This window comes from Coptis chinensis, chromosome 4, assembly GCF_015680905.1.
Source record: "Coptis chinensis isolate HL-2020 chromosome 4, ASM1568090v1, whole genome shotgun sequence".
Taxonomy (NCBI): domain Eukaryota; kingdom Viridiplantae; phylum Streptophyta; class Magnoliopsida; order Ranunculales; family Ranunculaceae; genus Coptis; species Coptis chinensis.
In genome coordinates, this window is record NC_141459.1 from 79352245 (window position 1) to 79424333 (window position 72089).

General features: G+C 36.1%; 2 long non-coding RNA genes across 3 annotated transcripts; one reads left to right on the forward strand and one right to left on the reverse strand.

The window, feature by feature from the left end:
• The first annotated feature begins 26506 nt into the window (after positions 1–26506).
• Positions 26507–26948, forward strand: LOC147504985 (uncharacterized). The gene is made up of 3 exons (XR_015220505.1): positions 26507–26538; positions 26624–26729; positions 26827–26948. It is a non-coding gene; the product is annotated as an uncharacterized LOC147504985 (long non-coding RNA).
• Positions 26949–30349: 3401 nt separating this feature from the next.
• On the reverse strand, positions 30350–39145 carry LOC147504986 (uncharacterized). Of its 2 annotated transcripts, XR_015193171.1 has the most exons (5): positions 39128–39145; positions 37105–37164; positions 36748–36998; positions 34788–34976; positions 30350–30664 (listed from the first exon to the last, which is right to left on the reverse strand). It is a non-coding gene; the product is annotated as an uncharacterized LOC147504986 (long non-coding RNA). The 2 variants fall into 2 exon arrangements; XR_015193170.1 differs by lacking the exon at positions 39128–39145 and having other exon boundaries at positions 37105–37242.
• Between the last annotated feature and the right edge of the window lie 32944 nt (positions 39146–72089).

Genomic DNA, 72089 nt, shown 5'->3' on the forward strand with positions numbered 1-72089 from the left:
TCACGGGCTTTGCATCAGCATTCATATGTAGGTAGTGAGATGCAAAACCTTTATCTAAACCTGTGACGTCTTCAATTACCCATGCAAATACATCTTTATTTTCTGACAAAAATTGTACCAGCTTACTCTTCCACTCATCCAGTAAGTTAGACCCTACTGATGTAAATTTCTCTTCCTCCCCCATCCCCCAAGTTCACTATTTCAATCTCATCGAGGGTCTTCAACCCCATCGAAGGCTCCTCCTCTTCCTCCATGGTGACACTCTATAATTGCTATACAGACCTATTCCCGATGTCAGAAGGCTCTCTTTATGTTCTGCGGACCATACCTTTCACCATCCCCTGATGGCTATTCTTAGTTGCCACTTGGTCACCGCAGACTTCATACATTCCCGTCGCTATTGGAAATCGAATCACTTGATAATATGTCGACGGTACTACTTTCATCTCATGTATCCAACGCCTCCCTAGAATTGCATTGTACTGTAAGTTTGAATCTACCACCATGAACCAGGTGAATATCGTCATCGGTCCCATTGTCAAGGGTAGCAAAAGCTCTCCCATAGGTTCAGTCATACTTCCGTTGAATCCATACAAGTTGGTCTGCGAAGGTCTTAGCTGTTTTGCATCGATCTTCATTTCCTCCATAGCCCATCTGAATAGCAAGTCCAATGCAATACCATAATCAATTAACACCCTCTTAACCATGTTATTGCCCATCGCTACTGTAATGACCAACACATCTTCGTAGGGGGAATCGATAGCTTTGAGGTTCGCGTTCGTGAATACTATGTGATCCATTCCCTCCGCAGACCATGAACTTAGGCATGAGGGACCTATTACCTCGTTGACCTGCTGAATACTAGTAGTTTACCTTATCTTCTCTCTATGGGCATTGTGACTTAAAACATTTCCGCTGAAGATCACATTGATCATTCCCAATATCCTACCCTGAACCAGTACCTGCTAATCTTTCTAAGCTCCCATTATAAACTCTCTCAACATCCCCTTCTTTATCATCCTCTGAATCAACCATTTCAATGTGTAGCAATCATTAGTCTCATAAATTTGTATCTGGTGATATGCACAATATGGTTTACTCGTCATTTCCATTAGTGTGCTTTGTGGTCCCTCATAGCCATGAAGACTTTTGATCAAAGGCAAGTTCTCACTCAGCGGTGTCTGTTCCAACTCGCGGTATGATTTTCTCTCCCTATTCTTGATAAAAGGTAAAAAGATAGTTTTACCTACGAATAAGTAACGAAGCTATACGCAAGTAAAACTAAAGCTAATTTCAGCTTAATATTATCAAAGTTTTCTACTCTCGATGCTATTACAATATAGTTGGAATAGAAAGTTCATTCCACTCCTAGTTCTTTAGAATTCACGTTAACTAAGATTATCAGTCTATTAAAGTCAATGAGAGTACGAATTATGTAATTATGTTACGATGGTAATTCAAAATATGGAAATACTAAATTGACTATATGATAATGAATTAGGGGAATTTGATTTCACCTTAATTCAACTTAATCAACTAGCGAGGAATTGTCGTAATCCTAATTGTAATGCTTCCACATAACAATTGGGTGTCTCTAATCCCTAATTGTTCATGGTACCCACTCCTAGTTCTTTAGAATTCACGTTAACTAAGATTATCAGTCTATCAAAGTCAATGAGAGTACGAATTATGTAATTATGTTACGATGGTAATTCAAAATATGGAAATACTAAATTGATTATATGATAATGAATTAGGGGAATTTGATTTCACCTTAATTCAACTTAATCAACTAGCGAGGAATTGTCGTAATCCTAATTGTAATGCTTCCACATAACAATTGGGTGTCTCTAATCCCTAATTGTTCATGGTAATCTCTACTAACTAACAACTAGCATGTGAAGCAATCAAACTCATTCTCATGGTGAACTAATTACTTTCTAGAGTGGAATAGAATATTACGAACTATTCTACGCTAACAACAATCAAGTTTTTATCAAGGCTTCTTTAAATCCCTCTAATGGAGGTTTTAGCCTTGAATCATTATACTATCATTTCTTAAACAAGAACAAATATAACAACTCATTATTGAATAAATGATTAAACTTTATAATCTAATTTAACAATAGTCTAAGATTCAAAATGGATTAAACTGAATTTAAAACTAATTTAGAACTAAGATTATGAATACTAATTATCAAATTAAAACAAACTAATTATGAATTTAAGACAACTAAATCTAAATAAGAATTGAATCAATAAACTAAATTGAAATGAAAAACTAATACTTTATTATAAAACTAAATCTGATTCTAAATAATAATCTACTTTGTTCTAAAACTAATTAATTGAATGTAAAACTAGATCTAAAATAAGTTATTGGATAATGGCTAAGTAAAAAAAACTAGATGCTTAAGAGCTAAGTCTTGTGTCTTCAAATGGAGGAGACCAGATCCACTTTTTCGTGCATGGGCTGAGGAGCCATATTTTGGGGTGGAAAATCGAGCCCAAAACCCAATTTCTTCATTCCACAAGGGCCTTTTCAGCTGGATTTGACTTCAATAGCCTTTTCGTCTACTTCTGCTCCTCTGATTGGGTCAAGACTTGGACCATTAGAAAGCTCGTTCCGAGCCAGTTGTTTTAACATAAAATAGGCCCAATTCTGAGGTCTGAGTCTAAAAATACGGCATCTGGAAATTTTGCTGACTTTTATGCGCTATTTCTGCCTGCGTTGACATTGATTTTTCAGCTTTGACTGGCCTTTAAAAATGCTTTTTCTCCTTAAATCTTGGATTTTAATCATAGAACTTCTTAGCAACCAACTTTTGCTCCATTATCTCGCAAAAGGGGCGCATTTCTGCACATATTCGACTCCAATGCCTGAAATACATAAGAACATAATAACAGTACTAATTCTTACTTATTCATATAATTGGTCTAAAAGTAATATTGTTAAGGGGTTAAAACTACAGTTTTGGGCACTTATCAAACCACCCCCAAACAGCATTTTGCTTGTCCTCAAGCAAATATGAGAAATTAAAATAAGTGACCAAAATTGGAGTTTTAACTAATCTCGTTTCGCTGAGTGTGATTGCATTGACCATATGCAACAAGGCATTAAACCACTAGGAATTCCCTAGTGGACGAGTTATAGCCTCGTGAGAGTTTTCCAGTGAAGGTACTCATAAACTTCATCTATACTACAACGACTAAGAAATAAACTATTGTTTCCTTATTTATGTCTCAATTATCTATACACCTCACTAGCAATGAATAAAGAATAATCAAGTCAAAACCTAAGCTAATATATGCATAATAATCAATCATCTATTAATAAACAAATATACAATGAGTAATACTATGAAATGGACTAACAGGTCCATTTCTGAAACTTTGGAATAGCGTCCTTAAGTAGGTCCTCACATAAATGTCAAGACAAAAACACTCTGATTTTTCCGCTCAAGTTTCGCTATTCTAGTGTGCAGTGGGCACACTTTACCTTACAATCTCAATGACACACAAGGAAGCTAAAGTCGATCAAACACATCTGCCACTTATTATCACACTATCATATTCCTAATTGAGCTAGAGGTCTTATTTAGGTGTTGCGGGGATTAGGAGATGGTTTAAGAAGGAAGGAAATGGATATTCAAAAAGGACAAGCCTGAGATAATAGAGTCTTCATATTATGTAACTAGAGAAAACCTTGTTCTTTACTTTTGCTTCTACACTTTGTTTCCATCCTTAGCCATTTTTTCTTTTTCTTTGGCTTTTAACTCCTTTAATTCTATTTTTGGAGTTCTATCTCTTTATTTATTTTTTTTTTATTTTTTTTATTTTTTTTATTTGGATGGAAACTTTCTTTTCTTATTTGAAGCGACTAACAAATTCTTGATTTCAAAGGTCTTTCTCTTTTCTATTTTTCATCTCTATTCTCAGATTCATTCAAAGAATGGGTAGTCTGATTTTTATTTTTATTTTGTTTTATAAAATGTTAAAGGATTTGCAGTTTATGAAAGGTTAAAGAAAGGCTCAGAGGGGCGACTAGCGAAAAATAATTCATAGGTTTGAATTTCTGGCTATATCAATCCAAAGAGGGCCTAAATTCTAGCTTAGGATATGGTATAATGATCAAGCAAGTGGACGTGTGATTTCTCTATCCAGATTTTACTTCTCCCTTGTGTCATTTCTTAAATATTGCACTCATATAAGGCTTTAGGCTATATTCTCACAGGATTTGTAGAATAAGTACTTTAGCCTAGATTTCAGAAACTTACTGCCAATACAACATAGATACTCATAAAATATGTTTATAGAAAGATGCAGATTATTATCTACATATTAACCTAAGTTTCTAAAAATTATTCTAATACAAAAGCTAACATGAGACTTCTAGATTATTAAGAGCATAGGGAAAGAAAACAATACCAATATTCCTAAGTGTATAACATAACCTTTTTATTTATATTTTTGAATTTTTTGAAATTTTTGCTAGAAAACAAGTGCATATTGTACATATATATATCCTAACAGATGCCTTAATTACACGTGTTTCTATGCCACCCCCAAACAAGAAGCATGCTTTGTCATCAAAGTATTGAAATAAAAAGGATAGAAAAATACCATTGAAATACGTGAAATTTTGGAACATCTTCAAAACAAAGTTAAAACAAACTAATATAGAAAAATAAAATAGACACAACTCTATATGAGTTCCACCCGTTACGGGGATAACAAGAATCAAATTGCTTGGGACATAAGAAGACACGAACTGAAACTAAAAACTTACCTTAACTCCATCGTTTAAGTGTCATCCTCATCTATAAAGAAATGTGGTTCCTTCGCATCCTGCCACGCCATGATGATTTGACAGGCTTCACGCTATTTATCATCTACAATCACTAACTTGTTTAGTGCTACTTGGTCGGATAGGGTGTAGGGGGCAACCCAATGAGGTTGTATCCTCCACCCCGGCCAAGTCATTGCGTGGAAAGAATGAATAATGCAGTTGGTGGGTCGTACTATGTCGACCCCTACTCAATCAGTGAAACGGGCACAAAAAATAGGAAAGAAACATAGTATGATTCGACAAACTAAGACAGGCATAAGAAGATACTTATGCCTCATACTCTGGGCTCGTGCTAAACTAGACATTAAAGTCTAGGGAAGGTCGTATAGCAGACGTCCCTCAGCTAGAGCAAGGAAAACATCTCAAGTGGCGTCATTCGTAGAAGAAAAATGTCACTCCCCTAATATGTTTAGCTTGATAAAGAACATCACCGTACCCATGTTAAGGGACAAGCTACCAAGGGCTATGTAATATGTCCATTGGTCCTATACACAGAAAATTCCGGCCCCATAAGTCTCATGCAAAAGCTCATAGTTGTAGGCAGAGAAATTATCAACTAAATAGCCCCATGAGTCTTGAATCTCAGCAGGCATAGGAAGTTCAACAAAAAAAGCCAACAATAACTTGGTTATTTCCATTGTTTCGTCATTAATGGTGCCGCCCATTCGATAAAAGAATTTACAATGGTCATAAAAATACAAAGTATGTGCAGGAGAGTAAAGTTCATCAGAACTTACTATTAAAGCTTACCATCCTGTTTGTATGATCACTTTGCGAAACCAAGATCCGTATGTGTCGCTCGAGAACAAATCTTTGAAAGATTGCTTAGGTATGAGTGTAGGAGATGTCATCACAATAACTACTCTCTAGAAGAGTTGCAAACAACCCTGGAACAACTCACAAAAATCAGAATTTTTCGTGGCTACGAAGGTCGTAGTCTGGTCGCGCCGTATTAAACCGAAGTTACAGTAACTTCGATGCTAGGCACGCACGCAGAAATTGGTCTTGCTAGGGCGTGGGTTACGCTCCATGTATGAAGAACAGTGTGTAATGAAAATCAAGAGGAAAAATTGGAGGTTTAAGGTGAGAGATGAAAGTGAGATGTGTGGGTTTTGAGTGTAGAATGAAGGAAGTATATATAGGGTTTTAGTTTCTAAAACAAATCGACAAGTTGCCAAAAAAATTTAAGGCAATTGCCGTAAACAAAATATTTCCAAAACCTAAAACGGAAACAACCCATATTCCTTATTCCAAAACAAGCCTAATATCTTTTAGATTGAATTTAGAATAGTAACTTCCTAACTTATTGAAATTTTATCCTACCACAATATCTAATCATAGCCACGCCAATATCAGTAACATTTCCAACAATCATCGAAATATTACTTTTAAAATGGTGGATCATATAAAAACAATGCTAAAAGAAATAATACTACCCACAAACAATTTGGGAAGGTGGGATTAACACAAAAATCATCGCATGCATTGAAAAGAACCAAATTAAATTCAAATTCAAATTCAAATAACAATTACTACCAAATTCAAATTTAACTACTAAATTCAACAACTTAACATCCAATCTACTAAAAACAATAAAAACAACATCAAAACAACAAATTTATAAAATAGAGTTTAGGATGGAAATACCAACACCCCACCCCCAAACAAATTTTATAGAACAGAGTTTAGAAAATTTGTTTTAAACGTGGGTCTTTTAAAGTCAGATTCCCGAAACTTCATCTCTAACATATGTATATAATGAACATGCAGTTTACCATATATCAACAACTGAAATATTTGTGGATCTTGTCATAAATAATTAACATGGAATGCACCCCCAAACAGAATCAATAACCAAGATTTTCTACGACATAACTTAGTGAAATGAAAGCGATGTCTGATAGACCTAGAACGTAACTGAGCATGCACCTTCTTCTTCATCTTTGAACGAAAGGGTATCCAAGTGAATGATCGTGAGAAAATGAATGTTTGTGGAAGATATGTTGGATATGTATAAGTTTTAGAAGGAAAGAATGGAAAAAATGGGAATGTGGGTTTAGCATAAAACTCATTCATGGTGTAGGTAGGAACTGTCTCAATTATGAAAATGAAGGTGTTAAGTGCCTTTTCCTTGGGAATTATTTCCGTATTAAGAGGATTTAGAAAATCATGAAGCACAGGAGAAACAAGAGGGCCAAGTACAAACTCAAGGTTCCTTTGAAAAGGTGGAAGGTGGGGAAAATTGGTGATGGAGGATGAATGAGTGACAGGATGATGTGAGGTGGATGAATGGGGCTCGGTTAGAGCTCTCAGGTCTAGATCATCAGAAGCCATATGCAAGACATTCCTCAATAGGTGGGTCAAACGAATCACAGAGATAAAGGGTGAAAAATTCATCTTTCGTCATAGCGTCAAGGGATGAATGGATGTTGACAGGGAGGGACTCGTGAGATGGCAAGGAAGAGTTGCAAAAGAGTTGAAAGAAATCTTCCTCGACTTCTAGGGAGTTCTCGTCGAAGTTGGAACTTCTAAAGGAAAGGAATCTGTGCATCTGATTATCAAGAAACGTGGTTTTGAAATAATCTTGAGCTAAGCTCTCAATCATGCTAACCTCTCCATCTGAAATTGTATCTGGCAATATTTCGTCATTTTAAAAACATTTACCTCAACAGAAAGATGGCCAAAAGACATGGACATCAAACCATCACGGCAGTTTATGAGCGCGTTGGCAGTAGCCAAGAAAGGACGCCCTAAAATGATCAGAACAGAGTCGTTAGCAACTTTTGTATCGAGGATAACAAAATCAGCAGGATAGTAGAAAACTTAAAACCTTAACAAGCACATTTTCAACCACACCCTTAGGATACTTAGTGGACCGATCCGCTAATTGCAACGTCATTTTAGTAGCTTGCATCTCTTGTAGACTTATTTGTTTGTATAGATAATAAGAGAGTAAGTTAACACTAGCCCCCAGGTCAGCTAATAGCACGGTCATCATGTGGGAATCTCCTAAGGTGCATTGTACAGTAGGATGACCAGGGTCCTTGTACTTAACAATTCTATTATGTTCGGTTAAAGTTGGAAACTATTTAGTTAAAAAGGCATCTTTAAGAATATTTGTCTTATACCTAGTAGTGCACAACTCTTTAAGAAACTTAGCATGGTGAGGTAACTTTTTAATTGCTTCAAGAAAGGGTAGGTTTATCGTTAACTTTTTGAAAACTTCCCTAATCTCATCGAAATTCGTATCCTTGTTTAACATTGCTAATATCTAGGGAAAAGGTGGTTTCTCTCTATATTTAGCGTATGCATCAACAGGATGTCTAACCTTGGCTTTTTATTTCTTAGGTTGTGGTTTAACTGGTACCTCAACAGGGGTAGGATCTTCAGTTTCTATTTTGGTATCTAGTTCAATATCTGGTGTAGGGACTACTGGTGGGGTAACTATAGGCATAGTTACGGCGTTATCAACCACTCTGCCAGAACGAAGAGTGGTGATGGCATTTAGCTCACCTACGTTTGCATTTTCCTTACTAGTATTACCGTTTACCTCAAAGGCTGTGTTTGTTATTTTAGGATTAGGTATCGCTTGACCTGGAAACACACCTTTTGGCTGTACTTTCTCTTGTGCTAACTGCTGTAAGGAAAGTTGGATGGACTGTAAAATCAATTGTTGGGTTTGCATAAAGGCGTCGGAACGATCCGGTTGTGGAGGAGTGTTTGTTACAGGTTGTGTGACAGGAACTATGTCACGTTGATTATGAGTACGTGGGTTGTGATAGTTATGATTAACTGGAATGATACCTCTATTAGCATTATAATTATTATTGTTATAATTATTATAATTATCCTGACCTTGTCCTTGTCTTTGTCGTGGTGGAGCTTGGTTGTAATTATTTGCTGGCCTAATATTTTGATTATTATACCCTGGAGGTGTAACTTGTTGATTATTTCTCCAACTGAAGTTGGGATGTTGTCTCCAAGGGGCGTTAGGAATAGGATAGCTATTAATTGAGCAAACATTATCTTGTTGTGATGTTTGTTGTTCATAAGCGAGAGGACAATAGGAGTCGGGATGCTCAGGACTCAAACAGAAATTACATGGATTAGAGTTGACATTCATGATGGGGATAGACTTTTGTTGAACAGAAATAGCTTTTACCTTTTTAGTTAGAGATTCGATTAAAGTTTTAAGCTCAGGATCGAGTTTAATCTCAAACATACCGGCGGCCTTAACTGTTGAAGAAGAACTATCAGAACGGGAGATATCGTCACTACCCCCAAGTTATTATTACACTTTGTTTGATCTTCTAGAAATTTATAAGCCTCTGAGGCTCCTTTATTGAGGAAACTACCCCCATTCATTATGTCAAGGACCTCTTTATGGTGGTGTAAAAGTCCCTTGAAAAAGGCACGAACTAACGTGTCTTTGGCGAGGTTATGATGTGTACACTCTATAAGAAGGTCAGTGAAACGATTCCATGCCTCTGAAAATGATTCATGAAGATTCTGTCGAAAAAAATAAATCTTGGAAAGCATTTCATCTGTCTTCAGTGGTGGGTAAAAATGTTCCATAAATAGTTGAACAAGTTTCGCCCATGAGTCCACAAAATTAGGCCCTTGGGTAGTTAACCAAGACGTTGCCTTGTCGGCCAGGGTGAAAGGAAACACCCTCAGTTTAATTTGTTCAGCACCAACCGTAGGATGATGGAATGTGGTAAGGACTTGTTTAATCCTACGCATGTGCTGATAAGGTTTTTCATGGTCTAACCCATGAAAAATGGGTAACAAATTAAATATATTTGGGGGGATTCAGAAATCCCCCATTGGGTCTGCAAGAACGATGCAAGATTTTGGACTATCGTTCAAGGCTTTGTAAAAGTCAGAGAGAGGAGACTCTCTTTCTTCAGCCATTATATCAGGTGTAGTGTGTGGTATACTAGCTAGATGTATAGTGAGTGGTATACTAGAAAGGTGTGTTTGTTGACATAGATATTTGATTACGTTAGGCGTTTTTCTTCTACCTGACCTTAATCTCATGCAAGGCTAAGACCAATCTTAACTAAACATGACAACTGTCAAAACAATCCTGATATGCTAGTATAAGCCTCTAACAGGAGATGCAAGGAGTGGAAGAAAGAAGTACCTGAATGCCTCCTTGCTTCGCTTATGAATATTGTCTTGTATAAGCAAACTCATTGTGTGTAATAAGTTAGAAACACTGAATAACTTGAAGTAATGGAAGTTTGTACTAACCGGTGAAAATTGGGAGTTCAAAAGAGGGCGCGGGTCGCACTCTGAAATAACCTAGATAGGGCGCGGGTCGCGCTCAAGTCTAACTCGAGTTCTAGGCGTTTCAGCGCAGGGGGCACTCGAAATTTACCTTGCTAGGGCACGGGTTACGCTCAGGTCCAACTCGAGTTCCAGGTGCTTCAGCAGCAGGGGGCGCTCGAAATTAGCCTTGTATGGGCGCAGGGCGCGCTCAAGCTTGTTCTTGGAAAAAATTTTAGTTTCTGAACCAGACAATCATTGTTAGAATCAAACAAGGGTGGGTAGGTTTAATGGGACTTTGGAAATACTAACAATACTAATGAAAACAATTCTAAATAGAACTAAGATGGGAGCGACGCCATTTGATAAAACGTAAAAAGATTAGTTTTACCTACGAATAAGTAACGCGACTCAAATGCAAGTAAAACTAAAATTGATTTCTGCTATGTTATCAAAGTTTTCTACTCTCGATGCTATTGCAATATAGTTGGAATAGAAATTTCATTCCACTTCTAGTTCTTTAGAATTCTAAGTTAACTGCGATTATCAGTCTATCAAAGTTAATGAGAGTAACGATTGGATTATACTACGATGGGAAACTACTAATCAGGATACGATAATTCAAACTACGGAATTGCTAATTTGACTATATGAGTAGGAATTAGGGGGATTTTATTCCACCTTAACTCGACTTAATTAACTAGCGAAGATTCGTCGTAATCCCAATTGCAATGCTTTCGCATAACAAATTGGTATTTCTAATCCCTAATTATTCATGACAATCTCTACCAAATAATAACTAACATGTGAAGAAATCAAACCCATTCTCATGGTAAACTAATTACTTTCTAGAATTGAATAGATTATCACAACAATGTCTAAGCTAACACAATCAAGTTTTCATCAAGACTTCCTCAAACCCCTCTAATAGAGGTTTTAGCCTTGAATCATTATACTATCATTTCTTAAACAAGAACAAATATAACAACTCATTATTGAATAAATGATTGAACTTTATAATCTAAATTAACAATAGTCTAAGATTCAAAATAGATTAAACCGAATTTAAAACTAATTTAGAACTAAGATTATGAATACTAATTATCAAATTAAAACAACTAATTATCAAATTAAAACAACTAAATCTAAATAAGAATTGAATCAATAAACTAAATTGAAATGAAAAACTAATACTTTATTATAAAACTAAATCTGATTCTAAATAATAATCTACTTTGTTCTAAAACTAATTAATTAAATGTAAAAACTTGATCTAAAAACTAAGTTATTAGCTAATGGCTAACTCCAAAACTATCTACTTAAGAGTTAAGTCTTCTGTGTTCAAATGGAGGAGACAAAATCCACTTTTTCGTGCATAGGCTGAGGAGCCATGTTTTGGGCCCGAAAATTGATCCCAAAACCCAATTTTTTTAGTCCACAGAGGCCTTTTCAGCTGGATTTGACTTCAATAGCCTTTTCGTCCACTTATACTCCTTTGATTTGGTCAATCTTGGACCATTGGAAAGCTCATTCCGAGTCGGTCATTTTGACATAAGGTAGGCCCAATTCCGAGGTTCGAGTCCAAAGATACGGCTTTCAGAAGTTCTACTGACTTTTCTGCGCTATTTCTGCCCGCGTTGACTTTGACTTTTCATCTTTTACCGGGCTTTAAAAAGGCTTTTTCTCCTTGAATCTTGGCCTTTAATCATAGAACTTCTTAACAACCAACTTTTGCTTCTTTATCTCGCAAAAGGGATGCATTTCTACACATATTCGACTCTAATGCCTGAAATACACAATAACATGATAACAGTACTAACTCTTACTTATTAATCATATAATTGGTCAAAAGCGATATTGTTAAAGGGGTTAAAACTACAATTTTGGGCTCTTATCAGCGCATCATGGAAGTTTTCATGGATGATTTTTCTATCTATGGAGACTCTTTCAGTGACTGCCTGTCTAACCTCTATAAGGTGTTGACACGGTGTGAGGAGAAAAATATGGTTTTGAATTGGGAAAAATGTCATTTTATGGTTAAAAAAGGAATAGTGCTAGGTCATATTGTATCTAGTGACGGCATAGAAGTAGATAAGGCTAAATTGAATAAGATAGTGTTGTGACATTAGAGCCTTTTTAGGCCATGCAGGGTTCTATAGGCGTTTTATCAAAGATTTTTATAGCTAGGACTTTAACTAATCTGCTTTTAAAAGATGCCATCTTTTATTTCAATTTTGACTGCAAGAAGGCTTTTGAAACTTTAAAAGCCATTTTAAGATATGCACTGATTATACAGCCTCCTGATTGGTCTAAACCTTTCGATCTTATGTGTGACGCTAGCGACTATGCTGTTAGTGTTGTGTTAGGCCAGAAACTAGATGATAAATCCACTGTTATTTATTATGTTAGTAAGACGTTAAATGATGCTCAACAAAATTACACTACTACTGAAAAGGAATTTTTAGCTGTGGTTTATGCTTTAGATAAGTTCCGCCCTTATTTGGTTAGTTCAAAGACCTTAGTCTACACCAACCATGCAGCTCTTAGGTACCTTCTCGCCAAGAAGGATGCTAAATAGAGATTGATCCGATGGATTCTTCTCCTGCAAGAGTTTACCCTATAAATTAAGGATAAACGAGGGGTCAAAAATGTAGTTTCCGATCACTTATCTAGACTTACCAATGACATTGATAATGATTATGAGTCTATACCTGATTCTTTTCCTGATGAGCATCTCTATTCTATTTTTTCTGCACCTTGGTATGCCGACATTGTGAATTATTTAGCTTCTGATATTATTCCTGGTGTTTGGTTAAGAAATGAACGAAAGAAGTTTTTAGCCAGAGTTAAGCTTTACTACTGGGATGAGCCTTACCTTTTTAAGTATTGTACGGATCGGATTATTCGTCGTTGTATCCCTCAGTGGGAATATAATTAAGTTTTATTCTTTTGCCATGACAAAGAGTGTGGTGGCCATTTTAGTGGTATGAAAATGGTAGCTAAAGTTCTGCAATGTGGTTTTTATTGTCCTACCATTTTTAAAGATGCCCAGGTTCACTACAAGACGTGTGTTCGCTGCCAATAACTTGGGCGTATCACTAAACGTAATATGATGCCCTTAAATCCCATTATGGTGGTAGAAATTCTTGATGTCTGGGGCATTGATTTCATGGGTCCTTTTCCTGTTTCCCATGGTTTTATTTATATTCTTGTTGTCGTGGACTACGTTTCCAAATGGATAAAGGCCATGGCCTACCATTGCAATGACCATAAGACAGTTATGTTTTTTGTCAATGAATACATATTCTGTCATTTTGGCATCCCTAAAGCCATCATCAATGATGGCGGCACTCATTTTTTTAATAGAGTCGTTGCTCCATTAGTGAAGAAGTACAGAGTTACCCATAAGGTGGCTACTCCTTATCATCCACAGACTAGTGGCCAAGTAGAAGTCTCTAATAGGGGAATAAAAAAAATATTAGAAACGACTGTAAATACTGATAGGAAAGATTGGTCTAAGCGTCTAACTGATGCCTTATGGGCATATCAGACAACTTTTAAGACTTTTATAGGGATGTCTCCCTTTAGACTTGTGTTTGGGAAACCTTGTCACTTGCCCGTTGAATTGGAGCATCGTGCTATGTGGGCTATAAAGAGCCTTAACTTCAATATGGATGAGGCAGGTGTCAAGCGCAAATTACAATTAAATGAGCTTGAAGAAATCCGTAGCGATTCTTATGATCTCGCAAAAGATTATAAAGCTAACATGAAATGTGTTCATGATAAACAAATTTTGTGTAAAGAGTTTGTGGTTGGTCAAAAGGTCTTGCTTTACAACTCCCGTTTGTATATTTTCCTAGGGAAATTAAAAACCTGTTGGTCTGGCCCTTTTCTGGTTACTGAACTCACCCCTTATGGGGCAATCACCTTGGTAAATCCCAAGGACAACAGTACCTTTCAAGTTAATGGCCAATGTATAAAACATTTTCACGAGTTAATGTCATCACAGGTGGAGGATGTCCTTTTACCCTGTATATGAGGACTGACCTTTGATATTCGGTGTACTTCCTTTCATTTCCATATATTGGTGAGTGCACCATTCAGGTAGCTGGGCCCTCCTTTTGGAATGTGTGGCTGTAAGTACTGGATCCTAAGTCCACGTTTAACATAATTCACGTTTTCCACTCTTGTATGTTTTTTCGATTTTTGAGTCATGTTTCTCTATAGTGTGAATTATGTCTTCATTGTTTTATTGTCTTTCTTTATATTAAACTTATTCATAATAAATAAAAAAGTATTAAAACCCTATACAGGTAATAATCTAGCAAGTCTCGGGAATCTGACTTTAAAAGACCCACGTGTTTAAACAAATTTTCTAAACCCTATTTTCAAAAAATTGTTTGGGGGTGGGGTGTTTGGTCTTTCCATTCTTGATTGCTCAACTTCCTATTTTTGTTGTTTATGTCGTTTAGTCGTATTTTGATTTGGGTTGACACTATCTATGAATTTAGATTTCTTTTGATCACATAACTTATGTCATTAACACACTTTGAGGCATTTTCCATTTTCTTATATGTCAGCCCTGGTTAGATTTGAGTTTTTTTTTATAGATCATTGGATTGTACTCTCTTTGATGATCGTTTTCATAGCTCATTCACAAAAATCGGACCGTTAACGAATCGGGTATTTCAGTTTTAAGATATACGAGGCATGGGACAGGATGGGTATTATCTATATTGTTTTCGGCTTGGGCCCAACAAGTTAAACCCTACGCTTTTAAACCCTAACGCATTTTCTTCTTTCTTCTCCACGCCTCTATAAAAAAAAAAAAAAAAAAAAAACAAAACAAACCAACTAAGAAAAAAAAAGCGTACACCCTCGTGTCGCGCCCTAACCTCCACACTGTAAGAACTGTTATGGTCGCAGTATACAAACCATGAAAACCATGCGCAGCGGAATAAAGGTTCTCACGATTTTGGATAGAAATTCATACCTTTTTTATCATCTTTGATTTCTCTGAGAATCCAAGCTCTACGAATCAGCAACCTCTTGATCTTCTGTTGTATTCATATCCTTATAATGGACGTTGCGTGGGCAACGATCTACCAGCCCCTTCTTTCTCTCTTTGCCTCTTTCACTCACAAGGTCAGAACCGATTTTGGAACTAACCTTTCTTGAGAAAACCTTCAATATTTCGGCCAGGAGAGAAGGGTTTCTATTTATAGGCTACAACAGGGACCATAAGGAGAATTAGGGTTAGGTCTCCTGACGGGCTTGGGCTTCCCATGTTCGCCTAGAACACACGGCCCAAGTCCATCAACAAATGGCTTATTCCACTAAAGGTTATTGTTGCACTACCGCCCTAATCCCAAATTAGGTGTTACGTTTATGGGCTCCATATTATATGCTTGTTGATCTCCCCATGTTTAAGATATCGAATGCCCATTGATTAAGTCAAGTTACTGACAACTACATTAATCAACATCTTTTGTTCTTGAGTAGTGCCACTCAACCTCATTATCATGTTAGAATAAATCCACCTGCAGGGTTTACATGACAATCCTTATGAGCTCCTCAAGGGGACATCATCAACCCGACTTCCTGCGGGTCACATACTCCTTCTATAATCAACAGCACACGTTACATACAATATCATTACCCAATCCATCGAGTTTGTTGATTCACAAATGAATCTCACTCATTGATGATTTAAAGCAATGTACAATGCACGTAAGTGCCCGTTATTATATCCGAATTAAAAGGGCAAGCATCAATAATAACAGAGGTGTTTGTTCTCTTATATAGTAAGTATAAAGAGAAACAACATCACTTGGTCCTGTTCAATACACACAAAGTGTACTAGTGTAATCCTGTAGTTAAGATAGACTAATACCAGATTATACTACAACCGTACCAATGGTTTGTCCAAATCCATCTAGGTTATGAACGTTTATTTATACTTTATAAGGTACTGATGATATGATCTTCTTTGTGTCACCACACACCATATCATCTACAACATAAAGTATTAGACGCATGCATATAACTAATAACATATATAATATGCATAACATTTGCTCGTATGATTCTCATTCAAAATATAAAGAATTAGAGTTAATACAAAAATAATGCTTTTAGTATATAACCCTATCAATCTCCCACTTATACTCAAAGCATTGCTTTTTAGTATACTGCTAACACACACAACCCATACTCAAATTTCGATCGAGTGATCATTTCCCTAAACCCCTCTTTGCATTAACCACAAATTTTCAAAATCCACACAATGGCTCCAACATAACCCAAGATTCTTCTCGAACAAGTTTTTGATTTTAATCGATTCTCACCCTTTTACTGTAATGAGATGATTAATAGGAAGTGGCAAAAGTTGTGCTATTCAACTAATAATTTTTATCACACCGATTTGGTGTATAATTTTTATAAGAAGAAGGAGACTGAGGGTCGACGGGTTTTTGTGAAGGTGGGTGGTAGTATGAGGGAGTTAAATACAGCTGTGTTGTATGAGATTCCTGGCATTGGGCAAAGGCCACTCGTCCACACACTGTAGGAATCTTAGTTTGGTGGGATTGGTACTTTGATGACTGAGACCATATTGGAAGGACAGTACAATGCTGGCTCGCATTGTGTTCGACGGTCGTCTCTGAGAAAGAACCACTTGGATATCGCTCAGTGGGTTGGTAGGAATATTACTGGCTCCATGAAAGTGAGTGACGTTAATACGAATTGCATGCATGTTCTCTTGATACTTCAGAAGAAGAGGTATGTTTTTTGTATCCTCGATTTTATGCTAAGTGAGATTAGATCAGTTAGTGTATCTACCGCCCCTTTACCTACATTGATTACCAAGATTATGATGTTATGGGGCTGTGTTCTGAAAACTGATAGGATTAATTTGAAAGAGCATGCAAATCCACGGATTTATAAGGAATGTATTCAGAAGATGTGGAATATGCCTGAGGTTTTAGCTGCTGAGAGGGAATCGGATGAGGACAACACGTCATGTTTTGATGCCAGAGTTTGGGAAAGGGCTACTATGGATGTAGCCCGTGTCTCCTTACTTCATCGTGGCATGTAGACTTTCCATACTCAGTATGAGGAGAATCAAACGAGGTAGTGTAACATTATCCATAACCAAGCTGAGCTTCAAACCAATTTTCAGACGCTAGCTGATGGTTATAAAGATCTCCACGCTAACATGGATATTCTCGTCCAGCGTGATAATGAGCACGGGGAAACTATGAATGCATTTATGGAGCAATAGCAAAGATTTCAAGTAGAAGTTCTACGACGCTTGCCACCTCACGAGGGTTCTTCTTCTGATGAATCTGGGAGGCATGAGCGTCGTCGGCATAGGCCGGATGACTCTGGCCCATCTTCGTCTCATGGCTAGTTTTTATTGTATTATTATTGTGTTAAGAGTATTTTTCCTATTTTTAGTAGATTTTGATTCCGAATTGTTTAGTTAAGTAGTTAATATTGAATTATGTATTTGTTATTTTAAATTTGAAGTCGTTTTAAATTCTGGTGTATGCTATGTTTTGTATCGTGAATCCCACCCTTTCAACTTGTTTGGGGGTGGACTTATTTATTTTAGCAATGCCTCTAATCATATCCACGTGTTTTTTGTCGAAATATTATTGCCTGCTTGATAATGATCGGTTTATGTGAGTATGTTGCTAAATTGGTGTAGCTAGAATTAGCTAGTGTTGTTTGGTGCAACCTCAAGGAGTAGTAATTAGATGATTGTTATTTTAATTCCAACCAAAAAGCTATTGGTTTGGTTTTGGAATATACATCTTGTTTGTTTCTATTTTGGATTTAGAAATTTTCTTTTTCCATCTTGTTGCCTTAACTATTTGGGCAACTTGTGGAACTTAGAAACTAACCCTCTATAAATATAGGATTCACTCTAACCTTAACATCAAAACCTCTCACTTTGCCCCTCTCACCCCGTCTGATTGTAATGATCATAACTGGACACAAGGCTGGAAATACTGTATTTATTCCGAGGATATCCCTAACGCCATCATCAACTGAAATGCTATTTCAAATGTCAAGACGGCAATTTCCCGTTAGACTGGCCTTTGCAATGACAATCAACAAGTCTCAAGGACAGTCAGTCAAGTATGTCGGCATCAACTTAGAGACCCCAGCATTCAGTCATGGCCAGCTCTATGTCGCACTATCTAGGTGCACGTCTTCAAAAATAATTATTGTCCTACTACCACCCGATTCATCCAATTGCACCACCAACATTGTATACCCTGAAGTGCTTTTGTAGCATCATTAAAGGTAAGCCGGCTTATGTCTATGCCTTTCTTACATTGCCTATTATTAGATATACATAACTATACCCTTCTCTTGATTGTACTGTACATCTTGGATTCTTAGTCGTTGTGATGTATTACGTGGGTTTATAAGAGCACTTAGGCATTATCAGCAACTTAATAATGGCACTACTACTTTATTAAAACAAATGTTTATAATCGATGACTGTATTGTGGCACATTAATCACTCATGGACGGGTGAGTCAGATTAACTTTTGAACATGATCTTAGTATTATGGGTATTAAGCGGCATGCATTTATTTGTCGTCCTTCTATTTTTCGTCTTATTCGCTAAGCACTTGGATTAGGGTGTTAGTTCTATTAGGGAGGAAATGTTAAATGCAAATAAAATATGGCACGATTGGAGAATTGTTTTTATTTTGCCTTTTACGAGAGAGTGTTAGGTCATGATTTATAAAAAATCTGAAGAACATGAGTTCCTCATGTTGAATGATTTCTTTAACTTCCACACCTAGAATATGTCGTACTTTTGTTGTTTTTTTCCCCCCTTTTTCTCATTTGTACATTTCTTTTTTCCATTGCTTTCTAACAAGGAGCCTAATTCTCAAGTGGTGCAGGCCAGTATCGGTAAGCTCAATATAGGTGGCAGCAGAAGCAACCAATTCTACTCATATGCTACCATACCAGTTCAACCTAAGATTTGCTAAATACAATGTGCACGGCGAGCAGCAAAACATGACATTCAATTAGGTTGCATCATATTAATGTGAGTCACTTTGAAAGGAAGTCTATGCAGTTCACTGTTTTGCTTCTTCTATGCTATGCGCCTGATGCGTGGTTTAAAAAAATACCGTTTCCACTCATAATTTTTTTACCCTCAAGAAGTAATCTGATTTGGTCAGCCTGGTCATATAATAAAAAATAAGGTAACAAAATCCAAATAGCATGTCTTCATTTGGTCATATAATAAAAAGTAAGGTAACAGAATCCACTAACAGATATATTAGGATCTACTTCATGTACAAGTAGTCCATTCTATATTTGAGCATAATAACTTACCATATACATTTTATTTCTTTTCCCCATGGATGGTAGAATTACCAACGGCAAATATGGACATACATAATTCACTCCCATAAAGAAATAATCTAAAGAAAAAATACTTACCCAACAAATACTTCAAATCTAGGTAACTTACTATATACATTAATTTTCTTTACATTGATAAACTTGGTAATTGATACAAATGGGGTCAACAAATAATTTTATTATGAATATATAGAAACTATACATATACATAAGCTTGGTATTTTTAGCATTAAACGATCACATTACCAAGCACCTCCTTATAAAGACTAAGTAATCGTCTGTACAATGTTATTCACAATCAACTCCTTCCAGTCAAAGGTTTGTTATTTATTTACAACAAATATACTTAGTTAAATAATGCATTCTTTCCTCTAATTGACATATAATGTTGTGTTTTTAGAATGGATAATCTTTGCAAAGTACCCGGTGACTCCAGCAAAAAAGTTCTTGCTACGCGCGAAGCAACACCTCCCAGGGGCTCCTCGGGTGGCCATGCAGCCTTAACAATGTACGACTACAATAACAAAGCACATCTAAAGCTCACTATCAAAATTAGAAATAACAATGGAAATAATGTCTCGACAGAACCAGAATGTTTGTGTGGTTTTCCTAACAGTTCACAATGTATGGAGAGTATTGATTAACTGACCTTTGAAATTTAACAACTTACAAAGAGCTTAATAAAGGTTTAAACGAAATATATTTATTCACCGTTACATGTGTTAATGTATGTTGATTGCCATTTTTATGTATTGACCATTATCAAAAAAAAAACAAAAATTCTCCTAATGGGCTTCGACGTGGGCTTAACGCGTTGCCCTTTCTCCCTCTCCCTTAAACACCCTTTCCAAACCATTACTTAATAACAATCGCAATCAACATAATAGTACACTAAATTAATTCCATTATTTAAAAAATACTAATAATAACTCCATTTATCAGGCCTTCCTCTTTGTCCAAATTTTCTGCCCAATAAATTCATAACCATAAAAGTAGTCGGTTACAAAGTTATGGATTAAGTAACGTTCCCAATTTGTCATCTCAACTCTACTAGTATAAAACCCGCGAGTTTGCAACCTTTCTCCTCAACACTTTGAACAAAGCTACTTGGTGTAGACATCCACCAGATAACTGAGTGTTTGACACCATTTTGGTTACTACCTCCTAAACTTCAAGACGACCTCAAGTTTTTTTAAGAGGTGAGTCATGGTTTATTCACTCTTCTCTCTCTTTACTAAACTTTGACTTTTTCCTTTATTTCCCTTTCCTTATTATTGTTGCTGTAAAATAAAACTTATGCTTCTGTAATAGAAAAACTAAATTGGTTTATTGTATATATTTTGGGAATTCATGTACCTGTTTCCAATTTAAAAAAAGAAACAACAACCTAACAACCGGAGCTTTTTGGCTTCAGTGGTGTGTTTTAAAATTATTACTCTCTCCCTCTCTCTCAGTGGTGTGTCTTTAGATTGTATTCAACACTAAAAAAGAGATTCACAGAGCAGCAACCACGAATCCACAAGCTTTAAATTATGCTAAAATTTCTATACTAAAATTTTGTCTTCATTTCTATGCTAAAATACCTTCCCCATCCATTCTAATTGTTTTTTTTTTTTTTGGCCTATTCAATTTTCCTGCTATTTCGTTTCTAAATCCCACAAAGGTTTAAACCAAATCTTTGATTTGGTACATCCCTATCATCTGCATACTGCTTTAGTGTCATTGACAAGAAATCGATTATGCTTGCGTTACTTGAACCTATCTATGCGCCTATAGATGATTACCTAACAACTTTAATTCATTCTCCTTATGGTTATGAACATACATATTGTTTATCTTGCTTGGTTGCCCATTGGTAGTATTTTTCAATTCCATAGCACAACTAACAATTTTGCTTAATATGTAGGTCATGGAATTGGGTATGTCAGTTTACACCATTTCTTTCAAAACCTTACTCCACCACATGCTCAAGCATTTCAACATGCGCAACAGTTCCTACGGATACACCCTAGACGAAAATTTATATGAGGCATGGGTAGAAGTTGAAATCTCCAGAATAAAAAAGCAGAAGATATTCTTAGGAATACGTTCACATGACAAAAAAACATTGGAACAGGATGTTGCAAAGAAAGCAATTGCTTTTTTACAAGAAGCCCACGGCTGCGAAATAGAAAACTTCAACTATAAGGACAAAAAAAAGTACTTTGTGCGCTACCGACGAATAGAATTCGCATTTGACAAACTACTTGAAGAACATCAAGCTATGCAGGCAAGTTATCAGCAGCTAATTGAAGAAAATAAAGTTCTGAAAGAGCGTCTCACAATTGAAAAGAACGAGCATGCTGAAAGTGAAGAGGAATATGATAGTCAATATGACCCATCTGAAGATGAGGATGTCAACCACAGTTCTTGACATTTTTTAACCCCTTTGGAGAACAAATAGTACAATTTATCCATTTGTTATGCTTTCAATTACAAGTTTTTAATAAATATGAAGACAATCATCAAGATACCAAAGAAAGCTAAGGTAACATATTATGAATTACGATTTACTCCAGTATTATATTATTGTTTGGGTTAAGGATTTTTAACTTGCTTATTAGAGGACTGTTCAAACATTTTCGTAACCCCCGCGGCCTACTACTTGCTCATCTATTTTAAGTGATTTATTTTTACTCTATTTATATGTGTTTAGTGATCCAAACATCTGGATTATAATTGTGCCCACTGGATTCTAAATTGATTGGTTAGGTTAGTTAGTTTGTCTATGATTTTCATTGCCAAACATTGGCTAATACTATACTATTTTGGATTTCAGGTTTAATGGGTAAAGAAAACTTATATTTTCCCAGTTATGTTTGATGGTGATTACAAAAGGAATAGAGGTGATACTCCAAATGGTGAGACAACTTTTCACAAACTCATATCCTAGATTTATTCAATATTCACTGATATTACTTGATTGACATGTATAAAGATAGAATAAAGCTTTTACGATAGTCATTGAACTTTTTTAGCAACCCCTACTCAATAAGTAGAACCTTAGTAGAACCTCCACTTGGGTCTCTCTCAAAACCCAAAAAAGTTCATTTAAAAGTAGGATTGCCTAGACAAATTTAGTAAAAGGATTGCAAAAGCAGTATAACTATTGTGTCATGATCGCTATCAAAAGTGCCAAATTACGTGGATGGTATAAAAGGAGTCGGCCTATTCCTATGATGTCATGGTTTAAGCCTATTGACCATGGTCTTATTTTCTTTTCTTCGTGTGTTGGAATGCAAAATGATGCTAACTTACAGGCTATGTCATGTTGACTTTCATGATAAAGTGAGTAAGTTAGAAGACTATGGAGATATCTTTGAAACACAAATGTAATGCCTGTGTTCAGGCTCCATCTAGAACACCTAAGTCGTGCTGTACTATTACTAATACAGGTTGAGGACTATGAAACGCGCTTTCGTTAGCTTTATTTGGTATCATGAGCGCCCTTCCTAAACAACAATATCATATTATTGATAACGCTTAGCTAGAATAAACTCAAAAAAAAGTAAACAAACACAAGTAGATTAAAACAACTTTTCTTGCGAAGAGATTACCTTCCTTAATTACTTAGCTTTGAGACATTATAAAGTACTCATTGTGATTGAAGTGTACGGTAGTGTTCATATTAAGTCCTTTAATATGGTAGCAGCCATAGGGGATAGACTGCAATGATCAGATCTTTTTTCTTCAATCCAATTGTAGTATGCAACTTGTTTGAGTCCAATGGACTCGCATATTTTACATGATAAATTGAATTTTTAGTATTCCGTATTTTTAGTTGTTGCAAGGTTAGTGAACTAGCCACTCTGCTGAATGCATATTTTCGCTCTCTTGGCGGGTACCACAACTATTACTTGGAAGGTACTCACTACGATTCGATAATTTGTAGCTAAAGTAAGAAAAATCCCTCGACACCTTTTTAAACTCCAATATAGTTAAAGTTTAGAATCATTGCAAATTTTTCCCTGCCAATAGTATCATTGCATCCCCTTACCACCTTTTTAAGCTCCAATAGAGTACAAGTTTTGAATCATTGCAATTTGTTTCCTACCATTAGTGTCCAATATGTAGTTCATTGCATTAATACACTTTTTGCTATCTGAATTTGACTTTTGTTCAAGTCTATTCGATTAAAATTCATAACATATGTTGATTAGAGAATTAACTTATGTAGTTTGCTAAGCCTTGAAATTCTTACGATTTGGTGTTTGTTATCCTCTAATTATATATGTCAACCCATTTTAAGATGCTTAATAATATGTATGCGTCTTTGCTTTTAGGATTTCCTCCTTTGATTATTTACGTTGCCTATTACTGCATGATTCAGTTTAAGAGATAAAACGAAAAATGCTTATTGGACATAAAATCGTTTGAATGTGACTTTTTGGTCCATTTGTGGTTATTGTGTTTAATAGGCAGATCTATACCTGCATTTCCATGCAACAAACAAATTTCTATTAGTCTTTATCTATAAAAGTTTGTTGTTGCCTAAGGTTAGATGGCGAGCTTACTGCAAAGTATTTAGGCCACTTCTACTACATTCAATATCTGACAAACCAACATTTCAACTCTACATATCTTGAATCATCATGTCTGTGATATGCTTGGTTCTTATTGTTCACTATTGTAGTTAAAAAAAAAATCTTAACCAGCTGGAACTTATTGGGTCAATATATTTTATAGATTTTGCTGTTTATATATATATTGCTATTAGATTTTGTTGAATTTCAAATTAGAAAACTACATTTCATGAGCCCTAATATACTTAGCATGATGGCCATTATCAAATTCAAATTGATCATATTCAGCCATGCCATAGAATGTGATCGGTAGTGGATAAACTATTGTTCCATTCACAACCTACTCTTTTATACAAAAAAAAAAAAGATACTGATTTTTGTTTTCTCGCATTGGATCAATAATTTTGCTGATCATCATCTTGACGTGGCTACAAGCTATCCAATTGGCTTGACAAGAGCATTCTTTTATATATGTCCCCCACCCAAATCACAAATACCACAGATACGAGCGTAATGGCGTCAAGGTTTTCATATGGTGGCCAGTTAAATTCTATATGGTGGAGTTTCCGTTTATGCCATGCCTATTAGCTCCCCATGCAAGGAATGTTAACAACTTTATTTTTTATGTATGTCTCGTGCTCTCGCTGATTTTGGTTTTCCTTTGTTCATGTGTTATCTGTTCTTTTTTAGGAACAACTGTTTCTTTTTCCTTTAATTTTTTTTTAGCGTGCATAATGTTTGTGTACTGGGTAGTGATGACTCAATTCACTTGCCGACCAGATGTTGCATTCATTTATACTTGAGCAACTCTTAATTGTGTATTTACAAAAGAAATTCTATGAGCACAATTTTTATGTCTAACTTCTTATAAATTGTAATTTTGTATTGGCTTCCTCCAGCTATCCCTCTTAAGGCAAATTCGAGTGTATGGGGCTGTTATATTGTCGTCAGATTCAACATTGGCTCATCACAGATTTACAGCTAAAAAAAAAGATAAAACTCTAGGATTACATACCAGCTGACCTCGACTGTGTACTGTTCTTCTTTTTTGTCCTTTTTGAGTTTTGATAGATTTTGTTGTGTTACTTTTGTACCAGCTCAATGTGTGTGTGTGTTTTTGTTACCAACATCAGATGAACAAATCATATTTTATGCTTCGTGTTGAACTATCCTAAATACATTACACTGTTAAAAAGAAAATGAGAAATTTTGTGATATAATCCTTGTTTGTGTTTGTACTGTAAGTGACGAAACTTGCAGAATGTAGATGAGGCCAAAATGATGATTGGACTAAAGGTTAATACTCTTGACCTACTTGGTGGACTCTATAATTTTCAAAAAGTGCTTCCACCTCCACTATATCAACAAGCTCAATAGCAGTCTTTTCCAATGCTTAACATATAATGACCTCTTCATTCATATACAGTTTAGTCTACTATGTGCCAGGAGCTAATATTTGATGTGTTTTTTCCAGGCCAAAGTGGGATGGTGGTCATTAGGAAGGTGACGAAACTTCACGACTGGATGCACTTTGTTTAGCAATACAACTTTGGATCGATTATTATGTTGACATCGAGCTCATGGTATCCATCTGTTTAATTGCCACTGATAACACATATTGTGAATGGAGTTGATATAAGTGACACGTGTTTTGTTTCTTTTAGTTCTTCGTTTTTCATAAATGTTTTCCAGTTCTACCAGGCAATGCGAAGGAACTTCCTGCTTTCATAGACTAATGTCTCAAATGTTTAAGAATTAACATACCGACCCATCATAACTAAACTGCATCATGTTTTATAGGTAGTCGATGGCCTTTGACATTAAAAATGCTTCTACAAGCTATTTATATCATGAAAAGTAGCATATGCGATTATATTACCGCTTCCTTCTCTTTTTTTGATTGTGGGTGACCTTTCTTTCCCTGAATTAGTTGTAAGCCCTTAGTCCCTTTTAAATTATTTTGTGGAGTACAACTCAAGAACAATGTTTCTTGCTTTTACTTAATCGTCTTTGCAAAAGAATGGCTAATGACCACAAATTTTTTGTCTAACTTCGTTTATATTATAATTTTGTATTGGCTTCCTCCACCAATCCCACTCATGGCAAATTCGGGTGTATGGGGCTGTTATTTGGTAGTCAGATTCAACCTTGGCTCACATCTCAGTTTTAAAGCTCAAAAAATGGGAAAGATTGAAGCTGGAGAAAGGTTTATTGTCTATGTTGTGGTACCAATGTGGCCAGAAGGGATACCAGAGAGTGGATATGTTCAGGCAATCTTAGAATCGCAATAAGAGGACAATGGAGATGATGTACACTAACACTATTCAGGCTCTTGAGGCTAAGGGAATACAACCAAACCATAAGGAATAATCATAGTCATTAGCTCCGTTTTCGTCTCCTCAAATTTCGGCTAAGCACACAGGAACACAAGACTGATGAAGCAATTGTAAAAGCAAGGTAGATTTATGGTTTGTCTTGGTTATTATTATTACTATTATTAATTTTTTGCGAACTCATGTCCTTGATGCTTCTTTTTTTGCAGTGAATACCCATTGTCGATTATTTTAGTGGGAGTTGGGGATGGACCTTGGGATATGATGAAGGAATTTGATGACAATATTCCTGCTCGAGCTTTTGATAATTTCCAGGTAATCGCTAGCGGGCGACAATCACACCCCTTACTCTGTTTGATTGTATTGCACGCCACATATTTTATGATCACAACCTTATATCTCTCTCTTTTAGTTTGTGAATTTTACCGAAATTATGTCAAAGAATATGCCTATATCCAGAAAAGAGACGGAGTTTGCTCTTGCAGCTTTGATGGAATTTCCTGCCCAGTATAAAGCGACAGTGAACTTTAATATATCGGGGTAACAAGAGATGTCTTTCCTTTAAAGGTTTTGATTTTAACCGTCTGATTTTTTAAAGCATATTCCATATAAACATAACAACAATGCACTTACTCTAGAGGCATTTTTTAAAGCAGTTCTCGGAATGAGAAATTTGTAGAAAGGGTGCCTCTTTCACCACCGCTTTACAGTGCTGCTTCATTTAGCACAAAGAAACCCTCCTGGTCCAGCAGTTTCTAGCACAGTGTGCCACCATATAATCCCCAAGCAACCTCTAGAGGCACAACTCCACCTGAAAGTTCAACATTCGATAACAAGGTCAAACTTTCATGTTGCCATCTTATCTCTTATAACTTCTAGAGTGATTTAAGGGCCTGTCATTGTAGGTTCACTTATTAATTTCGTTTGATACATTTTAGATGCAACATATTTTCCCAAACTTTGTGCACCAAACTATTGTTTATATATATATAAGAGCCTACAGCCTACTGCTTAGCTATAATTTACAGACTTTTAAATGATTAAGTCTTAAGAAAAAACAATGTAGGTCTTCTATTTAGCCTTTTGTTATTCTTGTGTAGGTTTTAATTATAAACATCAATGCATTTTCATTTGATTTTTTTTTTGCGTGCATAATGTTTGTGTGCTGGGTGGTGATGACTCAATTCACTTGCCAACCAGATGTTGCATTCATTTATACTTGAGGAACTCTTAATTGTGTCTTTACAAAAGAAATTCTATGAACACAATTTTTACGATAGATTGTGTTCATAGAATCTTTTTTGCGTACTGTTAATCTTTTTTGTTCTTTTTGAGTTTTCATAGATTTTGTTGTGTTACTTTTGTACCAGCTCAATGTGTGTGTGTTTTTGTTACCAACATTGGATGAACAAATCATATTTTAGGCTTCGCGTTGGACTCTCCTAAATACATTACACTGTTAAAAAGAAAATGAGAAATTTCGTGATATAAGCCCTGTTTGTGTTTGTACTTGCAGAATGTACCAAGTGACGAAACTTGCAGAATGTACATGATGCCAAAATGATAATTGGACTAAAGGTTAATACTCTGGACCTACTTGGTGGACTCTATAATTTTCAAGCAGTGCTTCCACCTCCACTATATTAAGAAGCTCAATAACATCCACTATATTAAGAAGCTCAATAACAGTATTTTCCAATGCTTAACATATAATGACCTCTTCAGTCATATATAGTTTAGTCTACTATGTGCCCGGAGCTAATATTTGATGTGTTTTTTCCAGGCCCAAGTGGTATGGTGGTCATTATGAAAGTGACGAATTTCACGACTGGATGCACTTTGTTTAGCAACACAACTTGGATGAGATTATGTTGACGTCGAGCTCAAGGTATCTATCTGTTTAATTGCCACTCAAAACACATATTGTGAATGGAGTTGATATAAGTGACACGTGTTTTGTTTCTTTTAGTTCTTCGTTTTTCATAGATGTTTTCCAGTTCTACCAGGCAATGCGAAGGAACTTACTGTTTTCATAGACTAATGTTTCAAATGTTTAAGAATTAACATACTTGACCCATCATAACTAAACTGCATCATGTTTTATAGGTAGTTAGATGGTCTTTGACATTAAAAAGCTTCTACAAGTTATTTATATCATGAAAAATAGCATATGTGATTATATTCCCGCTTTCTTCTCTCTTTTTCGGATTGTGGGTGACCTTTCTTTCCCTGAATTAGTTGCGCCCTTAGACCCTTTTAACTTCTTTTGTAGAGTACAACTTAGCAACAATGTTTCTTGCTTTATGAATTGTCTTTGCAAAAGAATTGCTGATGACCACAAATTTTTCGTCTATGTATATCCTATAATTTTGTATTGGCTTCCTCCACCAATCCAACTCGCGACAAATTTGGGTGTATGAGGCTGTTATTTGGTAGTCAGATTCAACCTTGGCTCACACCACAATTTTAAAGCTCAAAAAATGGGAATATTTGAAGCTGGAGAAAGGTTTATTGTCTATGTTGTGGTCCTAATGTGGCCAGAAGGGATACCAGGGAGTTAAAATTGTTCAGGGAATCTTAGACTGACAGAAGAGGACAATGGAGATGATGTACACTGACATTATTCAGGCTCTTGAAGCTAAGGGAATACAAGCAAAGCCTAAGGAATATTTGACATTCTTCTGTCTGGGGAATCGGGACTTGAAGAAGAGTGGTGAGTATGTACCCACGGAGCAACCAGAACCTGATACAGATTACAGCAGAGATCAAGCAGCTCGGAGTTTCATGATATATGTTCATGCAAAGATGATGATAGGTAAGTGAAGGTTTATTGATTACCCAGAAATTCATTTTTAACTCCTGCTAACTTTTATAATCGAAATTAATCATGAAAACTCTCCAAATCAGTTAACTTGAAGCTCATTTGTAAAGAGAGTTCTTTTGTCAACTCTTTGTACAGCACTATTAAGTTTTAGTGCTTTCATTTCTAATAACAAGTGGTGTTAATTTCTTTATTGGTAATATCTTCTTGCAGTTGATGATGAATACATAATCATTGGATCTGCCAACATAAATTGAGGCTTACATACCAACAACATATACTGTGTATTGTTCTTCTTTTTTGTTCATTTTGAATTTTGAAAGATTATGTTGTGCTACTTTTGTACCAGCTCAATGTGTGTGGGTGTGTTTCTGTGTGTTTTTGTATTAGCCTGCTATCAATAGTGAGTTAAATGTTAGTGATTCAAATTACCGGATCCTAACCTTTTATCTACTTTGTCGCTTCTTATTCCGTTCTTGCCTCAAGCGAAAAGTACTATTAAGCATGAAATTTGATTTTTTCGGTATATGTTCTCACTAATTACTCGAGTGATTTCCTTGAATAAATTGAGTGCCAAGTTTTAGTCAGTCAATTCTGGCTTTCAATTAATACATACTAAGCAAATGCAATTCACTATAATTAACGCCGAATATCAAACCGTGTCGTAAAGACGGATTATACCTAGTTTAAAATAAACCAAAGACGAACACTGATTTGCCATGTGGCCCAATTTTTCATTTATTGATGTCTATAGTGTATAGTATATATTCGTTTATGTCACTACGTTGGAAAATTCTTCCAATCCATATCGTTCATGGGTGGTCTCATTTGAACTGTTAAAAAATTATAGGATCTGAATGTAAAAAGTAAAACAAATCAAGGAAGGAGCCAGGAATCTGAGATGAGGGGGTAGGAGTACAAAGTATAAACGTTCAAAATAGGCTTAGGAGTTATATATATGCTTAGGAGGGGAGTGCAAGCTGCATACGCTTAGGAAATGGTTCGTGACTTCTGACACTGCGTAGTCCAGATAATTACAAGTTAATTAGGCTTCAATTGGATAAACTGCACTAACCTGTCTCTTTAATCTACCTAGATGGACATTCTAATCAACTCAAGGTACAAGTAGAATTCCTTTAGTAGGCACTCTTAATTCTTTTTAAAGACTAAATTAACAGAGGAAGGAACTCATGTTCTTTGCTAATAGTAGGAATGCCATTGCCATGCAATCAAAGACAATTTTATCTGAGCGTACAGGACCAAATAAATTAGTCCACAACGACCAAGTACAAGTATCACTTCATGCTTCCTCCCAAACAAATATTTTCTTCCAGTAAGAACTGGAAGCAAAATCCCTTCAATAAACATTGGAAGATCCCAGCTCCTTTTGGTTGTACGCCTACTCTTGCCGACGGCAAGATACTGCAGGCTGCAAAAATGGGAGAGAGCTCCTTAGTAGACCAAACCTTCGATAGTATCTTGAGCGGAAAAAAAAAAATCAAGAGAGGGACCCAGATTTTTTAACTAGGGTATTCAAGTCGAAATTGACAACGAAACAAATTACTTAAATGTTCAGTTAAAAAAATTCATAGGCAAAAACAATTAACAATTACCTAACGAAAACAATTAACAATTACCAAACGAGTCAAAATGAATTTCATCGATCAATAAGAACAGTTGAGAACACTAGAGCCATACAAGTTTTGTGTACCATACACGTTTATGAATACATTAACTGCCATAAATAAGAGGGGAGATGAGAAATGGAAGATGAATGGATGGAGAAACTGGTGAAAATAGACTAAAGAGAATTGGAGACTTCACGTAAGTATTGTAAAGTTTGTCTTTCAATTGTAAAGAAGTGGTGTGTGATGGACTGGTGACCCTAAGTTAAAGTTCGAAGGGCATCTCCATTCTCCAATTGGGGTAAAATTACACTTCCACGTAGGTGCCACTAGGTAAAGAACAACTCCCCCCCTCATGTATTCATCCAAAATATACATACTGGATAGTCTCCACTAAAAATTAGTACGGTGTGTATTCTAAAACTTCGGACGTTGGTTAAAGTGGCGCTTTGAGAGAAAGATGTCTTGAAGCGCCACTAAAAATGGCATCCCTCCTTTTCCACGTCAACACCCATGTCTTGTTTCTAGTCAATCAACCTCACTTTTTCATTTCTTCTTCTCAGCTTCTCAACCCATTTCTGTTCCTTGTTCTATGTTTTTATTTTTATTTTTTCAGATCGACCTCCCTCTCTCTCATTCTTCAACAGCTATTTGCAACTGATCATCATCATCAATCACTGTTTTTCATCAATTCACTGTTTTTTCAATACTAATTTTCATTCTGAGACAAGAATCTAGAGCTTATTGAGTTCAAAAACACCGAAAAGTGTTCACTTTCACTCTAAAAGATTCTCTTTCAATACTAATTTTCAGTCTGATACTTTTGAATTCATTTCACTCCAACTCGAATATATGATTTCATTGGCAATTTCCGTAATTTTGATTAGTGTGAAGTTTTGAGGTGTGATTGGGATATTTGAGTTGTTGAATCAGTGGTTTGATGGATTTTGAGATTGGTTGAGAGTGTTTATTGGATTTTGTTGATTTTGAGTTGTGACGAGTCAAACGTCCGAAAGTTTTTTTGTTCGGTCATTGGCTAAAGTCTCGCCTAAGTGTTTTAGCAACTAATATCTGGATAGGGAATTCCCCACCCCTTTATTAACTACTAGTATATTACCTAAGATATACCACCCCATTGGAAAGAGTTTTTGACACTTGGGGTGTAAACTTTACAATATACGGTTCTATACAGTTTACACCTCTGATTGGAGATGTCCTAAGGAATAAGGATCCAACATGTTGAATATGAGTGGACTTTCACTACGAAATAATAAGTGCTGGAATAGTGGGCCAAGTTATATGTTATGGGAGTAGTAGTTTTACTTTTATGGAAACGCGTGGGTCCGTCCTTGGGAGAGACTGAAGTATACAAGAATGTGAAAAGTATTCAATTTTCAGCTAGGCGATAGCTGCAAAAGTTGATGACAAATTTCCCTTGGTTTTGAGTTTTTTCTGAGATAGAAAAAGATACATTGGACCGATATTGAAAGTAGGGGAAAAAACATGACAAAAACCAAAAGAAGTGGAGAATAATCAAAGTAAAAGTATAGACCTGGGCACTCAGATTCTCTCCCACTCGGATGGCATACTATTGACAATATGTAACTACAAGTATACAAAATATTGTGGCTGGTAAAAACGAAGTAACAGAATGCAAGTGTGACTATGGAAGAAAAATTTACAGTATACATGCTACAGACATGCAATTTAAAGATTGTAAGCTCCAAAATATCTAACTTTGTTTGGCAAGGTGGTTTTAAGTTCAAGGGAGTGCTATACTTTTTGAATTCAAATCAGTGATGAAATGAAAAGCAGAACACAAAACCACCACAACAACCGATCACCATCCATGACACGTACGACATATGGTGTGACGAAGGTATGACATGTTTTATAGCCCGCTTATCCGGGTATGATGACATGAGCTAAAGCTATAGGCATAATGATGCATGAGCATGGATTATTAATTAATTAGTAGTTTCTATTTTATTTGGTTTCCTAATTCAATTAGGATTAGGATTTAGGATGGTTTCTATTTGGTTTCCAATTAGGTTTAATAGTTGTTTTCTATATAAAGGCATCTAGGCCTTCATTGTTAGGGGGTTATTATTGATTATTAATTCATAATAATCTTTGTGAATTGTTCTTCATGTTTGAAGGTTTAAACTATAGATTTAGGTGTTTGTTTTATTAAATCTTATTGATGTTCATCCATTGTTGAAGCTTCCGCCAACAAGATACATCAAATTTGGTATCAAGAGGCAATCGATTTTTGGGATTTTTTTTTAAAGGAAACACAGCCTCTATAAGCTCTCGTGAACGACAAGCTTGTGTTGCCATTGATCCCATGACAGACAAACACACTGACCACCAACCGAATGATCCAAGGAATGCTTCAAAAGATTCTACTTCTACACCAACTGAAGATGATACAAAATCCCAGGCAGATCATGTGGTTCGGAATAGTATCTTGGTAAGTGAGGACAAATCCAACCAACTTTCAGCATATGATACTGCTGTAAAACATCATCTATTCCCTTCTCGTCAACAATTATTATCAATTGAAGAGGAGAAACCCCTATTGGATTCTACAATGGTGCAATTTTCACCGGGGGCAGCGAAAAATATTACGAAAGAAGTTAAGAAAGATGAACTAGATGGGATTGATTTTCAAATTGCTAATTTGCATGTCATCTTTAATACCCCACTTCCGTCATCTCCAAGATATGGGAATTGTAGTGAGTTACGTAAACTTTCTACTGATTATGTGGGTCCGTATGTATCCAATTTCGAGGAGGATTTTGCTTGCCCCTACAAAGCAGTTCAATGTCTCTTTCGTGACTTCCACTATCCGTTGTGTTTCTCGACAAGAGTACTAGCAATATTTTGGTGCCATGTTATTTATTTGAGTTGATATTTGGGCAAAATTCGAGGTTGAATTTTCTGCCACCATGGGAGGGTGACGTATACGACTATGAAGAGCTTTTGTGCGTTGATGGATTTTTATAACTCCAAACTCGAGGACGAGTTTATTTCAAGCCGAGGAGTATGATGCATGAGCATGGATTATTAATTAATTAGTAGTTTCTATTTTATTTGGTTTCTTAATTCAATTAGGATTAGGATTTAGAATGGTTTCCTATTTGAGAAAGTTGTAAAAATAATAATAATAATAAGAATACAAAAATAAATACAAAATCTTTCTGATGTATCTTGTTGGCGAAAGGTTCAACAATTGATAAACATCAATAAGATTTAATAAAGAAACACCTAAAACTAGGGTTTAAAATTTCAAACATGAAGAACAATTCACAAAGAATTAATAATCAATAATAACCCCCTAACAATTAAGGCCTTGATATCTTTATATAATAAACTCAACTACTAAATCTAATCGATTCCAAATAGGAAACCTCCTAATTCCTATTCCTAATTGAATCCTCCATAAATAATAGAAAGTACTAAGTAGCTATTACTAATTAATAAAATTAAGTAGCTATTACTAAGTAGCTATTACTAATCATTGAGGAGGATACAAGAGGAACAATCTATGTAAGATTTTGATTAAGGAATGCGGGTGTAGGGTCCGCCTAACCCCATAGCTATCATTCAAAAAAAAAAAAAAAATAAAATTAAGTAATCTTCTTCCATGCTCATGCATCACTTTCACATTTGCACTGATCACAATACAATAATCCTTACCCGGTTACCCATCAATATTACAATTTTATGTTCAACGAATTAGCATAAATCATGCCCTCACGGACAGAAATAGTGACTATTCCATCCTATCCAACATATACACTCAAAATAACTCCAACTACCAGATTATACCATCAAGACTTTACTTGGTGCTACTAAGCGGTTATATATACTTTCAAGTTTGCATAATGTAAGAAAAACAATTTTTTTCCAATAAGCACTTACCAGGGCACCACCATAGTTACTGATCATAGCATGAGCCAAAACCAATTGGAGGTCTCCGGGCATACATATTTTTTACGGGAGCTGCCGGAACTCCACGTCGAGTCAACAAGCATCTGAAGTATTCTAGCCTGGGCAACACTGTCACGCTTATATTTCCGGCAGAATTCTCTCTCCTGCTCCACAAGCGCGCTGCAGTAGAAAAAGAAATGAAGATAATTATATATCGTATCAATAATTCAATAGAGTTTTTAACTATTTAGTACCATGAACTTTCATTTTTATTCCTAAATGGTACCCTAACTTCTTTTCATGCCTATCAGTACCATGAACTTCCAATTTTTTATGATTTGATACATTTAGATATTTATCTGACCAACAAGAACCCGTGTGCAGAACTCGGATAAGAAATGATCCATTTTTTTAAAGCACAATGGAACATCTTGTTAGGTAAAAAGTGAGTCCAAAGTTGATTTATAAGTTATATTACAGGAGAGATACATAATGAATTTTTCTTTAAGAAAGGTGAGAACTTAAACAAAGAAAGCGACAATGAAGTGCTCAGTCTAACAAGTGAACGTTAAGATGACAACAACTCAGTCCCTTAGACTCTTAATTTCATCCTCATGTTCAAAGTACGAGTGTAACGGGAATTAGAGTTTAACTCTATAGGAGAAACTGAGTTCAAATTCTGTGGTAGTGTTGTAACTTATGAAGCACCGATACGTCCCTAAGGGTGAAGTATCCGTATTTGACATGGATACGCCCCGATACGCGTCCGATACGTGTCGGATACGCGATTTGGAGTATCCGATTTTATAATTAATTTTTTAATTTCCAACACGCAGGGGACAATAATCTCACACATACAAGAATTTTTTTTGGAACTTCAACAAAAAAAAAACAAGTGAAATAAAATCTAAGTTATGAAGAGATGCAAGAGAAGAAAGATGAAGTGAATCCAAGTTATACATGTAAATTGCTGCTTAATGTGTTTGAATTGGTCATTTTATGAAGTAGAATTGCCATTTTAATTTGAATTTGGTGAAAAATGCTCATATATATATATATATATATATATATATATATATATATATATATATATATATATATATATATATATATTATTCAAACGTGTCCATGACGTATCCGTGTCCTATATTTTTGAAAAATGCCGTGTCCTCGTATCCGTGTCGCGTATCGGTATCCGTGCTTCCTAGGTTGTAACTAAAACGTGCAACACTGCTTCTTAGATCCCAGGGATCACAGACCGACCATAGAACCCTGTTCAATATGTGGAATGCATTAGGTGTCTGCTCGTAGGTTGGGTCGTCAAACGACTGCAGCTTGCAGCCTTGGTAAATAGAATATCTCTGGCCAGAACTTGAACAGTCACAATCGAGTGAGGGAACTTTTTTAATAAGGTGCCCAAATGGGTAGATCTTATGAATTTTTCTTTCCGGACTTGGATCTCCTGAGAATATGAGGTCGCTAATACCAAAGGTAATACAAAGGAAAAATATCCTTCAGCAGCAGAAGAAAGAAAACTCATAATGAGGACTACAAATTATCTGAACGACGTAAAATCTAGACAGATAATGACAAATGACCAAAGAAGGTAGGGCCCCAAGTATAAATGGAACCCTATGTATTAACAATTTAACAGTCTTGTTTTGGGCTCGAGAGCGAATATAGGTCCGTAAGATGTCCATGGGAAAATCTTGAGCGAGTAGATGTGAAGTGTGAACTTCCCGTTAGAATCGGATAAACATCGAGAACTGCCAATAGTAAAATACACAAACTCACTACATGTCATTACTATAAACAATCTTAAGCTATCGTTTCATCTATTTATTCATTCTGTCTACAAGTAACTTCCCGTTTTTTGGTTGGTTCAGAGTGATATAAACTGACTACAAATAAATAACCACTCAATAGTTATTTGAATAAATGACATGCACACCTGAAGCAGCTGCAGCACGTGGCCATATTGTTTGCTGAACATCTGAGGGATCAGCTGTCTCACTCCACATGCAAACTTCTCCGCCAAGCACAAGTTTTTGTTCTAAAACGTCATTTATTCCTTCCAAAGGGTCACTGTTATAGACACCCTCCCAAGGGACATCCAAATGATCAAGGTACCATACACCTTGATTGCTAAAAATGCATCTGAAACCTTTTGCTACAGCTTGTGGGCAAACCCCTCCACCCAACCTGTAAAGATAGATAGATAACAATTTGTTTCCTTAACCTTAATACTGTAACACTTGAGAGTACTTCGAAGTAATTGAATTATAAGAGGTGGCCTCAGAAAACTAACCAATTATGCACCACGGTCCTTGGGTTAAGGTTTTCCTTGAACGTATTGAAAGTCTCTTCCCTGATATCAGATGACAAGGTTCAGATCTATAGTAAAAATTTAATGATTTAACTTTTTGTGTTAGTTGTTGCACCAGAGTAGCAGAGCTGTAATGAGACTTTCACAACTGTAATGCATCACATATATAAACAATTTTGTCAAATTGCCAATTTCTCCATAAGCTCAAACTTATGTAGAGGGGCAAATTCTACGAATATGAGAGAGGAGGCCCGGGGATAGAACATAGGCAGGATGCACCTAGAAATCGGAATTGGGGTAGAGTGACCTAAGCAAGAGTGAGAGCATGTAAGAATATTCTTCCTCACATCCAATCCTTCCAATATATTTCTACATATAAAGATACACATAAATTTAAACAATCAAAATAGCCATGCTCTAGCATCTCTCCTAGAGTCTCAAGTTTCAAATAATTATATTTATTTTTTCTTTTATCTGTAAAACAGTAACATTATTAATTTAAAAAGTGAGGGGACGTAGATAGAGTGAGTGAGCAACACTACTTTGCATTTGTTAGAGTTCTTTTTTATTTACGGAACAATTTCTCAAGGGCGTCCACAGGCCTAGGTGTGTCCCCATGCTGCTTGCGGATGGTCTATTAGGGGATCGGGGAAATCACTTCGACCCAAATTTTTTTGGATGCAAACTGATGTAGATTAAACTGGCGGAAACTTCAATTTATCATAATCTACTCTTGAATTAAACAAAACAACTAAAACTAAAACAAATCTTTATTTCTCTTTGAAATATTCTCAATAACACAACTATCTTTTATTGAATCTCATAAATTCTCAAACAAAACAACTACCAATGAACCCTAATTACAAGCCCTTATTTATACTAACTGACAACAAAGCAAAACCAATAGGAATAAGACATGTGGCCACTACTAATTAAAACAAATCAAATTGGACCAACTAAATTATATGGGGGCTCGCCTATGCGACCCATGGGCTTGACATGACTTTGACTTGACTCATGTCCACATCATTCTCCCATGTTGAAAGAATTCGTCTCGAATTTTGAAGTTTCAAGAATCCACACAATCGTCTCCAAATCATCACACATCACCCTCCCAGTTTTGAGAAGAATTTGTCCACGAGTTTTACCCTTGTAGTGAGTAACAAAAATATTACACCAAGTCGCCCTAGACATTGAACTTGAAAGATGAAGGAATTGTATTACTGCAGAAACATGCGCATCATAGTGTTTAACAAAACCCACCCATATTGAATTCACATGTAGGATAAATAATCTCCCGGGCACCAAAAGAAGTCTTCAAATATAAAATCAGAAACTCAGACTTTTGATCTATGGGTAAGACTTTTGCAGAGACAAAAACTTCAACTTGCTCCTCAATCACCTCCCAACACAGATCAATAGATGCAATCTCTAAATTAGCAGATTTGTAAGAAGTTTCACAAACAACTTCATCTCCAAAAATTGAATAGAAATCAGCAATACCATAAACTTCCAAGTTTTGAAATTTTGTTCGGGTTGTCTCATCTTTGTCTTCATCAAACATGCTAAAAAAATAATCAAATTCTTCTTTTTCCTTGAGACTTTTCTGTCAATCTACAACTTCAACAAGATCGTGCTTGATATTTTTTAGCGATTCTATTAAATTTAAAAACTTTTCCATTGCCTGCTCAATCAAATCCAGTTGTTGAATAGTTGGTTCAGACACTTTCTCAAACATGTTGCTAACATAATCTTGAAAATACCGTGCGACTATCGTTGGAATTGGTGGGGTATATATATATTGGAAGAGGGTTGGGATAAGAGTAAGAATATGCATTAGGTTGCACATATGAAAATACAGAAGGATATGCATATGGATTTTGAAAACATGGTTGGTAAGAAACGACATATGGATACAAGTATGCCATGCCAAAATAAAACAAATGAAAACCCTACTTCTTGACAAAATCCATAAAAATGAAATCTTTCCTAAGAAATATCAAACCTTTTCCCGGATTCTTAGAAAAATTGAATCTTTTCTTTTTCCCAAAAGAGCGATTCGTGCTCCGATACCAAATAATGTAGATTTAAACTGGAAGAAGCAACAATTTAGCAATATCTACACTTTAATTCAAAACAAATAAAAAAACCCTAAAAGTCTCTCTTTTATTGAATCTCATAAATTCTCAAACAAAACAACTACCAATGAACCCTAATTACAAGCTCTTATTTATACTAACTGACAACAAAACAAAGCCAATAGGAATAAGACACGTGGCTACTACTAATTAAAACAAATCAAATTAGACCGACTAAATTATATGGGGGCTCGCCTATGTGACCCATGGGCTTGACTTGACTCATGTCCACATCACAAACCCTATTACTTTAACCACTCCCTGTGTACAATCCTGTCTTGTGGAAGTACCCCAGTAGGAATTTCAGCCTCACGAAAAAAAATTAGCTCGTTTGAATGTCGAGCAATATGAAAAAACTGAAAATTTGTAGACTGTTAGATTAATCCTAAAAACTTCAAATGTCATACACAAAATTTGATAATGTCATACACATTCAAATGAGTTGATCTTTTCTGAGGATGATCTTCACAAATGAAGAGGGTATATCCACAAATACTAAGTCTTTGAAGTGTAGGTCCAGTTCTTTTTATGGAGTGGCTCTAAGGGAGTGCTGTAACAAAGAGGCTATATCCTTTAATTGCCAGACTCGTTAATAATGCATGGAGCTCCAGCTTTAGATCATAATGCATGGAGCTCCAGCTTTAGATCATAATGCATGGAGCTCCAGCTCTAGATCTGCTAAATGAGAATAGTGTATCATCCACGCTCCTAAACCCACAGATCCGCAACTCAATGTCAAAAGAACCGTGAACTTTTCTCTCATTGAAGTGGGATCTCTGTGGTTTCTTTTCAAAAGTTTATGCTATTATATTGTCTTCTTTATTGAAATACTGCTTTACTGAAAAGTTGTCTGTTTGACTTTGACTTCAAATGCTTTTACTAACTCCAACCTACCCACCTAACCCTTTAACCTCATGTTTCTACCTAAGCAGTTAAAATTGGTTTTCGGAAGTAATCGGTCTAGGAGCGGGATGCGATTGGTTAATCAGTTTTATATTATTATATACATAAACAATTATTTATACCTCCAAATTATAAAATAGCAAAACATATCACTAGCTTACCTACTTCACGGACAAAAAACAAAACATCTCTCTTAATCATCTGTGACCATTTCAAGTGCTTTCTCTTTTTGCTAAAAAGGTAACACACTAAGTAAAGAAAGAGAGAACTCACCACAAAAATCGATGAGTCATAAAATGGAAGAAAGGAATACCAACCATCTAGTCTATTTTAGTTATTTCTTTAAATATTATATTCTCCTTCACCTTTATAAACTTACTTCTCTCTTAGTTCTCAACTATTACCTTCAAAACCGTAGAAGCACATCCAAATAATTTTAAGCCCAAAAAATTTCCCTAATCTGTAATATCTCAACCCAAATAGCACGAATAGTCTCAACTTTACAAAAGATGAAGATAAAATTTTGTTCTCCCTGCGACTACAAGTGCAACAGCAAGATGCTCACCACCAGTTCAATTTCATCTTCTAAATTCTACTTCTAAATGAAGATGGTACAGGTACAAAAAGGAGTTTTTCTGCAACGACCTAGAATCGGAAGTTGATAATTGTTGGGTTCCGATAATATCGGTTTGATGGCATCTCTATTTCGCTTAAGAAGACAATTCTCTCGATAAAAGCTTTGTTATTTCGGTAGTCTAAAGTCTTCAAAAAGTTTAGAGGATGCTTCTTTGAGTCTTTTGTTGCTAGATGGGATCATCTTATGTTTTTAGACATGGGGTCATAGTGCATGTCTGGGGTTTTTTGTTTTTCTTCTTCTTATGTTTTGTTTCATCGCTTAAATATTTATTTTTCAGTTGTTCTCTTGTAATGTAGGCCTTCTCAACCTACTTTTATTTTACTAATGGAATATCACTTTTTACCGAGCAAAAAAAAAAGATAATATCGGTGAGTTTTGCTCATTTTCCCGAGAAAATCGGTGTTCAATCACCGAAGATCACCGAATAAACCGCCAACTGAGTAATGATTGAGAAATCGGAAAATATAATATCGCTTGACCACGATTACTCACCGATTAAATTCGATTTTAACTGCTTAGGTTTCTACATACACTTTCTCCAAATATGTAATTCTCCTTCCATCAAATAATCATAGTCCATCCTTCTCTCTCCCATTCCATATTAACCACTCATCTCCAGTATTTCTCTCAAATTGATAGTCACACTTGCTTGTCGACCACATGCTAATTATTAGTTGGTAGAGATTGCCATGAATAATTAGAGATCAATTACTTAATCTTTATTCGTTAGGATTGCAAGAATCTACACTAGTATATTAGGAATTTATCTAAGTGGAATCAAATCCCCCTAATTCCTTCTCCATATTCAGATCTTAGTATTTAATTGCCATAGTATAAGTTAGAACAATTTAATTAGTTAAATTCCCATATTAGTATAATCATAATCCATTACTCTCATTAGTTTTGTTAGAATAAATTAAACTAGTGAAACTTACATCTAAATAAACTAAGAGTGGAACGAATTCTCTACTCCACATATTGCATGATAATCGAGAGTAGATAACTTTGATCATATAGTAGTAAAATAACTTTAGTTTTACTTATTCATAGCATAATTAGTTAAGAGTAGGTAAAACTATTGTTTTACATTTTATCACACCCCCATAAATCTCTTTGATGGGGTTTCTAATCTCTAGGTCACCGTTATGAGTTCTATCTCTAGAATCTCATAACGAAGAATTTGAAACACTAATTACAAAACAATTACTATTCTAACTACCAATCATCCTCACGTGGCTTCATTAACCTCATCTATTGGAGGTTTAGCCTTGTGTCATTAGTTTGAAACTACTTAAACAATGAATAAAAGACATTAAAGTAAAGAATTGAATATAACTAAAAGGGCCAATTCTACTAGAAATTACGTCAATGTCCTTTTCGTACACTTTTACAGCTCTAATTAGGGTAAGGCCAGGTCCATTGGAAAGCTTATTCCAAGCCGGTCATTTTGACATAAAGTAATCCTAATTCAGAGGTTCAAGTCCAAAGATATGCCCATCTTTGACTTCCCATCTTTGAGTAGGCTTAAAAAGGTTTTTTCTTCTTGATTCTTGGGCTTTGAATATAGAACTTTTCTAGCAATCATCTTGACTCGTTTTCCATACAAAATGACATCTTTAAGCATGTAAACAGCTTCAAGACCTGAAATACACAAAAGCACGTAAACAGTACTAACTCTTATTTATTTTAAACATAATTGACCTAAGTAGAATACTATTAAGGAGTTTAAACTACACTTTTGGGTGCTTATCAGCAAGGTTACTTCGTGTACTTCTTACTGCTTATCTTCTTCATCATTCTTCTTATTAACTGGTTTGTGTGTGTGTATGTGTGTTAAGGGGAGGGGACTCAAATGCTAAAATTAACTTCTACCATTTCAAGTTCATCAGAACACAGGAAAATGTTTTGAATGCGGGGAGCTTGGTCATTGGAAACATGATTGTCCATGGTTGAACCATCCATGTGTCAATGGGTGCCCACAGAAGATGAAGATGTATTGGATTGCTCAAGAACTCTCCAAGGATAAAAGATTTATTTCCTGTAATGGAGGACCTAAATGAAAAGGTTTTGTCTGGGTTGATAACCTTTCTAGCTAACACAAAAACACAAGTAGAAGAAATGATTGATGGTAGGAACCTAAAACTTACTATTTATGGACCTGTTAACATGCAAATGGAAGGGTCTATCAATAATGTAAGTGAAATTGTAAGGAAATTGACCTTAGGAAAGTAATGGAATGAAAAATGGTATTTTATCATTGTTTGGCTCTTGTATTAACACAGCAATAGTTCTAACAAAGTACCTACAACTATTACAAGCATTCAATACAACATTAAGTAAGCAAACCAACAACCAAAAAGTGGCAACAACATTTAACAATATATCATAATCACCATTCAAAGCCAAGCAAAACAGTTAAAATGTAGCAACATAACATCCAACTTAACAACCAAAATATGGGTACCCCCAAAATATCTTGTCTACACATCCAAAGTAATAACAAAAACCAACATCAAACCGTAGTGTTTAGACACATACATAACCCCAAATAAAACAAAAGAAATAACCAGAAGCACTTATGACTTCCTTGACCTTATCCTTCTTAATTCTTCCGGCAAAGTTGGTGCTAAAGGTATAACCAGTGGGGTCTAACAGTGGATGGTGGTGGAGGGGTTGGTTAAGTTTGAGTCATTGGTGGTTGAGAAAAACTCAATGGTATCTCAACAGGTGCAACAACATTAGCAGGTCCTCTTCCCCTCCCTCTAGTTCCTTTTCCTCTCCCTTTAGTTCCTCTTCCACCCCTTCCCCTAGGTGTCACATTAGTAGTATAAGCTTCACCAGCATCAATTTGTCCTCATTGACAACTTCTTGTATTGTGCCCAAATTTTCCACATTTTCCACACCTTCTTGTGTTTGCATTCTCATCCTCTCATATTCTCCTATTAACTCTTGGCCTTCCAGGTTGTCTCTGCCTAATGGGTAGAAATACATACTCAACTGGTGAAGGTTGCACAAATATAATAAGTTAGCATCTTATATGTCTGACACATATGGTGAATCTATACTTATGTAATTACAAGCACCCACTTTCTCTTAATCATCTTCAGGCTCAATTGGAGCTATGTGGCCAGTAGATGCTTGTTTATAAGCTTTAGCAAGTAGATGTGGACTATAAAAGTTGCCATCAAATACATGCAACATAATAAGCAATAAAATATATGTTAAGTACATAAAACATAAGTAAAGATATGTAAACCTTACTTTTTCCATAACAACCTTCTAAGTTTGATAACACAAACAGCATGAATGCAAGGAATCCTAGTCACTTGCCATTCATTGCAAGTGCACTCCTGTTTCTCTAGATTAACTATCCACTAATGTGTAGTATTCCATGATACACACAACTTGTTATTATCTGAACTAGTTACATCATAATCTTTGATATCTTCACACCTCTTATTGATCAACTTATTTACCCTAGGTACTAATTCATCATCCTCCCACAACTCAGATTTCAACTTTCTTTGGTACAAAATCTTCATTTGCAACATCAAAATCTTTGAAATCATCTTTGCAACAGGCTTGTCTCTGGCATCCAAAATGTAACTGTTCCAAGCCTCAGTGAAATTATTGGACAGATGGTCTGATTTTGTTGTTGTGTACTTGTGTCAAAATATGATCTTACCCACAGACTTGGATTCTCAAGCATTAGCCAATCATGTGCCCCTGCATCTTTCTTCCTAATGATTTCCATTTTATGTGTCCATTGTACAAATGAAAATTATTTTGCTACATCCCATGATTCCAACTCCAAACCCCTATACTTTCACTTCATATTCGTCACCATATACCTGAAACAAAACCTCTTATGATAATTTGGTAATACACCTTGGATTGCATTACTCAAGCATTTCTGCATATCTGAAATGATGGTAAGTGGCTTTTGATGCCTCATGATATATGGAGCAATGATACCCAAAAATTTTAACCAACTCTCAGTATCTTCAACTATGCAAATGTAAAATGTCAGAGGATACAACCCATTATTCCCATCTAAAGCAATCATACTTAAGCATACATGATAACCCGTAAAAACAGTAAAATCCTAAATATTAATGCTACAAGAACACTAATACGTAATCCTACCGTTCTTACGTTTAAATCAATTCTTCTTACTCTCAAAACAAAATCATGCAATACAACGAGTAAGGATTCGTTCCACTCTTAAACTTTCAAGACTTAAATAGAATTCAATTTATCAAACACAAGGAACAGTGAGAGTGATGTGTTTGGTGTTTAAACTAAAACTACTTATAAATTTAAGACAACTAAATCTAAATAAGAATTTAAGCAATAATCTAAATTGAAAATGAAGAACTAATACTTTATTCTAAAAACTAAATATGATTTTAAACTAACTAATTGAATGTAAAAACTAATTAGATCTAGATCTACTTTTTCTAACCTAACCCTAGCTACCATTACAAGGAACTAGTTTTCTAAATAAAACTAGATAACTTAAGAACTAAGCTTTTCTTTGTTTTTATATGTTTCAGATCCAAAAATCGTGCATGGGCTTGGAGCCATGTTTCGGGCCAGAGAATCAGGCCCAAAACCTAATTCTTTCAGTCCAAAAAGGCCTCTTCAGCTGCAGTTGACTTCGACAGGCTTTTCATCCACTTTTCCTCCTCTGATTGGGCCAAGGCATGGACCATTGGAAAGCTCTTTCCGAGCCGGTCGTTTTGACATAAGGTAGGCCCAATTCCGAGGTCTGAGTCCAAAGATATGGTCTTCGGAAGTTCTATTGACTTTGTGCACTGTTTCTGCCCGCGTGGACTTTGACTTTTCATCTTTTGACCGGGCTTTACAGAGGCTTTGTCTTCTTGAAATTGGCCGTTAATCACAGAACTCCTTAGCAACTGATCTTTGCTCCTTTATCTCGCTAAAAGTGGCACATTTCTCGCACATAATGGACTTTGAAGCCCGAAATGCATAAAAACACGTGTCGATATTAACTCTTACTTATTATTCACATAATTGGTCTAAAAGTACGATTGTTAAGGGGTTAAAACTACAGTTTTGGGCTCTTATCAAACCACCCCAAACAGCATTTTGCTTGTCCTCAAGCAAATATGAGAAATTAGAATAAGTGACCAAAAATGGAGTTCTAACTACTCTCGTTTATTTGAGTCGATTGCATTGACCATATGCAACAAGGCCTTAAACCACTAGGAATTCCCTAGTGGACGAAGTTATAGCCTCGTGAGAGTTTTCCAATGAAGGTACTCACAAACTTCATCTATACTACAACGACAAAGAAATAAAATTATTGTTTCCTCATTCATGTCTCAACTATCTATACATCTCACTAGCAATTGAATAAGAATAACCAAAGTCAAAACCTAAACTAATATATGCATAATAATCAATCATCTATGATACAAATATATATACTATGAGTAATACTATGAAATGCCTAGCAGGTTCGTTTCTGAAAACTCGGAATAGCGTCCTAAAGTAGGTCCTCACATAAATGTCAAGACAAAAACCACTCTGATTTTCCGCTCAAGTTTAAGCTACTCCGATTAATGCGAAAATGGGCACACTTTACCTTACAATCTCAATGATAACAAGGAAGCCGGAGTCGATCAAACACATCTGCCACTTACTATCACACTAACCTATTCCTAACTGAGCTAGAGGTCTTTATTAGGTGTTGCGGGGATTAGGAGATGGTTTAAGAAGGAAGGAAATGGATATTCAAAAGGACAAGTCTGAGATAATAGAGTCTTCATATTATGTAACTTAGAGAAACCTTGTTATTTTCTTTTGCTTCTATACTTTGTTTTCATCCTTAGCCATATTTTTCTTTTTCTTTTCTTTGGCTTTTGACTCCCTTTTATTCTATTTTTGGAGTTTTTATTTATTTCTATATTTTTTTTTCTTTCTTGGATGGAAACTTCTTTTCTTTTTCTGAAGCAACTACTAATTTTTGTTTACACAGGCTTTTCTCTTTTTCTTTCTTCCTCATTCTATTCTCAGACTTATTCTAAATTGGGTAGGTTGATTTATATTTTTATTTTGTTTTGTTTTTGTAACAGGGTAAAGGAATTTTGGTTTATGAAAGGCTAAGGAAAGGCTCAGAGGGCGACTAGGGGAAAATAATTCATAGGTTTGAATTTTTGGCTATATCGATCCAAAGAGGGCCTAAATTCTCGCTTAGGATATGGCATAGTGATCAAGCAAGTGGACGTGTGATATCTCTATCCGGATTTTACTTCTCCCTTGTGTCATTTCTCGAATGTTTCGCTCATATAAGGCTTTAGGCTATATTCTCACAGGATTTGTAGAATAAGTACTCTAGCCTAGATTTCAAAAAACTTTATCGCTAACAATCATAGATACTCATGTAATATATTTATTGATAGATGCAAAAATTATTACCTACATATTAACCTAAGTTTCTAACAATTATTCTGATGCAAAAGCTACGTGAGACTTCTAGATTGTTAAGAGCATAGAGAAAGAAAACAATACCAATATTCCTAAGTGTATAGCATAAACTTATTTATTTATATTTTTGAAATTTTTAACTTGAAAACAAATGCATATTATACATTTCTATATCCTAACAGATGCCTTAATTACACGTGTTTCTATGCCCCCAAACAAGAAGCATGCTTTGTCCTCAAAGCATTTAAATAAAGAGGGTAGAAAAATACCATGGAAACGCGTGAAATTCTGGAACATCTGCAAAACAAGGTTAGAACATACTAATATAGGAAATACAAAAACTGACGCAACTCTATAAGAGTTACACCCATTATGGGGTTAGCAGAATTAAATTGCTTGGGACATAAGCAGACACTAACTGAAATTAAAAACTTACCTCCACTCCAGCGTTTACTCGTCATCCTCCTCTTCTATAAAGAAGTGAGGTTCCTTCGCGTTCAGCCATGCCATGATAATTTGCCAAGCTTGCCGCCATTTATCATCTACGGATGCTAACCTGTTAAGCGCCACTTGGTCGGATGGGGTGTAAGGTGCAACCTGATGAGGTTGTATCCTCCACCCTTGCCAAGTCATTGCACGGAAAGATCGAATAATAGAATTGGTGGGTCTCACAATGTCGACTCCAACCCAGTCCGTGAAACGGGCACAAAAAACAGGGAAGAAACATAGTATAATACGGCAAACTAATATAGGCATAAGAAGATACTTATGCCTCATGCTATGGGCTCGTGCTAAACTAGACATCAAGGTTCTGGGAAGGTCATGGCACATACGTCCCGTGGCTAAAGCAAGGAAGACGCTGCAAGTGGCATCATTCACAGAAGAAAAAAAAACGACATTCCCCTAAAATGTTTAGCATGATCCAAAACATAACAGTTCCAATGTTCATGGACAGGCTACCAAGGGCGACGTTATATTCCCCTTGGTCCTCGATACGGAAAATGCCTGCCCCATAAGCCTCATGCAAAAATTCATAAGTGTAGATATGCATATTATCTACCCAATAGCATCATGGGTAATGTATTTCAGCGGGCATGGCAAGTCCAAGAACAAATGCTAGCAAGAACCATAAGCGGTTCCCAGCCTACGTGTGTGATCACCTCATGAAACCAAGCACCATAAGTAGTGCTTTGAAACAAATCTTGAAAAGACTGTTCGGTATCAATGTAGGAGATGTCATCTCAAAATTACGCCTGGAATAGCTATGAATGATCTGAAACTACCCGTAGAAAACTAGAATTTTTCTGGTCCAAAGGAAGTCGAGCGAGTGCGCTCGATAGAAGCCTTGGCCTTTCTGAAGTTTTAAATTCCAGTGTTTGGCGCGGGTCGCTTCGGCTTAGCTGGCGCTTGCTTGGCGTGCGGCGCTCGAAGTTTTAGAATTCCAGTGTTTGGCGCGTCGGTCGCCACTCGGCAAAACGGCGCTCTAGGTCCAGTAGATGAGGGCGGGTCGCTTCGGCTTGAGGGCGGTCAGCGGCTCGACTAAATTTTCCAAAAATGTGAAGGGCGCAGCGCTACGCTCGGGCGGAAATTTGAAAAACGGAGTTTAGATGAAAAAGAAAGTAAAACTTGGAGTGCATGGTGCGGGATGATGGTGGAATGTATTGTGGTTTGTTAGTGTAGAAAGAAGGGGAGTTTAAATAGGTTTTGAATTGTTAAAAGCGAATCAGTAGGTTGCCAAAAAGCTTTAAGGCAATTTCCGGAAACAATAAAATTTCCGAACCCGAAAACGGAAACAACTCATATTCTTGATTCTATAACAACCCTAATATCTTTCATATTGGATTTAGACTAGTAACTTCTAAACTCTCTTAGATTTCATCCTACCACCACATCTAATCATAGGTATGCCAATTACGACAATATTCTCAACCTTCACTCCAAAACAAACTCTAAAATGGAGGATCTTCTACAAATCATGATATAATAAATAATACCACCCCCAAACAATTCGGGAAGGTGGGATTAACAATAAAATCCATGCACAATTTGAAAAGAACCACATTATATTAAAATTGAAATTCAAACAACATTTAACTACCAAATTCAAAGTTAACTACGGAATTTAACAACGTAACATCCTATCTACTAAAAATAATAAAAAACAACATCAAAACAACAAACAAGAAGAAATCTAGCTACTCTTCAAGGGAGCGAGGTGGGGGTAAGAATAAGAATTTGAGTGATCAAGCATGGAAAAACCAAACACCCCACCCCCAAACAAATTTTTGAAAACAGGTTTGTAAAAATTTGTTTTAAAACGTGGGTCTTTTAAAGTCAGATTCCCGAGACTTAATGTGGGGTCATTTTACGTCGATTCCCCTAGACTGTGCACACCCCCAAACAAGCATGAAACTGGGGTGGCACAAAGTGGATGATACGTGGTCAACTATAAACAAATAGTCGGAAGAGTTGGGGGTCTAGCCATAAAAACATGATACTAAATGCACCCCCAAACAGAATAATGTTGTATAATTGGAAGCAAACATGTAAGCGAAGGAATGAAAACTTATGCATCCTATCAAAGAACATATGCAAACCATCATGTTGTAATTGTTTTAAATAGTTGGAATGACCAAAAAGATGAATTAGCGATACTTTAGGTGAGAAGGGAATGAAGTGTGGATCATGATGTCTTTCATGAAGCTCAGATAAGGAAAAATAAGACAAACTAGGTTTCTCACTACACTCGGTCAGAGCTTGTCTCTCAATTACGGAATGGTGTACTCATGGGATTGTGTGCTAGGCAAACACTCTTCATTGTGAGGGTTGAAAAATTATAGATGGTCTCGAGGGCAATTGGCTCAAGGGCAAAATCGAGGTTCCTTTTAAATGGTGGGTGAATGGATGGCTTAGTTGTGGTAGATGGTTGGATTATAGGAGGTGGTAACTTCAGGTGGATGGTGGTTGGTTGGTGGTTCATTGGGTGGTGGATCCTCACATGCTCTTAAGAACTCTACATCTGGCTTAGGTGAATCCACAAGGTTATGGTTTGTGGCTTTATCTTTAAGATTTTTCTCTATTTCTTCCATTGTTATTTCCTCAGCTGCCAAACTGAATTGAGATTCACATTGCTCTAAAGATGTAACTTCCTCGTTTTCTTGCACATTAACTTGTTCATGCCTTAGATTTGAATTGTTAATCTCCATGTCCTCACCCTTTTCCTCTAAAACACTACAAGTATCTTCAATGGCCTCATTCGAATGTGTCGAGACATCATCCAGCCGAGTGCGGTTTGCAAACTCAAAGGCCTGGACATGCTCAACAGGAGGGTCCATATTACGGGAATGCCAATAGTTATCAAATTCTTCCTTCGTCACATCTTTATAAATATCTTCTAAAGTGTAATCATTATATTCATCATCAGGTGGATCAGTGGGAAGTTCCTCGGAGACATCGCTCAAGTTTGAGTGGTCATCCGAAACTAGTCCTAAAGAGTCGTCTACAAGAATTTCCTCATCCAGGTGGGGTGTGGAGTTAATATCATGGTTAATGGGAGGGTCTTTGGAAGGTAATGGTTCATGAAATGTAGGGTAGGTGTGAACTAGGTTGACTGGCTTAGTTATGGGAATAGTGTTGATCTCTGGGATGGTAGAAATGTCTGGCGCAGGTGAACCTAGTATCTTTAGGTTTCGGTTTATTTCCTGAATTATTAATTTGTTTTGGGCCATCATTTCATCGAATGTTGTTAGCTGAGGTGAAGCTTGGTGGTGTGGGTCTGGTTGGTATGGTGTTTGATAGTCATAGTTATTGGCGTTTGAGTGACTCTGGTTGATGTCGTACTGTGATGGGTTAGGTTGAAATTTGAATGGCTTTGGTTGATTGTTATTGGTGGAATTACATGAATAGTTTGGATGACTAGGAAACTTTTGATTGTATGAGTCACTATAAAAATTTGAAAATTGAGGCTCATAATTATTATTATATCCTATAGTAGGCTCAGACTCTTGATATGATGGGCATTGAGAAGCCCAATGGTGAACATGGTGACTACCACAACATGAACATGGTGAAGGGTTCCCATAATAATTACAAGATTGCTCTTGAAGATTGCTCTTGATATGATGGGCATTGAGAAGCCCAATGGTCGACTACCACAGTATGAACATGGTGAAGGGTTTGCATAATTATCATATGATTGTTGGTCTACATATTGATATGCCATATTGGTTTTCAAATATATTATAGGGCAATTAATATGCAACCACAATTCTAAGCATACATTTCTAGATAGGCGTGTGGTATTTCGTTTTAAGAAAACAAGCCTGATTATACTAAATTAAAACTCCTCGATAGAAGAAACAAGGAGTGAAAGAAGGAGTACTGAATGCCTCCTTGCTTAAACTACGAATAAGCGTCTTGTATACTCGATTTCAGTGTATTTAACAAGTTAGAAACACTAAATAACTTTAAGGAATAAAAATATGCATTTACCTATGAAAATTGGGCTGTTCGGATGAATTTTCCTTGTAGGGCGCGGGTAGGGCGCGCTCAAGGTAAGTTGAAATTACAGTGAATAAGGGCGGGTCGCGCTCAACATGGGCGCGGGCGCGCTCCAGGGTTTTCAAGTTTTAGGCCTTTTATCGTACTCCAAAAAATCTGAAATTTTTACAGTAATTTGCTAAGACGTCTATCAAGTATCCTGTAAAATTTCAGATCGATCGGAGCTGTGAAAGTCCCTCTACAGCCCTTCAAAGTTTGCGAAACGGTTTTTGGACACAATACAAACAACCGAATGGTTAACCCATCAAAACAAATCCAAAAATTTCCAAATTTTTACTGGAGACTCCTAACAGATTCTAGTTGTTCCTGTAAAAATTTAGAGCAATTGGATGTTCTACAACCTCTCTTTATTGGATGGTGTTCCAGATATTAAGTGTTTGCAACACTGCAGAAACACACTGGAAACACTCTACTATTTAGGAGGTCAAAACAAATCAAAAACTCATCAAATTTTTACTACAAACTCCTGGATTAGGATAGATACTCCTGTAAAAATTATAGAATTTTTAGAACTCCCTAAGTAACCTTATTCGTCTGTTTTTCAAGAACATACGGTGTGAAAACTGAAATGCAGCACTGTAAAGATCGTATTTGTTTCACAAGGTAAACCAACTTTGAAAAATCTGAAAATATTCTAGTAAATCAACAACACATTAAATATTATGTATGAATATTTTCAGAATTTTCGAAAATTTAGAAATACCTTCACCGCAGTGTTTTTCTCTGTGAATCCGCAGCCCCTATGCCTGAAACAATTGAACAGTTCAAAAATTCAAGGAATAAGAATGAAAAATTAAAAGGGTGGGTGGGTAGAGAATGGGGGATTGCCCCTTGGATTCAAGCAATTGAATTCTTGTCTTGAACGAGATTAAGATGGCAGCGGCGCCATTTGATAACTATAAAATGAGTAGTTTACCTACGAAATGAACTATGACTTCATAACGTAAGTAAACTAGAACTATTCTTTTACGTGGTTGATTATCAAAACTTCTACTCTCAATGCGAATTGCACTAAATGGAGTACGAAGTTCGTTCCACTCCTAGTTCCCTAGCATGGATTGTTTTCTAAGTCTAACTAGTCGCTCTTAAGTCAATGAGAGCTTTACGAAATATTATACTACGATACTTAATTAAGATGATTACTAGAAATTTACTACAAATGCTATGGAAATACTATTGTTTGACTCTAGATAAAGGAATTAGAGGGATTGATTCCACCTCGAATCCAACTTAACAACCTAGCGTAGAATGTTGTATCTCAATTCTCACGTTCTTCAAATGAGAATTTGAGTTCTAATCCCTAGTGTTAAGTGGCATTTCTACCTAATACTAACTAGCATGTGAGGTCGCCCACCCATTCTCATGGCTTAAACACACCACCTTCTAGAGTGGAATAGAATCTACAACCAATTCTATACTAACCACTAAGTTTTCATCAAGGCTTCATCAACCCCTCTAATAGAGGTTTTAGCCTTGAGTCATCAAACTAACATTTCTCATTGAATCTAAACTAAACATAATATAAAGATTGAAACTTGCTAAATTTAAACCTTAATAGCAATTACTCATGCAAGAATTATTTCAATCTAATAAAGACAACTATTGAATCTAAGAATTAAACTAATTTAAGTAAAGAAATTGAACAAGATTATCAAGAACACTAATTTATTTATCTAATGAAATCAACAACAATAATTTAATACTGAATTTAAGGCAAGAATAAAAACTAATTAATTAATCTAAAACTAGATTTAGAACTAAGGTTTAATGGCTACTTTTCTTATTCTAACCTAATTTATTTTCTAACCTAACTATCTACCATTAACAAAGAGCTAAGCTTTTGTTTTTATACATCCAGATCCAAAAATCGTGCATGGGCTTGGAGCCATGTTTCGGGCCAGAGAATCAGGCCCAAAACCTAATTCTTTCAGTCCAAAAAGGCCTCTTCAGCTGCAGTTGACTTCGACAGGCTTTTCATCCACTTTTCCTCCTCTGATTGGGCCAAGGCATGGACCATTGGAAAGCTCTTTCCGAGCCGGTCGTTTTGACATAAGGTAGGCCCAATTCCGAGGTCTGAGTCCAAAGATATAGTCTTCGGAAGTTCTATTGACTTTGTGCACTGTTTCTGCCCGCGTGGACTTTGACTTTTCATCTTTTGACCGGGCTTTACAGAGGCTTTGTCTTCTTGGAAATTGGCCGTTAATCACAGAACTCCTTAGCAACTGATCTTTGCTCCTTTATCTCGCTAAAGTGGCACATTTCTGCACATAATGGACTTTGAAGCCTGAAATGCATAAAAACACGTAATCAGTATTAACTCTTACTTATTATTCACATAATTGGTCTAAAAGTACGATTGTTAAGGGGTTAAAACTACAGTTTTGGGCTCTTATCAATACACGCCCATGCTTCCCCTTGAGAAAACACCCATCCAACCCTATTAAATTATATGCCTACATCTAGTGACAAATCCATCTAAATAAGGTTTCACTGCTATACATATGTCTTCAAAGGTCATGTAGTTTGGGTTTCTATTAAATTTTGTTGTACCACATGGGTTCCATTTCAAGATTTTCCTACACAATGTAGGAAGTCTCTAGTATGAATCATCGTAACTACAATGAATTACCTCCATAGCTATATTCCTAGCATATACCAAGTTGTATAGTAGTTTAAATGTACCGATATCTCTTCCAAAACAAAGTTATGATATCACTTGCCCTGAAGCTTTTGTGATCCCTCAAATTTGCTTCAACTTGTGCAGCAACCCAAGGTGCATTTGCTAATTAATTCCAATTTCCAGGATTAGCTTCACATGTGTGCACATCATTTAATTTCCTCAACTTCATTATATGATGATCATTTGTCACCCTTATATAACACCTCCAACTCTAATTTTTATCTAAGCACACAAATTTTATCTTGTCATTATCATTTCTTTTGTACCAAAATGAAAACCTTCTCCTTATAGCATGAAGCATCATAGAAGCCCTGCATTCATACTTATCACCCTAAATCTGGCCAACATACAACTTATTCTCTGTTGTAACTCCAACTGGACCTTCATCACTTGGAATCTGAAAAGTTCTTTCAGCCACATCTTCTTCATGATCATTAGTGTGAACTTTATCTTCATTAACTACAAGCCCAGCTGGGGCCACATCATCTGGTTCATTAATTTCATTTTCTTTAGGCATGTAGTTATCATCTTCAGAAAAATCTAAATAGTACTCATCCTCAACATCTATTTGATTTATGTCCACCTCTCTAGCACCTCTTATTCTCACCCAAACATTAAAAAGCATAAGAAACTTTAATAGAATATAAATTATAATAAATAATCTAAATTAATTGATACTTATAATAAATGCTCACCATTACTGGAAAATCCAGCTTCAAAAGTTGATCTAGTTGGATTATTGTTAGCTGATCTAGTTAGATTGATGTCAATTGTTTCTGCTTCAATTCCCTCTTCAAGAATCTCTACAAAAGTATCACTTGGAATATTCTCAACTGCTTCTGGTTCACTTATGTCCTCATGAATCTCTACGAAAGTATCAGTTGGATTCTGCTCCAGCAAACCATCATCAGAATCTTCATCAATAATACCATATGGAACACTACTTCTCTTCTTATTCAGCCTCCCAGATCTAAAGTTGAATTTTTTTTCTCTCTTTTTAGCATTTTTTTTTTATTTTGGAGTTTGGTCACCCCCCCCCCCCCCCTAGAATCCAAGTTCTTTCAATCTATGATAGCGCCACCATTTGAAGTAATATTATCGTGAGCAAGTATTTCAAAGATTATTTGATTAAGGTTCATCATATATTGTTTAGAACTTTGATTGAATGGGAGTTGTGAAGGAGAAAAGGTAGTACTCTTAGCTTTTAGGACTTGTTTTTAAGGACTCTATTTGTATTGAATGAACAACTTGAAAAGAAACAACTTGATTGATAAAATAAAACTTGAAATAAACTTGTTTGATTGAATGATTGAAACATAAACTTGAAAGAAATAACTTTGATTGAATGATTAAAACATAAACTTGAAATAAAAAAGGATTAAATTGAAGAACAAAAAGTAAAACAAACTTGAATGTAAATGACTTGTAAAATAAATCCTACACTACTCCTACATGACACTACAATAAGTCTAGTTGTATTCTCTCCTCCTACTTTTTGGTTCTTATACCTCAACTTTTACAAAAGTCTAATTTGCCCTCTCCCTTTACAATCAAGACACCTCACCATGGTTGCTTTTTGCTTTTTCTTTTGCTTTTGCATATCTTCTTGATGAAGCTAGGTTTTGAGCAAGTCTTCTTTAGTATCAAGGCCATCCATCTCTAGTCTTCTGAGTTAAGGACGTGACTTTCAGTTCTCTGGTTTTGAGTCATTGACCTTTGACCTTTGACTTTGACTTTGACTTTTTCAGCACTTTTTCATAGCAGCTTCGAGTCTTCATAATAAGAATAAATAAGGCTCCATTTGGTGCTAAGATGAAGCTTTTATGATAAGTGGTCTGAATTGCTCTGTAACTTGAAAAAGAGCAATAAAAGCTATGAGTTGTATTTTCATTATGCATAAGAAGGGTTGTAATGCAGTAATGTAAGGGTAATAAAACGCACATTTGGGAGCTGATCACCACCCCCACATAGCATTTTGCTTGTCCTCAAGCAAGGATGAGAGAAAAAACTAAGATCACAAATAAGTGATTTATTATTATTATATTAATCTTGTTTCGCAGAGTGCGATTGCATTGACTATATATAACAAGGCCTTAAATCACTAGGAATTCCCTAGTAGACGAGCTTTAAGCCTCGTAAGATTTTTCCAAAGAAGGTACTCGCAAACTTCTTCTATCTAGTACGATGGGTCTTGCTTCTTTATTTATTCTCAAAAGTCTATACATCTCATTAGCATGGAATAAGGACAAGCTCATTTGAACTTAGAATAACATATGTATAGTAATTTAATCATCTAAAGATAAATGCGTAAACATGAGCAATGAAATGCAAAAGCAGAGTCGTTTCCAAAACTTTTGGAGAGCATTCTTAAGGTGGGTTCTCACAAGGATGTGTTAAAACACAAACTCTCTGATAGATTCACTCAAGTTTCATTCTCTCAAATGCAGCAGGCATTTATATTCCTCACATACACAAATGACGTCCAAAGGAAACTGGGGTAGATTGATCACACTTGTCACTTACTATCAAACCATCATATTCCTAGTTGAGCTAAAGGTCTTTTATTATGAGTTACGGGGCGAGGGTGATGGTTTAGAAAGAAAAAGTAAAGGAAAAACAAAAATCTGATAAGTTAATAAATTGGGTCTTCAAGATACTCATAACTAGGGAAGAACATCATTTTATTCTTTGCTTCCAAATTGTGATTCATTCTTTAGCCCTTTGGCTTTGTGACTCCATATGATTTTGAAATTTTGGGAGCTCTAACTTTGCTTTTGTTTCTTTTTCCTTTTGTTTCTTATATCGTCTCCTTTTGATTTTGAACTTTTGGGAGATTCGATTTCTGACTCCGTCGATTTTTTTTTTTTTGGAGTTTTGATTTTGATGGGTCTTTCTTTTCTTTTCAAAGCAACGAACTGATCTGTTTTTGTACAAGGTCTCTCTTCTCTTTTTCTAATATCCATCTAATTCTCAACTCGTTAGTTGGGTAAGCTTTTTATTGTGTGTTGTAATAGGTCAAGGATTTATGGTGAAGAATAAAAAGGCTTTTAGAAATTGGTAAAGGCTCAAGAGAGGTGACTAGAGGAAAAACTATCTTTTTGGGTTTTTAACGTTTATTTGGCTATATCGATCCAAAAAAGGCCTAAATTCTCTCATAGGATATGGCGTGGTGATCAAGCAAGTGGACGTGTAGTCTTTCTATCCAAACATCCTTTGGGTCATCACTCAATAATTATTCAGATGAGGCTTTTGGCTAGATTCTCACAGGATATGGAACTTAATTGCTCTAACCTTGGTATCGGAAACACACTACTATATACAATTAAATGCTTATGCATGCCATTCATAAAAAGATGCATTAACTATTGTACGTATATTAGTCTAAGTTCGAAGAACAAATCCTTACTATATTGTTATAATGAGACTTCTAAATTTTTTATTCATCATAGAAAAAGAAAACAAGACTTTTAGTACTAAACAGAAAAATATTTTTGGTCTTTTTTCGAAAAAATATTTTTAGAAAGGAAAAAATATACTACTATATCTAATATAGAAAATGCCTAGTTTTTGAAAAATGTTAATATACCACCCCAAATAGAAATATGTTTTGTCCTCAAAGTATGAAAAGATAAAGAAAAAGATTACCATAGAAATATTAGCAAAAACGGCGATACACCTGTATTCTGTTCTTCATTATGAAAATTCACCACCCCCAAATAGTTAGGGTCGTGGGTTGTTTGATATAGAATGAGAAATACATGGTTTATTGTACTAGGGATAATTATTCTACTATGAGCTTTTTGGGTTTTTGTATTTTTGAAAACATATGTAATGTAGAATGATAAATGGATAATTTTGGCATGATGTATTTGTATTACCTTCTACTCATATACCAAATTCTACATAAGAAACAAATAAAACAAACAGACAATATTAAAATTACACTACTAGTTATAAAACAAACTCAAAATAAAACATAACTATCTATACGAACACTGGGGAGCTGCCTAGTCAGAATCCGTGTGTGACTCGTCATGACGTTGAGAAAATCCTTCTCCTCATTAACATGGGTCATACGCTGTCTATCACTACGCAGGAGTGCATCTCTATTGCTCTGCAGTGTCCTTGTGACACTGTGCTAAAAACATCGCTGCTCCTGCTGCTCCTCTCTGAGGGTTTACTAAGCCACTCTAATAACTTCCTGACCTTGCCTGAGGTGGTGGACGTGTTGGTGCAAAATCCTCTGGCCCTCATGGAGGAAATAAATTCCATCCATGGGCTGAGTAAAATGTCGAGTGCGTACTTGGTGGCGTGTGCTTGCTCGGCGGCTTTGGCGACAGGTGGATGCTAGAGTTTATGGATGTAGTAGGCATAGATAGGACCTATAGTAGTGTCTTTGACCTCCACTAGAGCGTTTGTAGCATCGAACCCCCATTGTTGCATGATCCTAGTGACCAGCACTGGTAGAAGGGCAGTGGACCTCCTAGGTTTGCAGAGTTGCTCCCAAACGAAGGTGGCGATGCAGAAGCTATTCTTCTACTCCTGAAGAATCTACAGGATGTGAAGCATCTCCTTACCAATATCATAAGGTTTGACTGAGCCTATCAAGTTGAAGGTTGTCCATTGAGATACTACCAACTTATTCCTTTGTAGCGAACTCTAAAATGCGCAGTGTGACGAGGGGTTTTTCTTACCCTTGAGAAGCATTTCTGCCATCATAACATCGATGGTTTTGTTGTCTGGGGACTGTTTTGTCTGAGTATAGACCGTCAGAGGAATCCCCTGAGCCTCATTCACCACCTCCTTAGTGAGCTCAAACGTGTGGCCATCCCTGACAACCATGACACGGTCATCCTCCCCTTGTTACATGTGGTTGTAAAACAAAAGAGTGTAAGAGGGAGAATAACTCGCACCTTCCAACAAAACCAAAGACTCCCATCCTCTTCTTCTAATCTCAGCCTTGTAGTACAATTTAAATAGATCGAAATTGGAGACGGGTTCAAAATTTTGCTTTGGCATGATTTTAGGACTCGAGCCCATTTAGAGTAGGAGTTGATTAAATCGGGGTTTTTAGTTGGAATGAGGGTTGAAAATGGAGCTTACTGTAACAATTTGGAGGGGTAGTGTCTGTAGGTGGGCGGCCAGTCGTGCGGTGGAAAAGGGCGGACGCGCATGCGATTAGGTGCGGCTGGGGTTGGGAAATTTTGGGGAAGATGAGGTCGGTCGGGTGCTCACGTGGCTTAAAAAGGGTTGATAGCACGTGCCTTTTAAGTTGTTTTAAAATTTTGGCCCAAGCCCAAATAAAATCAGGTAATTCCGATCATATCCTTAGTGCCTTGACAACTTCAACAGCTGATCCGCACTTCGTTACTCGTCCGATCTTGACCCGTGAGGTACCAAAACGATCAACATCGAAAATGCTAGGCAAAGGTATAAGATACACTTACATCCAATAATGGATGAAAAACAAATAAAGAAAAGAACGAAAAAGAACTTAAGGGAAATATCTACAAACAAAAGAAGGAAAAATTTTAATTAATTTTTTTGGGTTTTGAATAAGTTTGAACTTAAATTTTAAAAGGTGGGTCATTTTAAGTCAGATTCCCAAGACTTTTGAAGTTTTTGAAAACTTGAGTCAATCCCAACCAGATGGTTGGATTACTCTCTTCAGCTGTGTTAAGTGAGCAGGCGGCTGGGACATGAAAACCTTGAAAACTAAATTTTCACTATGAGGTTAAAGACCGAGACATGTTAGTGTTTGATAGTTCAAGCACCAGCCTTTTCTCATAGCTCGTCTCTTACGTGCGTATGAACTCTTACCCAAACCAAAAATGGTTTTTGGTATTGTAGGAACCGTTATTCAGAATGCAAATATTTCTACAAACCGCGAGAACCCACACGCAACGGAATTAATGGGGTTCTCACGATTTTGGATCAGAGAACATACCTTTTAGATCCGGTTTAGATAATTCTGAGAATCCAAGCTTTATGAATCCAAATCAACAATCAACCCCTTGATCTTCTGTTGTATTCCTTTAGAACAGATTGGACGTTGTGTGGGCAACGGTCTACTAATCCCCTTCTTTCTCACAAAGCTAGATCCAATTTTGGATCTATCTTTCCTTGCCTCTTTTTCTAATACACTGAATAGTGAATTTTGGCCAAGAGAAATAGTATTCTATTTATAGGCTACAACAGGGACCATGAGGAGAAATTAAGGTTGGGCCTCCTGATGGGTTTAGGCTTCCCATGTTCGCCCAAAACACATGGCCCAAGTCCGTCAACAAATGGCTTATTCCACTAAAGGCCATTGTTGCACTACCGCCCTAATCCAAAATTACGTGTCAGCGTTTATGGGCTCCATATTATATGCTCGTTGATCTCCTTGTGTTTAAGATATCGAATGTCCGTTGATTAAGTCAAGTTACTAACAACTACATTAATCAACTTCTTATGTCCTTGAGTAGTACCACTCAACCTCATTGTCATGTCAGAATAAACCCACCTACAGGGTTTACATCACTATCTTTTTGAGCTCCTCAAGGGGACATCATCAACCCAATTTCCTGCAAGTCACAGATTCCTTCTACAATCAACAGCACACCTTACATACAATGTCATTACCCAATCCATTGAGTTTGTTGATTCACAAATGAATCTCACTCATTGATGATTTAAAGTAATGTACAATGCACATAAGTGCTCATAATTATATCCGGATTAAAAGGACAAGCATCCATAATAAAGGCGTTTGTTCTCTTATAGTCAGTATAAAGAGAAACAACATCACTTGGTCCTGTTCAATACACACAAAGTGTAATAGTGTAATCTTATAATCAAGATAGACTAATACCAGATTATACTACAACCGTACTAATGGTTTGTCCAAATCCATCTAGGTTGTGAACGATTACTTATACTTTATAAGGTACTGATGATATGATCTTCTGTGTGTTCACACCATATCATCTACAATATAAAGTATTAGACACATGCATATAACTAATAACATATATAATATGCATAACATTTGCCCATATGATTCTCATTCAAATTATAAAAAATTAGAGTTAATACAAAAGTAATGCTTTTAGTATATAACCCTATCAGGTATATGTGTCAATACCTTCAACTGCAATTCTCTCGGAAATGCTTGCACACGATCATTGAAACTTATCCATCTAGTTTTGCTACGTGGTCGGTTTTTGTTCATAACAGAAGACATTTTAGAAAAAAATTGAAAGTTTTTAGAAAGAAAGGTTTTGAGAAGGGGAAAGATTGTGAGAAAAAAGGAAGATTTTTTTTGAAAATTTGTACAAGTTTGAGTCTTTTAATGTCAGATTCTCGAGACAAATAGAGAGGTGGAGGCAAAATATATAATTAAATAGAGAATAGTATCACATTGGGTCACTCTATTTGTTTAATTCTCGTTTGGAGACGCCTTATTTTTCTTTTTTCTATTTTTTTTAGTTGGTTTTCCCAAGCAAAATATATCTCTAACCATATAGAGGTTTTGACAAAAAGATAAAATTATACGTGAATCCGATATCATTTTGGTTACTCCGAGACGTATAATTTTCATTTTTATATCCTCAAGTTTTGAGAACTATGAAGAGATGTTTTAAGATACTTGTACTCAAAAAGTTGTGATTCTAAATGCTAATTTTTAAAAACAAACCATAACAGGTAATCTCAGGCAACTTTCTTGTCGGCTCTGGGGCGAACCCAATCTAGACAGACAGAGTTTCAGCTGCGCGAGTTGGGGGATTTACTGCGCAAGACATGGAATGTGAGAATAGAGCCGTGATATAGGCGACCCTTACTAAGCAAAACTAATCTCAAGCCACCCCTAGATTGCGTTGTTTTAGGGGTTGGTCTGTGTAGAATCCATTGCTAGTTTTGTTTTTGGAAAATCATATAACTATTGATGTATCGAGAATCTTGCATTAATAGAATAGGAAAACAACTATTTTGAAAAAGAAATGTAAAATAAAGAAAAGAAAATTTTGTATACTCGCTCCACAGGTTCACACTTACTCAAACAATGAGTAAAAATGTTTTATAAAGAATATGTGAGATATACGTTGATTAAGACTCCGACACTTACAACCACGCACATACTCTAAATGGAGGGTCCGGTTACCGTATTGATGTATTTCCTTTAAAGAAAAATGTGGAATGGAATGGGGAAAGAATACATCATGGAAAAGAGGATTTAATCCTCATAAATAAGATGATCATTAAAGAATTTTTAGCACTCCAGCTTCATTCACATCACTTGTTGCTTCAGAGGTTGGGTTTGTTTATTTAGGGTTTGGAATAGTTTGTCCTGGGAACACACCTTTTTGGGTTTTGTCTTGGGCTAACAAGTTCAATGATTGTTGCATGGATGTTAGGATTTGAGTTTGTTATTGCATGACAGATAGCATTAACTTGATGGGCTTATCTGTTTGGACTCTAGTTGATGGTATAACTGGAACTAGGTCTCTTTGGTTATTGATAGGTGGGTTTTGGTAGTTCTAGTTAAAATGGGATGGAACCAATGCTCTGTTCTGATTATTATAGGTAAATTGTCCTTGCCTAAATGTATTTGATGGTTTATTGAAACCTGGAGGTGGTTGGTTTTGTGGATTATTAGTCCATGCAAAGTTTGGATGTTGTCTCCATGGTGCATTTGGTACATTGAATTCACATACTTCTCTTGGTTAAAGTGATGATAGGTTTGTAATTAAGGGACAGGTGGCATCTATATTATTTAAACTTAAACATAAATTGTATGGTGAGGTGTTTTTGTTCATGACAAGATAAAGAGTTTGGTCTTTTTGTTTGGTTATGAGAGCATTTATCTTTCTTGTGAGGGTTTCGATTAAAGTTTTAATTTCCAGATCGGATTTCACCTCAAAAATACCACTAGCCTTAGATGTACTGAATTGGGCTATTCTAGAATTGTTTATACCGCCCCAATGGGCACTCTTTTAAGCTTGGTTTTCAAGAAAGGCTAAAGCTTCAATTGCACCTCTATCCAAAAAATTACCATTACTCATGATGTCGAGGCTTACTTTGTGTTTTGAGAGAAGACATTTGAAGAAACATTGGACAAGTGTTGATTTTTCTAGTTTATAGTGAGGACATGAATGGAGTAGGTCAGAGAATATATCCCATGCTTCGAAAAATGTCTCACTCAGACTCTGTCTGAAGAACTGTATCTTACTCCTTATCTCTTCAGTTTTCTTCGGTGGAAAGTATTTCTTCATGAAGGAGAACACAGCCTTTTCCCATGTATCGAAGGAATCGGGCTTCCGAGAAAGAAGCCAAGCGTGACTTTTACTAGCTAGAGTGAAAGGAAACACTCGTAGCTTCACTTGATCGTTAGTAATGCCCATATGGTGGAAAGTATTGCATACTTCATGTATCCGGCGTAGATGTTCATATGGTAACTCGTGTTCAAACTCGTGAAAGATGTGTAGAAGATTGAACATATTTGGTAGAATGTGAAAATCGCTCGTGAGTGGTGTGAGTCGTATACAAGATGGAGGTCCATCTTGCAACGGTGTGTAGAAGTTGCAGAGAGGCTTTTCAACTTGCACAACTTCGTCGGCCATCTTAATAGGTGGTGGACGAGAAATTGGAGATTGTCTAGGATGACGTGCTCTCCTACGTGAGTAAGTTTTATTTTTGCTAAAACTTGTAATGCCTGAATACAATATCATGCACTTTTAGAAAGATAGCAAAACTATCCTAGCATGCGCAAACGATGCAGTGTATGCTCAACCAATCGAAATTCATTTTGCAAGTTTAGAGTTTTGAAAATCTTTGCTAGGTCTATAATTTCATATGCCCTGTTCAAAGGAACAATTGGGCACGAGACTAGGATAGATCTACTACATGGCTCAGAAGAGTAAGCAATCACTTCACCAAGTGGTATGCTACCAAGAATCTCACTCACGGTGAATCTGGGGGAGGGGAGTGAGGAAGTTAGTTGGTCTACCTGAATCTAGTAACTAATTACTCTAAATCCTCGTGGCTATATTTTTGTCCTTTTCTGGAGGACCGTGACTACTTTAGGCTTTAGTTGATTGATTTTAAATTGATTAATTGGTCTAGTGCTTTAAGAATCAAGCAACGTCCGATTTATCTACATTGGGGAATGACTTCCCAATGGTTGTTATGTGGCTCAGGTTCAACCTTATACGTGAATTGACATTGTAGTGTGGAAATTAAAATTCAAATAATCACGTAAGCATGCTTGAACACACAAGGTATCCTCTTACATGGGTTTCAAAGATGTTTAGAATTTACCTCTCAAGCCGTGCTTACATGCTGCTTGTGGAGAAGGTGATGTTGGTTGGCGCGTGATCTGAGAATCAGGCCTAACCGTTTGAACGTTCCCTGTTTTAGGTTACAAAAAAGGTCTACTTAAAAAGCCAACAATCCGGCTTTTTAATAATTAAACTACTTTGCTTTCAAGGGCCCAAAACATAAAAGTAAACTAACACTAATACTAAGACTAATAGATTAACTAGATTACCTATATTAACTAGAGCTAAACGTAATTAGAGTGTTGATTACCAAGTTGATTCAAAGTGCGTGAGCATATGATTCACGACTCGCCTGGCACACTTGAACTTGCCAAGGCAATGAAAACTCTAATTCTTGGTAAGTTTTACAAATTCAACCAAGTGTTCAACTCATGATAATCTACATAACTAACAAAAACATTTTTTTTTTCGTTTTTCTTCTTTTTTTTTTTCTTATCTCTATCTATCATAACAAAGTCCACTGATTTATAGTACTCTATTACAAAATCCGGATCTCTAGTTACAACCATACATAAAAAATGATCGAACTGTGAAAAAACGATAGTGGAGTAAGGTGCCTGGGCGAACGTGCGGGCGGTCGCCCCACCGATTCTGGCCAAGTTGAGTTAGCTTCCGACAGCAGCTTCAGCTCCTCTCCAGCAGTTGAACCTCGAACTTGGATTTGAAATAAAACATATTAGTATTGAAAAATAACAAAATATATTAACGAAAAATTAAAAAAACAAGAAATGAAAAGGATAGAATGGTGCTTCCCTCCTCAGAGCTCAACCAAGAATCCATGTTCTTTTAATCCATGATGGTGGCACCATTTGAATTACTATTATTATGAGTAAGTATTTCAAAGATTATTTGATTGAGGTTCACCATAAATTTTTTAGAACTTGGATTGAATGGGAGTTATGGAGGAGAAAAGGTAATACTCTTAGAGCATCTTTAGGAGAGACACTATCCTAACATCTAACACCAAAATTTTAATAATTTGGTATTTTTTCATCTTTAGGAGAGACACATGTTGATGAAAACACCAAAGCAAACACCAAATCGGCGAAAAGTTGGTGTTTGCTTTGGTGCTATATCAAATCTCTCTCGCAGCTTTGGATAAACTGCGCGGTTTTGCAAATGCCGCATGGGCTTTGGTGTTAGTTTGGGCCTCTTTCTCATAGTGTTTCAAACACCAAATTTTGATGTGTTGCGGTTTACCAAAAATCGCGAAGGCTTGGGCTTGGCCTCTTGCGCGGTTTTGCGAAAGTCGTGCGTGGTTTGGTGTCAAATATTTGATGATGTTTCTCCTGAATTTGCTTGGTGTTGGTTTGGTTTGGTATTGGTTTGGTTCAAATATTTGGTGTTTTTCTGGTATCTCTCCTAAATATGCTCTCAGCTTTTAGGGCTTGCTTTTAAGAACTCTACTTGTATTGCATGAACAACTTGAAAAGAAACAATGATAGAATGAAAATTAAGGTTTTACTCCTACTTGCGCTAAAGAGACTACGAAGAAGTAAACTATAATTTGCATGTCTTTTTATATCAAAGTTCTACTCTCAATTATCATGTAATAAAACTAGAGTAAAAATTTGTTCCACTCCCAATTGCTTAGATAATAACTAATTCCACTACTGATGAACAATTAAACAGCATGAGAGTAATGATTTAAAATAGAACTAATATGGTGAGAACTAATATTAAATATATTCTAAATTAAACTATGGCAATTAAATATTAAGATGTGAATATAAAGAAGGAATTAGAGAGATTTGAAATCCACATTGATTAATCCCTAACATGTTAATATAGAGTTTGTTGCAGCCCTAATATTTATGTTTTCACACAAGGTTCAACATAAATGTTAGGTATTTGTATCCCTAATTATTCATGGTATCTCTAGCCAACTAATAATTAGCATGAGAGAAAGTTGAAACCTATTCTCATGGTGAATGAACTACCCTCTAGTCTAGGTTTATTTTACGTATTGCTAAATAGAAAACCCTAGACTTGAAGCTCTTTAATACAACTATTCTATACTAACACATCAAGTCTTCATCAAAGCTTCAATCAAACCCCTCTAATGGAGGTTTAGCTATGATTCATTAGACTATCATGGAATAAATAATGAGAAGAAGAAGACATAATTAAAGGAATACTTGTCTTAAAAATAACTTAAATTGTATTAATGGTGGCAATGCTAATAAACAAAAACTACGTTTAGACTAAAGAGAAGAGGTAGGAGTGAATTAGAGTTTTGCATTAGTCCTCTTTATATAGGAGAGGGATAGGTTTACAATTTCGTGCATGGGTTTTGGAGCTATGTTTTGTGATAAGACCCAAAACTGTAGTTTTAACCCCTTAACAATCGTACTTTTAGACCAATTATGTGAATAATAAGTAAGAGTTAATACTGATTATGTGTTTTTATACATTTCAGGCTTCAAAGTCCATTATGTGCAGAAATGTGCCACTTTAGCGAGATAAAGGAGCAAAGGTCGGTTGCTAAGGAGTTTTGTGATTAAAGGCCAATTTTCAAAAAGACAAAGCCTCTGTAAAGCCCGGTCAAAAGATGAAAAGTCAAAGTCCACGCGGGCAGAAACAATGCACAAAGTCAGCAGAACTTCCGAAGACCATATATTTGGACTCAGACCTCGGAATTAGGCCTACTTTACGTCAAAACGACCGGCTCGGAAAGAGATTTCCAATAGTCTAAGCCTTGACCCAATCAGAGGAGTATAAAAGGACGAAAAATTTGTCAAAGCCAACTCCAGCTGAATAGGCCTTTTTGGACTGAAAGAATTGGGTTTTGGGCCTGATTTTCTGGCCCAAAACATGGCTCCAAGCCCATGCACGATTTTGGATCTGAAACATATAAAAACAAAGAAAAGCTTAGTTCTTAAGTTATCTAGTTTTATTTAGAAAACTAGTTTCTTGTAATGGTAGCTAGGGTTAGATTAGAATAATTTAGATCTAGATTTAGTTTTACATTAATTCATTAGTTAATTTTTGTTCAATTTCAGTATTACATTATTGTTATTCATTTGATTAGATTAATAAAATAGTTTATTATTATTCAATTCATTTTTTTGTCATTACATTTATAGATCTAGTTTAAATTCTTGTTGATATCATTTCTTAATTATTAATTAGATTTCAATTATTGTTTGTTAAATTAGTAAAGTTGGAATCTTGATATTATGTTTAGTTTAGATTCATATGGAAATGATTATGAATTATTCTCACTAAACCTCCATTAGGGGGGTTGAAGCCTTGATGAAAGCTTGATTTGTGTTAGCGTAGAATAGTCGTAATTCCTTTCCACTCTAGAAATGATTAGTCACCATGAGAATGGGTTTAATCGTTCACATTCTAGTTATAATTGGTAGAAATGCCATGTGTAATTAGGGATTAGGAAGAACCAATTGTTCTGCGAAGCAGTTCAATTCGGATTACGATGATTTGTTGTTAGCATGTTAAGTTGAGTTAAGGTGGATTCAATTCCCTTTAATTCTTTATCTAGATTCAAACCCTTAGCATTCTATCATTTCGTTATTCGTAACTTGTTAATTGAATTCACCTCGTAGTATAGAATTCCCCTCCTAAATCTCTCACTAGACTTATGATTGATTAGTTGACACGAAACTATCGCATGCTAAAGAACTAGGAGTGGAACGAACTTCCTACTCCACTATATCTTAATTTGATTGAGAGTAGAAAACTTTGATAAATTAGATACACGAAAATAGTTCTAGTTTTACTAACGCGAAAATAGTTCTAGTGTTTCTGCAGTTTTGCAAACACTTAATTTCTGGAACACTAGCTCATAAGGAGAGTTTATAGAACTCTAATTACTCTAAAAGTTTTACAGGAACAAGTAGGATCTGTCAGGAGTCTCCAGTAAAATTTTGGCGATTTTTGGCTTTGTTTTGATGGGTTAACTATTCGGTTTTTTGTATTGTGTCCAAAAACTGTTTCACAAAGTTTGAAGGGCAGTAGAGGGACTTTCATAGCTCCGATTGATCTGACATTTTACAGACTACTTGATAGACGTCTTAGAAACCTACTGTAAAAATTTCAAATTTTTTGGAGCACGTTAACCTTACTGGAATTAGAGCCAAGCCACGAACGCACCTGCGCCCAAACGCCTGAAACTCTAAGCGCACCTACGCCCAAACAGAGCGTGACTGCGTCCTAAACTGCTGAATTTGCCCGATTTCCTCAGGTTTGTTCCAAATTTTCATTTCTTCAAGTCATTCAGTGTTTCTAACATCATACAAACACTGAGAACGCGTATACAAGACGCTATTCGTAAGCGAAGCAAGGAGGCATTCAGGTACTCCTCCTTTCACTCCTTGTTTCTTCTGTCAGAGGAGTTTTAATTCTAGTATAATCAGGCTTTTTTTCTTAAAACGAAATACCACACGCCTATCTAGAAATGTATACTTAGAGTTGTGGTTGCATATTAATTGCCCTATAATATATTTGAAAAACCAATATGGCATATCAATATGTAGACCAACAATCATATGATAATTATGCAAACCCTTCACCATGTTCATGTTGTGGTAGTCCCCACCATTGGCTTCTCAATGCCCATCATATCAAGAGCAATCTTGTAATTATTATAGGAACCCTTCACCATGTTCATGTTGTGGTAGTCCTGATCATTGGGCTTCTCAATGCCCATCATATCAAGAGCAATCTTGTAATTATTATGGGAACCCTTCACCATGTTCATGTTGTGGTAGTCCTGACCATTGGGCTTCTCAATGCCCATCATATCAAGAGTCTGAGCCTACTATAGGATATAATAATAATTATGAGCCTCAATTTTCAAATTTTTATAGTGACTCATACAATCAAGAGTTTTCTAGTCATCCAAACTATTCATGTAATTCCACCAATAACAATCAACCAGCCATTCAAATCGGCCTAACCCATCACAGTACAACATCAACCAGAGTCACTCAAACGCCAATAACTATGACAATCAAACACCATACCAACCAGACCCACACCACCAAGCTTCCCCTCAGCTAACAACATTCGATGAAATAATGGCCCAAAACAAAATAATACTTCAGGAAATAAACCGGAACCTAAAGATACTAGGTTCACCTACGCCAGACATTTCTACCATGCCAGAGATCGACACTATTCCCATAACTAACCCAGTCAACCTAGTTCACACCTACCTTACATTTCATGAACCATTACCTTCCGAAGACCCTCCCATTAACCATGATATTAACTCCACACCCTACATGGATGAGGAAATTCTTGTAGACGACTCTTTAGGACTAGTTTCGGATGACCACTCAAACTTGAGCGATGTCTCCGAGGAACTTCCCACTGATCCACTTGACGATGAATATAATGATGACACTTTAGAAGATATTTATAAAGGTGTGACGAAGGAAAAATTTGATAACTATTGGCATTCTCGTAATATGGACCCTCCTGTTGAGCATGTCCAGCCTTTTAAGTTTGCTAACCGCTTTTCGGATGGATGATGTCTCGACACATTCGAATGAGGCCATTGAGGATACTTGTAGTGTTTTAGAGGAAGGGGGTGAGGACATGGAGATTAACAATTCAAATCTAAGGCATGAACAAGTTAATGTGCAAGAAAACGAGGAAGTTACATCTTTAGAGCAATGTGAATCTCAATTCAGTTTGGCAGCTGAGGAAATAACAAGGAAATAAATAGAGGAAAATCTTAAAGATAAAGCCACGAACCACAACCTTGTGGATTCAGCTAAGCCAGATGTAGAGTTCTTAAGAGCATGTGAGGATCCACCACCCGATGAACCACCAACCAACCACCATCCACCTGAGTTACCACCTCCTATAATCCAACCATCTACCACAACTAAGCCATCCATTCACCCACCATTTAAAAGGAACCTCGATTTTGCCCTTGAGCCAATTACCTCAAAGACCATCTATAATTTTTTCAACCCTCACAGTGAAGAGTGTTTGCCTAGCACACAATCCCATGAGTGCACCATTCCGGTAATTGAGAGACAAGCTCTGACCAAGTGTAGTGAGAAACCTAGTTTGTCTTATTTTTCCTCATCTGAGCTTCATGAAAGACATCATGATCCACACTTCATTCCCTTCTCACCTAAAGTATCGTTAATTCATCTTTTTGGTCATTCCAACTATTTAAAACAATTACAACATGATGGTTTGGATATGTTCTTTGATAGGATGCATAAGTTTTCATTCCTTCGCTTACATGTTTGCTTCCAATCATACAACATTATTCTGTTTGGGGGTGCATTTAGTATCATGTTTTTATGGCTAAACCCCCAACTCTTCTGACTATTTGTTTATAGTTGACCACGCATCATCCACTTTGTGCCACCCCAGTTTCATGCTAGTTTGGGGGTGTACACAGTCTAGGGGAATCTGACGTAAAATGACCCCACATTAAGTCTCGGGAATCTGACTTTAAAAGACCCACATTTTAAAACAAATTTTTACAAACCTATTTTCAAAATTTTGCTTGGGGGTGGGGTGTTTGGTTTTTCCATTCTTGATCACTCAAATTCCTATTCTTACCCCCACCTCGCTCCCTTGAAGAGTAGCTAGATTTCTTCTTGTTTGTTGTTTTGATGTTGTTTTTTATTATTTTTAGTAGATAGGATGTTACGTTGTTAAATTCCGTAGTTAACTTTGAATTTGGTAGTTAAATGTTGTTTGAATTTCAATTTTAATATAATGTGGTTCTTTTCAAATTGTGCATAGATTTTATTGTTAATCCCACCTTCCCAAATTGTTTGGGGGTGGTATTATTTATTCTATCATGATTTGTAGAAGATCCTCCATTTTAGAGTTTGTTTTGCAGTGAAGGTTGAGAATATTGCCGTAATTGGCATACCTATGATTAGATGTGGTGGTAGGATGAAATCTAAGAGAGTTTAGAAGTTACTAATCTAAATCCAGTATAAAAGATATTAGGGTTGTTATAGAATCAAGAATATGGGTTGTTTCCGTTTCAGGTTTTGAAAATTTCTGTTTTCGGCAATTGCCTTAAAACGTTTTGGAAATTTCCCGATTCATTTTTGGAAACCTAACCCTATATAAACTTCATTCATTCTCCACACACACACATCTCTCACATCCATCCCTCATTTTTCACTCCCAATTTTCGCTTAATTTTCCTTCGCACTTCGGCACTACAACACCCGAGCACTGCGCTCCGGATGGAGTGCACTGCGGCCCTAATCACCGTCGAAATTCTACCCCGAGCCTTCCTCTTCAAGTTGAGCGACTTCGTGCCCAAAACA